Here is a 69,623-nt window from a genome sequence, read left to right on the forward strand (position 1 = left end):
CCTTGTTAAGTTTATATATCTTATTTATTTCTTGTTTCAGGTAAAAAACATAGTTTTTGAGTTTATTTTAATAATTTGGTCCGGAAAATGCACATTGTTGAGAATTTGGAAAGTATTATCCTTTTTTTGTCTTCTTTAGATCTAGTCTTTTCACTTCTCATGTTTATATTTATCATCGGTTTTAATCTACTATAAAATCTTTCAATTTTATTCTTCTCTTGCAAATAAAAGTGTACTGGAAAAAACAGCAAGGTCACGTAGAGGCAGCGTCAATTAACATAGCAACAAGTATAAGTTTCTTTACGAGGTCGCAAAGTTTACCGCACAAATTTTATAGGTAAGATGTTACGCCTCGATTGACAAGGCAAAAAATTGTGTTTTAAAAGCGCAATGTTTGTGATTTCGAGTGTTTGTGATTAATTCACGATATGGCGTTTTTCATAAATGAAAGCACCGTCCAGCAGCATTATAACCTGAAATTCATGCGATACGAGAAAAATGGCATATCAGTCAATGAATGCACACATATCAACCCAGTGGATGATGATTGCCGAAGCGCCCAAACATCGATTCTTCGATTTGAAAATGATCACAAAACGGCGAAACCTACAAACAAATTCAATTGGTTTGGGTATAACAAGTACTAATGTTGGCTACGTTTCCTACACATTGAAACTCCCGATATTGTATCAAACCTTTTCAAACCAATGGCACCCACGAAAATGAATACTGCCAGAATGCAACAATGAGTCAATACACGTTATTTCAAGTAAATAAAATGATGCAACAAATATAGGAGCAGTTGACTTTATGGAATGACCCTCATGAATTTTAATTTCTTTAAATTCAAACTTGGTGCTAGCCGATCTGTCTACTGACATAAATAACACAGACATCCTAGGACCAAAATGTGTTTTCGATGTTTCGTGCTAAGCATCAATCAAATACATCGCAGTAAATGTTGCATTTTTTTCGTATATTATTACGTTTGTTGCTCTGTGAAAGTTTCAATTTCAGTTCAATTTTTTAAGTTTAAAAGTGAAATGAAAGCTTATGTTGGCAAAAAACGACACTTGAATTCATTTTTATGTTACAGTTGTTAACACTGTCAAATTTTTGTGAGAGTTTTGACATTTTTTGAAGAAAAAAAAAGACAGTGAGAATAGCACTGCTCCAGTGCTCCTAGCATGAATGCTGATATGACAAGTGTCATATTTGGGGAATTTAGTGATAAAAGCTACAGATTTACAAAAGAAACGCAGTACATACTGCCCCTCACCCTCCGAATATTTTCTATGTTTATGCTAGAAACAGTGCTTTGTAGAGGTGTGCGCCGGGTCGTTTTTCTTCGATCGGCGTAACCGTCGGCGTTGGGTCTAAAAGACACCCTAGACCAGCGCACTCTTCGGAAGATTTTAACAATAAACTAAAGAATCAATTTTTTTAGTTTAAAAGAATCACGGATGCGCCGACAATTTTCGAGAGTTTCTTCAAAAAGTCAAAAGATTATCGGCGTAAACGCTATAACTTTGTAATTTGCCTCGCGCCGATTTCTACAAACTAAAAAAATTGATTCTTTAGTTTATTACTTAAAAGTTTTCTGAAGAGTGCAATGGTCTAGGGTGTCATTTAGACCCAACGCCGACGGTTACGCCGATAGAAGAAAAACCACCCGGCGCACTGCTTTGTAGTGAGTCATTTTAGATGTTAAAACCTGCATATACTTTTGGAAAAAAAAACTTTGCAAGAGTGGTACAACAAGGTCTCCCGCATGAGAGCGCTAAAAGTTTAGATTCTAATACTTAAATAAATGGAAAATTAAAATAACGTAAAAGTCGAAATACATAATCATATATGTGGTGATAGTGATGGTGTATGTGACCCATTCCAATAATGGCCTGTCGTTCAAATTGATACGATGTGAGACTTTGTTTTTATTACGAATATAATAAGTTTAATTTATTTTAATTTGATTTAATTAAATTCAATTTGTGAGTGCAGTATTTGTGTATAATGGTGTGCGTGACGATGTGTCGTTAGTAATATACGAATTTTTGTGTGTGTAGATATGTTAAATAAATGTAGGTATGTTAAACCAAATAGTAATTTATATGATAAATTGATTAATTTTTATGTGTCTTTCATAGTTTGATCAAAAATTTGTTTGTTTCTCTATTAATTTAATTATATTTAAATCGAAAATGCTATTACATTTTTAGTACCCGAGCACACGGTACATGCATTACTAAATTACGATTCTACAGTTTAGTTGAGCGAGTAATTTACACAAAAAATCAAACCGAATGAATTGGTCAGGTCCATTTTTCTTTCGTCTTTTTTTCTATTGCACTTTCATGGCTCAATAACACAAAAACAATTGATAGTTCCAAATTTATTGTCCGTATTTGAATTAAAAACTAAATTTCACCTTATTAAATCTAATAAATCTTACATTTGCGCCGACACGTTAGTAAACTCATCCCTCGACCTCGACACTCTTTTCTTTTTCATCCGTTATAACTTTATACATAATTATCTTACAAATTTTTTATTCGACCACATTTTCCACTCGTCTCAAAAAAACACCAATTGTATAGCATGTTGTTACCTGTTCAGAAATTGTTCTTAATCGTGGTGCCGTCCTTGCAGTTTTTGTCAACTATTGGCGGACCTTTTGACTGGAAACCTGGTTTTCCCATTAACAAAGCTGGATTCCGGTCGAGCATGTAATTGGGACTCATCGCCACGATACTAGCTCCGATGGGACCTGGATTTAGTTTAATAGAAATGGCAAATAGTTACGTTTAGCTTTGGAGTACGATTACAGTCGGCGACTTTCAAAAAAGTACTGCATTTCGTTTCAGTTGTTTAGCTGATTAATTCATACAAACAAATGTGCTTGATTATTCGGGTGAACAATGTACACGCATGTGGGTGTTAATGAGAAAACCGTTTAGAGACATCATACCATAATTGTTGGTATGAGTGGATTAGTTGAAAAACATCTGAAACGAAATATGTGACTTGTTTCAATGTCGCCGACTGTATGCTATTTAAATTAAAAAAAAAACAGTACGACACAAAGAAACGTTTTAAAACCAACATGAACAATTTGACAATATAGTGAGGCTATCTTTTTCTGTAGAGGAAGTTAATTTGATTTTGAGTTCTACGACATGCATTTAAAGTGTTAACACATCACTGTGAAAAGTTTAAATTACATTTTACAGTGTAAATATTTCAGAATAAATTTCGCCATTCTATCAGATCGAAATGTTCATTCCCTCTCTTTACGGTGAAAAAGTTACGGTTTCTATTTTTCAATCGACGATGCAAAATCTAAGATAAACTTTTGGAAAACATTTAATGAAATTAAATTAACACAGTATTTAACGCTATTGCAGTAAGTAGATTGAATGCAATTTTCATATTAATTTTTAATCACATTACTTACACTTCTTTACCGATAATAGTATATTACTTCCGAGGTTCCAAGTTGTGTATTTGATAAGTGGGGTGTATTCCCCACTTGTCAAATAACAACTTGGAACCTCGTAAATACAATGCTTTACGTGATTAGGCAATGTAAATGAAAATGAAACATGCCGTAACACGTAAAATACATTACTGAATCATGTCATTTTCGTGTGTCTTCGGTTTTTGAAAAAAGGGTTTTTGAGCTTAGACGTACGTGGGTACGTGTGGATTTATCAGTCTTTTACATAATTAGGGATTAAAAAGTAGAGTTTTCGTCTGGGCAGTTGATCCGAGCCGAGGCCGATGAATTTTACATGTGTGGTGGTCGAAAATCGTTCATTTCGTGAACTGCCAGCGACCCCAAAATGTAAAAGTAAGTCACTCACTGTGTTCGTTTAGGTTTGACATTTCAATTTTCCTCTCCAGTTAAATACGGGTATGTTTCTAATCAAAATCGTGACGATATCCACCAGCAAGAGCCTATTCTCGGGAGTCATAAAGTTTGTATATTAAAAAATATATTACGACTCATGTGTATGATCTTTGGGATCTGTGCATAAAAATCATGCCCGCACGTTAGTAAGCGAGCGTGACGCAAGTCCTTTTTAATTTTCGGCCATTTAATAAAAGTTGTAAGAGATTTAAACAGAGAAATGATAAGCGCGGCCCCTCACGGCTGGGATAGAACACGCCTGACTGCTTTTTTCATAGAACGGTTGAACTGTCAAACTTTTTTACATTTTTATGTAAAATTTTGTCAGTTTGGTTTTAATAACGATATATCTCGTTTTCGTTAACGACATTTATAGCTTGACTATATAATTGACGTTCTGGTCGCATCGTCTTCAATTTTTCAGAAAAAATCCGTCAGGCGTGTTTATCATTTCTCTGGATTTAAAAGATCAAATGAGTAATCGTAACTGATTTACGACAAAACTCTCGAATAGAATGTCGGCGAGAGATTTAAATAGAGAAAATAGAGAATAAAACGGGACTACAAATTCCAGTTGTTATGTGAAAGTGATGTGACGGGAATTATTAATACAAATTCTTTAAATGACTAAAATAAGTAACTACTTTCGATGTTGTGCGGAAAAAACAATTCTAATTTTTAACTTTTGTCTTACATCTGAAGAACAAATTTTGAATTCTTTTAATGAAAATGATTTTGTCCACAAAAATCGCAAGATTTTTCATCTACAAAATAATGGAAATGTATACCTAAAGTTCCAAATAAACTCTTAAAGCTATAAACTTTAAATTTATATTCATCTTCAGTGCTAAAGAAACATGCAAAAAGCAAAAAGGTGCTTATTCGTTAATAATATCAAGAAACGGCACAATTGTGACTGTTGGGATCAACAAACCATCTTTTGTCTCTGTCAAAGTGACGTTTAAAGCGTCAAACCATAGTTACGTGAGAAAAGAGTTCAAATTCTTGTTTGTCTTCTTATCTCAACTGAACTAGCTTGGCTGAAAGAAAATTAAGAAAAAATTGTGGATTTTCTAATCATTTCAATGTTTACTTTCGTTTGACGTTCAAAACGTCAGTTTGTGAGATGAAATAGACAGACTTTTGATCTCTACTGTCACAATTTTTTAAAAGAATTTATGAAACAGCGCACAGTTTCTCTATAAATATTTCGTTCCATTCACATTTTCAAATACATGGTAAACAAATCATCTATTTCACATTTGCCCATCCAAAGAAACCTGGTCGTACACAGTTCAAGAGAACTTTGTGTTTTGAATTCTGCAAATGTCACGTCTTTCACCGCTTTAACTTCCCCTCCCCTTTTCCCTGTCAGTTATAACACAACAAACTGGTTGAAAATGGTCAAATGAAAATGGTAATCTGAGAATTTCCATCGCTCGAACGGTTTTTTCTTGGCATTTCACATGAAATGTGTAATAATTAATGGATTTTGTTCAAATCCATTAATTTAAGTCGAGACAATTGAACGACAAAAACAAAGAAATTAAACTTGAGTGTGTAAGCTTTTGTTGAAGTTGATTTTGAAGTGACAACGATTTCGAGAAGATTAATGTTCGGTTCTGCTGTTCGGCTGTGCAGCGCCGTTAGTGTTAATCTTTAATGAAACGAAATTCGGAAATTTAATATTCATTTTTAGCAACATGCCACATCATTTCACTCGTTAAGTGATTGAAAGTTACAGAAATGGTGAACAAATTCATTTTTTGTAAACAGCGCTTGTCTTGAATTGTCGCCACGCCATTAAAAATATTGACTATAGTTTAATAGCATTTCACAGGCAGCAGGCATATCATCAAAATGCTTATCGAATCTGTTACTTCTTTATTCTTTTAATTTGAATATCTTGAAAGAGATTTATGAAAAATCTAGTTCTAACACCAGTTTTAATGCTTCTGTTGGTGTTTATTTTTCTCTGTATAGATCGACTGATGAACCTATTCTGCCTGATTGTCTGTTTATAACTCGAATATCTCATGGCTGAGTAACAGGTTAAGAACTATTTTTGAAAGCGCTTTCGAGATACCTTTTCAGGTCGAAAATTCCAATTGAATTTCTACCTATTTAATGTATCCAAATCCGTAGCTTAGAGTTCAGTACATTGACGTCGATGATCAGAACTAATAAACTTCGAATGGTCTATATGAAACTGACATTGAAACTAGCCTCAGAAATTCGTGGAATAAGTTCTCTCGTACTCAAAAATTACAAATTGATGCTGTAAGTGCACTGAAAATTCAAAATTAAACGTGTCAAACCCAAATCAATCGCAGCCTCGGTCGTACCACTGATTCACCCAAAATTCTGAATGTTAAATGTTAAATGTTATAATTACTGTAAATCTATCGTTTCTTTTAGAGTAAAATCAATTGAAAAATGTGGTTGATTCTGTTGTGATAATTCGTAGTTTTAATTAATGTATATTGTGCATTATTTAGTGGCCAGAACGAACGGTGCTGGATAGTTCAGTATGATTATTTCGTTTAATAATCTGTTACGCAGATAAGGCAATAAAATAGGAAAATGGAGCTGGTAATGGTGTATATAGAAGTAAGAGCGTATGAAGGACGTTAAAATACAAAAATAAAATTTCGAGATTCTAAATATACCAACAAAACATCCCAAAATGCATTTAACGTTACTGAAAAAAAATAATCGTACCAATAAAGTCTTAGTCTCTGTTTACGTCATTTTTCGTTCCATTTGAACGATTGGACAGTCGTCGTAAAATGTTTTCATCATCTGCAAGTGAAGAATATATCCAATAAAAGAAAACAATTTCTTTGACTGTTGTAACGTGTTAGGGCAATTCCTTTTAATCTCAATATTCACTAGACTTGAGCATATCGTTTGGATCGTGCATTTATAACTATAATTTAAAATTAAAATTTTGAATTCAACTTTGGTTATCGTATATTCAGTGGCGCCGTCTTCCATAGGGCAGTAAGTTCGGTATGTCGGCCATGTTGTTACAATAAAAATGTAAACCAAATATGCCTTGTGCCTTGTAAAGTTCGTAAGAAAAGTGGGTGAAATTAATTTCACGAGATGTCAAAAAATTGTAATACGCAAGTAGTGTTGTAAAAAATACAACGGTACTTATGCTACATTTACGAAGTTGAGCCCCATGTACTTTGCGTGAAATTAGTTTTACGCTAGCATTATACGAACTTTACACATGCTTTTGAATTCAACCAATCACAGAAATTTAATTTACGTTGCTTGAAAAACTTATTTTGACTATGACAAAGAATTGACCCTTACTGTCATCTTCGAAAGTTTATTTTCAGCTAAATTAGTCTGATAGCCTTGCGCAGTAGAAGAGTTCTACTCTTGCATTTAGTCCGTCGCCAATTTGTAACGATTCACTGACCTTTGCAAGAGGTTATTATATAAGCATTTGTCCTTAATATGGTGTTTCTGTTCATGGTTTATTTTTCGAAGAACCTAAATGAATTATGTTATCTGTAGAACTTGTACATTGAAAAGTTCTAAGTTTTTAACAGGTTGGATTGACGGCTTAGCCTGACTACCTTTTCTTGACATGTTTAATAAAATAAACAGTAAGAAAAATATTTATTTATATTCAAAACTTGTGTTTTGACGTTGGCTTGGGTCATCGTAGCAAATACACGAAAACATACACATGACATGACATACACAGGCCTTACAAAATGTAAACAAGTGCGCACCATTCGCTCTGGTTTTTACACACGCGCCGTTTACACGTTCTACTTACGAATCAGAATACATATGAACTTTACCAATCATAATGGTCTACCCCCAATAACTTAGAAAAATTTGTACTTAAGAATATACCAGAGGTTATGGAAAGGAATTGCCCTATTACCAATCAAAGCTACTTATTATGAAAATATTAAAAAGAGAAGAAGAAAAACAGTTTCGCAGAAAAAGCGGATGCCCAACCCATATTTACATTTAGACATGTAACACTGTACATGTGTATACACAACAAATACCGACTAAAGAAAATTCTTGTCAAGTCGAAATGTCTGATACGCCTATTGAATTGTCACTTTGAAATGATAAAGGATAATTGACTTTTCGTTTCGTGACAATTTGTGATTTTGTTTTGTATATTCGATATCATTTCGATGCCGCATATATAGCATTTACACCTTAATTTTCCTAGTTTGGTTGCTAGAGAGGGTATTGCTAATACCGATATCCTATAGGTTTGTTCCAAGGCCATATGAATTGTCAAATTTCATCCATAGAACCATAACCTCAATAATATCTCTGTGTAAATCGCGTAGGCGACGTTGCTCGATTTGTATGAAATATCACGTAAGCGACGTTGCTATGGATGAAATTGTCGTTGTTCGGGTTGTCAAAGTTCGTGTTTACAGTTACTTGGAACAAACCTATTAATTTTGAATAATATTACAGTATTATCGTAAATATTACAATAAGGCTTACTATAACACTGTAAAATTGTTCAAAATTAAATGTTTAAAGACAAGTTCTGTGTACAATTCACGTTTTCAATTGAGGTTATGACGAAATTTTTCAGATGTCGAAAATGACAACGTCAAAAATGTCAATGTCAAAACTGTCACTTCATGACAAAAAGTTTCGTTGCGGTTTGGCTCTAAATTACAAAGTTCTAAAAGAACAGGTTAAGACAACCACGAAGGCGGTTGACACAAAATTTTATAAACAGATAGTGGGAGAAATCAACTTGAAGAAAATATTTTTCTCGAAAATTCAGAATTTTGTTTCTGTTAAGTTCCATTTTACATATAAACTTCGCAGCCGTTGACGCTATTGTGTGTCACCGCCTTCGTGATCAGCTCAGGGTTGTCTTAACCTGTTCTTTCAGAACCATGCTAAATTACTCAAACGACAGCTATTTTTTGACATAAAAGTTTGGGAAACACAACGAAACTAATCTGAGGTTACGGTATTTTGAGACGTAGCATCACTTAAGTTTCGTTAAATGTTTCGTTCATTCATTCTTTGGACGTAGATGGAATTTCTTAACATGTATGGCATTTCAAACGTCCTTCAAGATGATCGAAGTACAGTAGTTAACTTGACTCTTTGTACCAAAATTGCTTTTATTTATTTGGCAGGTGTGAGAAGGAAGCCTCGGATCCATGTCTTGTTATATACGTTTGAAAGCTTGTATAAGAAGACTTCCAAATCCGAAATACCTCTTGGGTAGGACTCCTGGCCAGAGTTATAGCTTCTATAGTTTTTTTTGTGTTAATACTGGCCTTTTTGATGATCTCTCTGAAGTATCGACCAACTTAAACCTACTAACTTCTGATTATAGTCCGGTCGTTGTGACGACAATTTTGGCAAAAAGTTAGGATGTTTGACAAAAAAATTGGTAGGTTTAAACCTACCAACTTTTTAGTCGCGCTCGATAAAAAAGTTGGTATCTTTTTTTGGTAGGTTTAAACATACCAACTTTTTACCAAAGCTACTAACTTTATGATCGAGCTCGACTGAGCGCGATAAAAAGTTGGTAGGTTCAATCTCAACTCAATTCCTAACTTTCTTCACGCCGTAAAGGTGTTCTGTTGGTTCCTAGGGAACTCATCCCTTTACGAAATGTAACGTAAAGAAGTTTAGTAATACCAATTTTCATTGCACATAAAAAGCAATTTAACACGCCAAGCGATCTGGCCCATTGCCCCGGGGCGAAGCGGAGGGCCGCAATGCGATCCGGGCGCCGGAACGGTGTTGGTAACTTAGGAGTTAATTTTTTTTCTCTCCCATCGTCTAATAATTAGTCTGTGTAATTTTTGTTATATTTATAAAACTTAAATTTACAGAACCAAATTATAGACGGCAACTGAATTTACCTTTCAATAAATTGTATTAGGAAAGTGTTTGGTTTGCCATAAAAAGATCAAAAATGGGCTCTGGAGTGTAACTTCCGTTTATTGCGATCCGATCAGAAAGTTGGTAGGTTCTTTTGGTAGGTTCAAACACACCATTTTATTTGCCAAAGCTATCAACTTTTTAGTCTCGACGGATCAGAAAGTTGGTAGGTTTTTTTGGTAGGTTTAAACCTACCAACTTTTTTGCCAAAGCTATCATCTTTTTAGTCTCGATCGATCAGAAAGTTGGTAGGTTCTTTTGGTAGGTTCAAACCTACCAACTTCTTGTCAAACCTACCAACTTTTTTCTCAAAACTACTAACCTTTTGCCAAACCTACCAAGTTTTTAGTCTCGCTCGATCAGAAAGTTGGTAGGTTTTTTTTGGTAGGTTCAAACCTACCAACTTTTTGTCAAAACTACCAACTTTCTGTCAAATCTACCAACTTTTCTCATCGAGGGAGACTAAAAAGTTTGTAGGCTTAAACCTACCAACAAAACCTACCAACTGAAAACTTGGTAAGTTGGGCAAAAAAATTGGTAGTTTTGACAAATAGTTGGTAGGTTTGGAAAAAAGTTGGTAGGTTTAAACCTACCAACTTTTTGTCGGAGGTTCAAATCTACCGACTTTGGAAAACTCGCAAAAATCTTCGTCACGACGACCGGACTATAAAAAAGTTGGTAGGTTTAAAGTTGGTCGATACTTCACTGAGATTTTTTGATGCACCAGCGTCATTAGTAGTTCAGGAAATACATTGACTGTTCTAGGCATAAAACAAATTTTTTTCATCTTTTGTTAAGAAAAACAGTGGAATTCTCGTTGATAGTTCAGTTGAACAAGGTGACACTCAACGATTTTTGGGCAATGTTCTTCTTCGTCTTTTCATGTCTACATATTGTGTCCACACTGCAATGTTCTCCGATTGTATAAAATTGCAACGTTTCAAACAACCAAATCTCTCCTATTGCATTCGGTGCCACAATTCACCTCGATTCATCGCAAGCGAATTTTTAGTTGGGGAATCCTTAATGCTGAAAACAAACGAGGCATTCAAAACATGTTTTGGTCCTTGTTTTCATGGTGAAATTGTCGCAACTGTCAAATAAAATTAGAAATTTCTCTATCGAAAATTTCGATTGCTGCATTTGTCAATGAAAACTAGGACCAAAACACGTTTTCAATGTCTCGTTTGTTTTCAGCATAAACAAAATCGATTTGATTAAAGGTCGATTAGACTCCCTATTACTCTGCAATCGAAAAAAAAAATCCTAAACACAATTCGGAATTCCCCTGTCTAGCATTCACCAGTGTAAGGCTGAAAACAAACGAGACATTGAAAACGTGTTTTGGTCCTAGTTTTCATTGACAAATGCAGCAATCGTAATTTTTGATAGAGAATTTCTAACTTTATTTGACAGTTGAGACAATTTCGTCATGAAAACAAGGACCAAAACATATTTTGAATGCCTCGTTTGTTTTCAGCATTAGTCATCAAATCATTCGTCTCAACTTTCAATATTTAAACATTTTGACGATATGCACTGTAACCGCTTACATTTCATTGAACTTAGTCGAGATGTCCGTTTTTTGCGTTGAAGGAAAAATTGAACCTAGTCGAGATGTCCGTTTTTTGCGTTGAAGGAAAAATTGAACTTAGTCGAGATGTCCGTTTTTTGCGTTGAAGGAAAAATTGAACTTAGTCGAGATGTCCGTTTTTTGCGTTGAAGGAAAAATTGAACTTAGTCGAGATGTCCGTTTTTTGCGTTGAAGGAAAAATTGAACTTAGTCGAGATGTCCGTTTTTTTGGGTTGAAGGAAAAATTGAACTTAGTCGAGATGTCCGTTTTTTGCGTTGAAGGAAAAATTGAATTTAGTACCAATGAAATATCAAATGTTAAACGGTAGAACTCAGAATTCGATACATTATCGATACATTTCGCATTGAACAATACTTTTTGTCCATCTCATTCACATACTGTACGTCGAACATACATCAGACTGTAAGTGTTTTATTTTATGTGATGGGATCCAACGGACAATATTTTCGTTTTTAGATGAGTGCTCGAAACACCACTTTGCTACGTAACAAAACATTCGTAAGCAAAATCACTATTACACAGCGCAGTGTGCGTCTAGAGATATGTATAAATACGCTACTTCATTTTGTCAGATTTTCTTTTACTGACTTTTGCTTAAGCAAAATACCTAACATTTCTGCAGGAAAATTAGTCTGCACTTGTCTTTAGCTTGACGCGACGCTCCTCTATCGAAGATAAACAAATTTTTCCGCAGATATGTAATGTACTATTATTGTAAAGAGTTGCTTCTCTTGTGTTCTATATGTTCGACGAATAGAGCGAATGTAACAAACTCACATTTTGGGGTTTAATTTTTTAAATTTCAAAAATGTATTTTCAATCAAGGCACCTGACACATCCAAATTGTGGGGCCCAGTGAATATACAAAGAGAAAGTTTCTTTAAAATGCGTAATGGACAAAGGGCCATTCAAGTACCTAAACCTTAATGATGAAGAAAATGTGAACAAACTATACTTCCTCTGATACAAATAGTAAACTAGCAGACGTTCCTTTAAGTCCGTTCCTTCATCAACAAGTCTAACCTTGTGGATAGAGGTGAGCGGGCCGAGGTTTTTTCAAAGCCCGACCCGAATCAATTTTTACAACCTGAGAACCCCAAACCCGTCAGATACTGAAACCCGGCCCGACCCGAATTAAATTTTTGAGACCCGAAATATACTGAAACGTGCTAAAATCGAAAATTAGTTAGAAAACGGAAAAAAATATTTCAAATATTTCAAATTGAAACAGTTTCTTGAATTTCTTCCAAGAAAAACGAAATTGCCTAAGTTAGATCCACATATAAGTGTCCGACGCTGTGACTTTACATATAAAACTTTAATTCGGGTCGGTTTTGAATTTTCAATTTAAAATCCGGCCCGGCCCGAATTGAATTTTGGAAACCCGAACAACCCGAAGCCCGTTAAAATTGAATTGGGTTCGGGTCGGGCCGGGTTTTTGGCCGACTTCGGGTAGCCTTCTCACCTCTACTTGTGCAAAACTACATAATTAATTACAACGACATTGGGAGGATTTTAATTAACATATTTGAAAAATAGAAGATTTAAACATAACCCATACACCAGAAGCGTAGCAAATCCGGAACCAACCTAACCCAGACATCCTCTTTTTAGAGGACATGTCCTCTTTTTTCGTCGAATTCTCCTTTTTTGAAATATTTCTAGGAACACCACTTTTTTTGTATAAAATGTCCTCTTGTGTCCACTTTTTTCATGTATCTTATTAGTTATTTAGCAAATCTTTATAGATTCGTTAGACTTACAAGCTAAAAATTTCGCTGCGCAGCTATTTCTTGAGACAGTTTAATGAAATATTCGTTTAAGGCATTTGGATGAACCAATCGTAGACATTTCACATGAAATCCTTGACGAAAATTTTAGGGAAATTTTTCAGGTTTATTTTCATTGCTGTTAATTTCATAGTCCATATAATGCTAAAATCCTGCAAATGTCTGAGTTCTTGAGCGATCTGATTCTTGACCGTGTGCGAAGTTTGCAGTCCGTGGCCAGGGCAGCAATCGCACAGGTTGAATTTTTTTACTTTCGTCCCTTGTGATCCAAGTAACCATTACGGGGTAAGGTTCTTTACTTTTGAATATTGGTACTCGATACAGTGCTTTGTCGAACACTACACCGACTTGTACACGAAAAAGTCTAACGAATCATGGTTGAAATGTAATTTCAACTCTTCACCAAACTTCCTAGCTATTCTCCCCAGTCTCAAGTGCATGAAATAAATGAATTATTGGATTAAAATCGATGGATTTTTTTTAGCGCATTCAACTAAAAGCTTTCAAAAATGTGGTATTTTGATGTTCGATTTCACTAAATCGAAAAAAAAAATATTGATTATATCTATCCTCACTCCACACCGAAAAGAACAAAATCTTGTATACATAAATATTGAGATTGAAAAAGCATGTTAGAACAAAACCAGAAAGAAAACGAAATTTATTTCGGTTTTATTGGGGGGTAGATACACTGAAAAAATAAACAATGACACGATAAATGCCTAGGGCATAAACGTACTTTATGATGAGCATTTATGTACACTTTAACACCGATCCAAAGCGGGGGACAAAAATTCATATTATGTGTTTAGTTTCAGCAAAATGTACAACACGCTAAAAATGTTCGAAAAACAAAATACACTGAGCCGGCGAAAAACAACATTTATATAATAGAAAGCATGTACGCATATATTTGATAAACAACAAAACGGAAGACAACACAGTTCTCCCTTTGAAATAACAACTCGCAACAATTAACAAAAAACGGGTTAAAAACACAAAACAACATTACACACAACAAACACGAATTTTTAGAAAAACAAATATTTAGAAAAAATGTCTTTACGCAGTTTTGTGTTAGGATTTTTTTTCGAGTTTTGATTTGACTGCAAAATAGAATTTATTATCTCAGCAAAATGGGTTGAAGCGATTTATATTATGTATTTTTAGTAGGGGTATGCTATTGCGTCGAATATTTATTATTCGATTTATATGCAAATCGGATAATGAAAAGCGTTGGTTGTGTGAAGAAAGCCAGCTATTATAATAGTCGTGCCATTTTTCCGCCGGGTGTTTTCCCAATCATTGGTGAAAATTCATCTGTATTTTAAGAAAATATTTATTTTTGTACTTGTAAGCATACTATTTTCGTTAATTTATATTATTTATGTGGCGAATGAGTTGGCTTAACTAACGGTATACAGTTGAGGGGTAAACAACAATTCTTGCAGCGAAATCAAAAGGCATAAGTATTAGGGTGCGGCGAATTTTGTCGAATTGAAATCTCGAACCCACCTGGTCTGGTGGGCAACTTTCCACGAGGAAAAATTATCGACAACGATATTTGTTTAAAACCTTACAGTCGGCCACTGTCAAATTTTGTTTCAGCTGTTTTTTAGCCCAATGTACACGCATGCGCGTAGTAATGATAAAATCGTTTGAAGACGTGAAACTATATTTGTTTGTTTGAGTAGATCAGCTGAAAAACAGCTGAGACGAAATGAGTCATTTGAAAGTCACCGACTGTATCTAGTATTTAAATTACTGAAAATTTACAACTTTTTGTAGGTAGCGGTGAAAAATCTGACGTTATCTAATATCAGAGATGCTTTTGCAAAGTTTTCATTCTGCACGGAGTCTCATAGGTACCGTACTGCAAATACAAAAATGAAAAAGCATTAAAAAAATGTTGAAATCTGCTTTCGAGATTTCAATTAAAAAAATTCGCCCACCCTAATAAGTGTTATTCATTCTTAAGCTGTTTCCCCCTCACATAAAAAGCAGTAAAGCTCTATGGTTATTGAATAAGATTAAACCAACAGTAACAATGACATTATTGCCTATATTTCTCGTTTGGCCTACACTCGATAAACATAAGGAATAACACAATTTTGTTGTTAACAGATTCTACTTATTTCATGACCCAGCGACACCGATTCTGACATTGTGGACACTTCATCTGTCTGAAAATTTGTAGTCGGTAGTTTTTGTAGTTGGATTGACATTCGAGAACTGTGCACCGACTGACGAAATTCTTTTGTCTGCCTGCCTAAAGCTTGAATTTTTGGTAGGAGACAAACCAAACTAGTATAGTTGAATACCAAATTGGTAGTTGACTACAAAACTGATAGAAAGTTGGTGGAGATCTTTACTGTTCAACAGCTGGATATCGACTGAAGAAACTATTCTTCCTGCTTGCCTATTTATACTAGGCTTATAGCCGGTCTATTCTTGTTGAATTTGTGTTCGTCGTCCTATGAAACGAATAAAAAGCGACTGTGTCACTCTCTGGACTGAATGGATCATGGTCGGCCACCTAGAATCAGAAGTACTTGACCGAAAGCTCTGTAATGACACATTTATCAAACTTGGTTTCGAAATGGCCAAGGGAAAAGGCATCTAAAGTTGATGAATTTTACATGAACATTTTCGCTGGAATCCTGACCACGACCCCAGTTCTAACAACCATACACAAATTTCTTCCATTGAGCTTTGAGCGGAAGTACAAAAGCTTCTGCACAATCTAGAGTGGTCTAAAGTGTCTAAAGTCTTTCGCCTGGTCAACGCAGGTATTCAAACAAACGTACAAATGTACTGTAAACGAAGCGTACTTCGTGCGGGTATAATAAATCCATCTTACGTTCATTCTCGTTCCAGAGATGAACCAAACAGTGAATGTTATTTCTGGTAATGTAATACAGGTTCGAAGGAATGAGAAAGACACATTATAAACAGCGGGCGATGTTGTCTAAATTTGCTGAGAATTATTAAATTTTTTTCATGATGAAATTAAAAAAGGAATTTCTCTACAACAACTGAAATATGTCATAAAATGTCTCATCGAATGTTTAAGTCGTACAGCCGTAATTTATCATACCTAATATTCGACCAAAAAGAGTATGGAAAACGCTTTTTCTCATTAAAAATTTAGGACTAACGCTTGTCATACGAAATTATATGTAAACATACTTTGGTTTTTACAACCGTATACAATTATACGCTTCTCCCGTTTAGATAAATTTTATATTTAATTTTTCTTCGTTTTTATACGTTTGTGCTATATATTAATTATGTACATAAGGCAAACACAATTCTTACCCTCCTTCGAAGCGTCTCAAATTATAATTTTCATTGTTACTTTTGATTCTCACAGACAGCATTTTTATTATTTTTATTATTTCTGTTATTTAACAATTTACATAAGCGTGGAGTGTATGTACGTTTTTCTCTAATAATTTTAAAACATTATGTTTGGGCAGGCATTTCGTCCCGGTTATTCGGTTGTTGTGAGTTCATTATCATATAAATATTTGCACAAATTTATCTTTTAAATACCAAGGGAGACCCTTACAGTAAATTGTATCTAGTCAACGCTCTGCTTCACCTAAGCTACACCAAGAACCTAAATTTATGAGGGATTCTTTTGAAAAACAGAATCTTGAAGTCGGATGCATTTTCCATTGGACTTTTTTATATGTGCCCGAATTGATATTGGTCCCTAGAACCTAAAGCCACTTTCAAAAAAATTCTTCGAATCTTGTGTGGCTGGTGGGAGGTGATCGAAAACTGAAAACATGCACTTTTCTTACAAAAATTTCTCCAGTTACACGAGCCGTACAGGTAATTGCATGTACTTATGGGAAAAATAGGTTCTTGTTAGGTTTAAAATTCATCCACACTGAGATATGTGCAGTTGAAGTTTTCAACCGAATAAAGACTGACAACTTACTTATAATCGAATTTAAACTGAAATAAATGAAATGAAATGAAAGACTGACAACTTACACAAGAAATCATTTCGAAAACATTACAGTATAAAAGCTTAGACACGTGCATTTGAACGGATTACCCGCAGGTATACCGCGAGTAAACAGCTCTAATGAGCATGTGTAAGCTTTTATACTGTAATGTTTTCGAAATGATTTCTTGAAAAACTACAATTTTTTAAATATGAATCGATCAAATTATAATGCTTCGACTTTAAATTTAAAAATTTTAAAAATACTAAATTTAGGAAAAAAATTGAGGCGAGCAGAGCTTACCAAAAGCGAACAAATTTGTTCTACCATACCAACGCACTGCTCCTAGCATGAACATAAGAAATATTTGGAGGCTGATGAAGTCACAGTAGGCACTGCGTTTCTTTCGTGAAGATAGGTGACTTGTTTTAGTTGTGTGAGTTCAAACACACAATACAATCAATCTTAAGCGGTAGCTCTCATCACAAAAGCCTCCAAATTCGACGTTTGTCAAAGTAGTGTTCATGCTAGGAGCAGTGCGTTGACCATACCCATCCACACACACACACACACTTAAAGGTGTTCTTATATGGGGCCTATATGGGAACTTCGAGGAGCCTTAGCTCCGAAACGAGGCCGGTTCCCCCCAATTTTTTTTCTGGAATGTCTTAGAATGACGACTAGAATCTACTCCCAAAATTTCAACAAAATCTAAAGAAGACTTTAGAAGATAGGAAACACGGACGGACGGACGGACTAACAAAGTAACGTAGGATTTTTTCATTTCGTTTAAAGTACTGAAATTGACCAAAATGTATGGAAATGGGACTTCTTGGAAGATTTTTTGCGTGGCCGAATTTTAAGCTGCAAGAACGTTGAACTCGTACGGACGCCTAGTTTTTTTTAATGGTAATTTGGAGTCATTTGTATTTGAATTGTAAAACGTCAATATTTGCTGTATATATGGTTCTGCAGTCTACGACAAAAAAATTTTTTGAAATTTTTTCTAATAATAGGATTTGCGTCACGGGCTATGCTAACGCGCGCCCAGGATTTTATGATTATTTTTCTGACAGTTGGCATTTAAACGCGAGTATAAAGTTGAGACTTGGACTTCCTTTATCGAAAATTACAGCGTGCTCAATCGCTTAAAGACGAAAGACAGTTACCCTAATAACTGTGATATTTAGGATAATTATACGTAAAACTGCAGCCCGCAGCTATAATTAAACAGCACAAATAAAACGTTGAGAAAAGAACATTTTCGTTCGTCCCATTAAAAATGATACAATAAGCTGTTGATGAGTTTTCTTTTTATAATTTTGCTAATCGATACCGGATATTCAGATTATAACTGATGCTGATAATATTGTGCAGAAGCTTAATGTATTAATTCAACGAACGAATATAAATGTATATTTCAAGGTTCTGAAAGAACAGGTTAAGACACCCACGAAGGCGGTACAATCTTCGTTGCTTTTATTGCTTAATTGAATTACTCGATTCTTCTCTCATTTATACATTAACAAAGAAAACACAGAACTACGAACTGATGTTAGTTCAAATAAATGTGTTATTACAAGTACGTAGTATTTCTAAAACGTCAAACCATATTATATAGCATAATGTAGTCGAAATTCCGGTAAAACCTTTAAAACCCAGTGAAACATGACAAAACAATTGCTAATAGCGTCCAGTCAACGTTGAAGGACGTAAATAAAACGGATAGTTGCAAACGTTATTCGATGCTCCGTTCATTTCGTAAATTGACACAAGCTACGTACCAGAAGGTGCAAGGAATAGAAATGTGTTTCGTAACATTATTGGAAGCGTGTTAGCTTTGAATATATTTGATGGATTGGACGAAGACCATTTCGTAAAATAACACAAAAACATTTGAAGTGTTTCGTATGGTTTTTGTGTCCGCGTGGTAGCTAAATGTCCTTAAGTAGTAATTATATTGATGAGCGATGCGCATATTTTCATATATCGCTCGACACTAGCAAGCGAAAAAAATTCGCGTGCTAGTTTCAAGCGATGTATTTGTAGCGCGCGAATAGTAGCATCGCTCGTCAATATAATTACTGCTTTACTATCTACAAAATAACTCGTAGCATTAACGTGAGGTTTGTTGTAAAGAACTAGAGTCTCAACAACTGCAGCGACGAAAAGTGAAACTTGCTTTACGAAAATCGTTGAAAGTTGTGCAACAAACATGTCCGCAATAACCGCGGGCTAATGATTTCCTTATAAACTAAGTAAGCAATCGCAGCATTCTATTAAATTAAAATGAATCAAGATACCCTTAATCTAGAGTATACGATGAAATTATGAGGAAAGAATTCAGAATAAAGAACATAGCTAACGCCGACCCGTACGAAACACCTATTCGTATCAAAAGCCTTTAATGTGAAACTCTTCATTTCTCTTACTTCATTTTCTTCTCTGCTGAAAAACTATTCTCCCTTTAAAATCACTTACATTATCCACTCTTTGCCTTGTTATCATATACAACTAAATTGCCGGAGGCAATATAGACAGCCCCGTACGAAGACAAATTTCATAAATTCCTATTTAAACAGCTATATACCGCTATATTTAACTATATTTCACTATAAATAAACATTTCACAGATAAATATATGCTATTATATAGCTCTATATGCCTGTATATAGCTCAATATAGCTGTATATAGGTATATATAGATGTCCGTATATGGAATCCCTGAAACCCCACACACATAACAAATTATTTCCATGTTAACAGAAACTCTCTAAGTATCATTTTTCCCAAGATATTTCTATTTTACTAAAATCCAATATGGCCGCCGGCAGCCATTTTGTTAGGAGACCGGAAATAGTACCGACGCTTTACATTCGTTAATACCTTTCAAACAAAAAAAAATTCATGAAATTCGGTCAAAATTTACTCGAGATATTGTCAAAATACACCACGTTCACTGTACTTCCGAGTAGCCAGATAAGAGCTCACTCCAAGAGACCTAGCTCACGCTCCGGAGAACATAATTTCATAAAAATTTTTTTCCCTGATTGGTACGGTCAATACCTATCTAATAAAGCTAAAACAGACGAAATATGTTCAAATGTGGCCGACCTACAAGCAAAAACTGCTTGCCGCCCTGTGCCTGTTCCACACCAAGGGGTCTAACTCACGAGTCGGTCATCCGATTTCCATAAACTTTTTTTTTGTCGATCGGTATTGTAAATACCTTTTATTTGACGTATCACTTACAAGTTTAACGTTTAAATGTCCGGAGATATCTTCGAAAAACCGTAAAGCACTTATTGGGCCACAGCTCGGGAGGGGTCGATCCAAAATCACTCATCTTCGAACTTAGCCTGTCTTTTGACATTACCAAACGGGAAAAAAAAGAATTTTCAAAATCGGATGCGTTTTACTCAAGTTATCGTGCAGACAGACAGACGGACAGACGGACATTTTTTTTTCGCGGATTTGGCATCTCTAGACAACCACAATAGGTTTCCCCTTACTCAGGGAGTCCAATTCGACGTGTTACAAACGTATGCGTAAACCTATAAGACCCCAGTACTTCGTACGGGTCTAATGAAAATTGAACAGAAACATGCGCAATGTGAAGTGTTTCGTTCTTATTAGTAGAAGTACACGGAGCAGATCTGTGAACAGTTACTCCATTAAATATAACGGTAAACCTAAATAAAACAACGGTCGAATATTACCATCCACACCGAACAAACTTGCTTCATTTATCGAAATAACACCTTTCCCTCAGGTCCTATACTTTCTTAGAAGGAGCTAAAATAAAGATGAAAACTATTTTAACAATGAAAAGGGTCAGAATTCCTAGTATAAATCGAAGTAATTTCTACCTATTAAAACTTTCACAATTGCATTCTATTTACAGAGGAAATAAAATAGGAAATTCAAGCAAGACCGAATTTCGCTTGGTTGGAATTTCCTATATCTAATAAAGGTGAACACAACGTTTTTACCGTGAGCACGTGAATAACCGTTAAACAATCATATTTTGCAGTCCAAATGAAATGAGTGGAGAAAATAAGGTTATTCATGATGTACGGATGAAAATTAAATAGAGGGATTCGTCTGAAAAACAGAAGACCGAAATCGGGCGCATTTTCTATTGGAATTTTTTATATGTGCCCAGTAAGGTATTCGACTCCAGAAGCCAAAATCACTTTCAAAAAAAATCTTCGAAGCTTGTGTGGCTAGTGTGAGGTGATCGAAAACCGAAAACAAGCACTTTTCTTACAAAAATTTCTCCAGTTACACGAGCCGTACAGGGTCGTGTGGGGTGTCATTAGAAAGGTAATTGCATGTACTTCCGGGGCAAATAGGGTCTTATTGAGTTTAAAATTTATCGAGGTGCACGAAACGTACAGGGTCGTGTGGGGTGTCATTAGAAAGGTAATTGCATATACTTTCAGGGAAAGTAGAGCTTACGGAAGTTTGGCAGCATCTTCGATTCAATATAAGCACTTAAACATTTCAACTTCTCATAATTCGTCGTAGATGCTTCCAAACCCCAATAAGTCCCTATTTGCCCTGAAACTGCATGTAATAAACTTTCTAAATGTCTGTAAGAAAAGTGTAAGTTTTCAGTCTTTTTTTGGTTGAAAACTTCAACTGGCCATATCTCAGTATGTATGAACTTTAAACCCAATAAGACCCTATTTGCCCCGGAAGTACATGCAATTATCTTTCTAATGACACCCCACACAACCCTGTACGACTCGTGTAACTGGAGAAATTCTTGGAAGAAAAGTGCATGTTTTCGGCTTCCGATCACACTAGCCACACAAGCTTCGAAGAATTTTTTTGAAAGTGGTTTTGGCTTCACATATAAAACATAGCTAACGCCGACCCGTACGAAACACCTATTCGTATAAAAAGCCTTTAATGTGAAACTCTTTATTTCTCTTACTTCATACTCTTCTCTACTGAAAAGCTATTCGTCCTTTAAAATCACTTGCATTATCCACTCTTTGCCTTGCTATCATCAACAAATAAATTGCCGGAGGCAATATAGACAGCCCCGTACGAAGTCAACTTTCATAAATTCCTATTTAAACAGCTATATACCGCTATATTTACCTATATTTTCCTATAAATAAACATTTCACAGATGAATATGCTATTATATAGGTATATATAGATGTCCATACATGGAATCCCTGAAACGCCACACACATAACAAACTATCTAAGTACCATTTTTCCCAAGATATGTAACTTTTAATAAAATCCAATATGGCCGCCGGCAGCCATTTTGTAAGGAGACCGGAAATAGTACCGACGCTTTACATTCGTTAATACCTTTCAAACAAAAAAAAAATCATGGAATTCGGTCAAAATTTACTCGAGATATTGACAAAATACTCCACGTTCACTGTACGGCCGAGTAGCCAGATAAGAGCACACTCCAAGAGACTAATAAAGCTAAAACAGACGAAATATGTTCAAATTTCACCGACCTACAAGCAAAAACTGCTTGCCGCCCTGTGCCTGTTTCACTCCAAGGGGTCTAACTCACGAGTCGGTCATCCGATTTCCATAAACTTTTTTTTTTGTCGATCGGTATTGTAAATACCTTTTATTTGACGTATCACTTACAAGTGTAACGTTTAAATGTAGATATGGAGATATCTTCGAAAAACCGTAAAGCACTTATTGGGCCCCAGCTCGGGAGGGGTCGATTCAAAATCACTCATCTTCGAACTTAGCCTGTCTTTTTACATTACCAAACGGGGAAAAAAAAGAATTTTTAAAATCGGATGCGCTTTACTCAAGTTATCGTGCAGACAGACGGACAGACAGACATTTTTTTCCGCTGATTTGGCATCTCTTGACAACCACAATAGGTTTCCCCTTACTTAATGAGTCCAATTCGACGTGTTACAAACGTATGTGTTTTCAGAAGAATCCCTCAGCTGATTTTTACATTTGATGGATAATAATAATTTAATTTTCCATCAAACAAAAGAGAAAAATAATAAAACTGAAAGTTGTTACATTAATTCATAAATTTTTTATTTGTCTAAATTATAAAAAAAGTAATAAATAAACTAATTAAATAAAATACGAATATCACTTAACTGTATCGGCGCTGCATGATAAATAATTACAAATAAATAAATTAACTAGATAAAAATAAAACTTAAAGAATTAACATAAATTAACAACTTAAAACATGAAATTACTGTTTTGCACGCATTAAATTAAGCATTTTCGATTCTACTTCTTGATTGCTCTCCTTTTGTCATTGCAAATAACATTAAGGGTATTCCCGACCCGAGTTTAATTTTTTATCCCCTAGTATAAAGGAATTCAATTCATTCAATTCAATTCAATTCAATTTTATTAGTCAAGGAACAAGTAGGAAATGAATCCTTATACAAATGTCCTGAATTGACAAATAAGTTAAATAAAAAAGGAAATTCCAACAAGAGCGAAGCGATTCCGCAAATCGCTTAAGTTGGAACTTCCTATTTCGAATTGAACACATAATTTTTCATAACTGTTTGAATCTATGAAACAAACACATCAGTTTGTTTCACTATTTTTCAGAACCAAAACAAAGTGACAGTTTCAAGGAGAAAATCTCTTGTTCGTCCCATGGAAACAACAAGAATTGACAAGAATTGAGAGCTAAACTGGCAGAGAAGAGATTAATCAGAAACGAAGACGAAACTAAAATGCTTAATTTTGTGTGTGCGGAATAGTAACGTAAAAGAATAAATAATGAAAAATTCGTTGAATAATACAATCGCTGACTTCATAAATTATACATTTTTCATATTAAAACATTTTTTATTCACCGCCAGCTTAACATTTTATTTGTTTAATTTCAAATAAAAAATTAACCTAAAATTCAGTTTTTTTATTGACAACATACATGCACACATAACGAACGTTCGCTCATTCATTCCGTTTTTATTTGAATAATTTCGTTTCATTTGATTTTTTGCAAATGCCAATAAATAATAATTGTTTCTTTATTTTACGATGAAAATGAGTAGAAAAACATTGTGAGGCTGGAATTGTTTTTCTTGTTTATTAAATTATTAAATTTAATTTTTTTTATTAACAGCCACTGAACCAATCAATATAATATTTTAAAAATTAAAACAAAAATAAAGAGGAAAAGCCTTAGCTTAGCGAAAAAGATTAGTGAATTTAGATGAATTTCATACCTGATTTTGGACCGACTAGGTCTTTCGAGCCGCTTTTATTGGCATTCATTCGACGTGGTCCACCTGATCCTGGTGTTCCGGCCGGTTGACCTGATATTGGTGTGCCTACTTGACCTGGCTGACCTGTAAATCATATTATTGGGATGATGAACATTTTAGTGCGCAAGCAATGATGTTAATAGCAATAACAAATTTGTTAATTAAATTAAGCCATGTTTTTGAAAAAAAAATAATAGAATGCATTTTGTGGTAGTTAGTGTATGTGATTGTTATAATGGTAATTTGAGTGTATTGCAGAGTTTTCTTTATTTAATTTAAGAGAAAGATAAAGATGATACCCAACAAGAAAATAGTTTTACGCACGAATCAGAGAAAATAATTAATTTCCACAATTTTGCTTTTAAGAGAATATTTTCAAACTCATAAGATTTTGTCCACTGTCATATTGTCTGATTTTGCTGATATTGCCCAAATGAAGCATTACTTTAAGCGACACGAGTATTACTTGACCTTGACATTATTATTATTATTTAATGTTGGTTGTGTAAGGCTGGATTACCATTCTAGAAAAATTCATCCGTTTACGCAAACCACACTATCTATTCTATTGTTAGAGCACGGAGTAAACGGAAAGCTAAACGGATGAATTTTTTAGTCTGAATTTAGGCTGCCAGCGGACTTACACCGTTTAGCTCTCCGTTTACGTTCTAACAAAGGAAAGTGTGAGGAGCTTCAAATGTTCACTCGTAAACGGAGTGCTAAACGACGTAAATCCGCTGAAAGCTTTATAATAGGTCCGTGTGCAGCTGTTCATTTTAGCTGTCATAACGTTATGCATAGAGACCCGGGTAAAAAAAAAAGGTGTCGGTGAGACCTTTTTGAGGCTGAAATTTTTATATGGAGATGAGACTCGATGAGGCTACGTATTTCGAACCTTTGAGACCTAAAATTCATCCAAAAATTCATCGGAATTCATCCGAGAGTGATGAGTAGTCTCATTTCCAAAATTTATGGAGGATGTTCGAGACTGGATGAGTGGTCTCATTTTGGATTTGTTAGACGTTGTGAGACTGGATGAGTGGTCTCATTTTGGATTTGTAAGACGTTGTGAGACTGGATGAGTGGTCTCATTTTGGATTTGCTAGACGTTGTGAGACTGGATGAGTGGTCTCATTTTGGATTTGTTAGACGTTGTGAGACTGGATGAGTGGTCTCATTTTGGATTTGTTAGACGTTGTGAGACTGGATGAGTGGTCTCATTTTGGATTTGTAAGACGTTGTGAGACTGGATGAGTGGTCTCATTTTGGATTTGCTAGACGTTGTGAGACTGGATGAGTGGTCTCATTTTGGATTTGCTAGACGTTGTGAGACTGGATGAGTGGTCTCATTTTGGATTTGTTAGACGTTGTGAGACTGGATGAGTGGTCTCATTTTGGATTTGTTAGACGTTGTGAGACTGGATGAGTGGTCTCATTTTGGATTTGTAAGACGTTGTGAGACTGGATGAGTGGTCTCATTTTGGATTTGCTAGACGTTGTGAGACTGGATGAGTGGTCTCATTTTGGATTTGTTAGACGTTGTGAGACTGGATGAGTGGTCTCATTTTGGATTTGTTAGACGTTGTGAGACTGGATGAGTGGTCTCATTTTGGATTTGTTAGACGTTGTGAGACTGGATGAGTGGTCTCATTTTGGATTTGTAAGACGTTGTGAGACTGGATGAGTGGTCTCATTTTGGATTTGCTAGACGTTGTGAGACTGGATGAGTGGTCTCATTTTGGATTTGTTAGACGTTGTGAGACTGGATGAGTGGTCTCATTTTGGATTTGTTAGACGTTGTGAGACTGGATGAGTGGTCTCATTTTGGATTTGTTAGACGTTGTGAGACTGGATGAGTGGTCTCATTTTGGATTTGTAAGACGTTGTGAGACTGGATGAGTGGTCTCATTTTGGGTTTGTGAGACGTTGTGAGACTGGATGAGTGGTCTCATTTTAGATTTGTTAGACGTTGTGAGACTGGATGAGTGGTCTCATTTTGGGTTTGTGAGACGTTGTGAGACGTTGTGAGACTGGATGAGTGGTCTCATTTTGGATTTGTTAGACGTTGTGAGACTGGTTGAGTGGTCTCATTATGATGAGAAGAAACATACGCTCTTATTTAAACCATTTTTGAGGATAAAAAAGACCGTTTGAGACTTCTCTTTTTTGAGTTTTTTCTAGACTTTTTGAGACTTCTCTTTTTTGAGTTTTTTCTGGACTGTTTGAGACTTCTCATTTTTGAGTTTTTTCTAGACCGTTTGAGACTACTTTTTTTGAGTTTTTTCTAGACTTTTTGAGACTTCTCTTTTTTGAGTTTTTTCTGGACTGTTTGAGACTTCTCATTTTTGAGTTTTTTCTAGACCGTTTGAGACTTCTCTTTTTTGAGTTTTTTCTAGACTGTTTGAGACTTCTCTTTTTTGAGTTTTTCCTAGACCATTTGAGACTTCTCATATTGCTTTTTGACCATTGAGACATTTCTTCGTTCGATATTATTTATTGGAAGATTTTTTTTTGTGAATATTTGTAATTCTCTGTTGAGTTCATAGATGGCCACTGCCCTTTACTTTTCTTATAATTCGCTAGACCAAATTGACTGAAATTATGTAGAATCATTAGTAATATTTTTTTTTTACCTTTTTGTAATGTTTTTTCCGGTCACCCATCCAAGTACTAACCGCGACGAATGATGCTTAACTTTCAACTCGGACGGCCATCGATGTTACACGTGCTGCTAAATCAGATATATCTATTTGGAGTTCTAATTTTGAACCGTTGTTACAATTTCCGAGGCTAGATGAGTAGCCTCATTGCTGTCCTGTTCGTAGACCCGACCGCTTGAGCATGAACAAGTAGTCTCTTTGCTAAAACTTTTGAGGTTGGTTGAGTGGTCTCATTTAAAGAAAATATTTTCTTCGACTTTTGAGACCGGTTGAGTGGTCTCGTTTGAAGAAAATATTTTCTTTGACTTTTGAGACCGGTTGAGTGGTCTCGTTTGAAGAAAATATTTTGCTTCGACTTTTGAGACCGGTTGAGTGGTCTCGTTTGAAGAAAATAATTTCTTTGACTTTTGAGACCGGTTGAGTGGTCTCGTTTGAAGAAAATATTTTGCTTCGACTTTTGAGACCGGTTGAGTGGTCTCGTTTGAAGAAAATAATTTGCTTCGACTTTTGAGACCGGTTGAGTGGTCTCGTTTGAAGAAAATATTTTGCTTCGACTTTTGAGACCGGTTGAGTGGTCTCGTTTGAAGAAAATATTTTGCTTCGACTTTTGAGACCGGTTGAGTGGTCTCGTTTGAAGAAAATATTTTGCTTCGACTTTTGAGACCGGTTGAGTGGTCTCGTTTGAAGAAAATATTTTGCTTCGACTTTTGAGACCGGTTGAGTGGTCTCGTTTGAAGAAAATATTTTGCTTCGACTTTTGAGACCGGTTGAGTGGTCTCATTTGAAGAAAATAATTTCTTTGACTTTTGAGACCGGTTGAGTGGTCTCGTTTGAAGAAAATATTTTGCTTCGACTTTTGAGACCGGTTGAGTGGTCTCGTTTGAAGAAAATATTTTGTTCGACTTTTGAGACCGATTGAGTGGTCTCATTCAAAGGAAATATTGTGTGTCCAAGACGAAGAAATGTACACCGATGACGTTGACGTCAACCACTTTTTACTTATGAAAATGCAATCGGCCGACGACAACACCGAAGACAATGCCGAATCCGGATAGGTATTTACGTGAACGACTTTTCCTTCGTTAATTTAAATATGTGAAGAGTTTCAGCTCAAGTAGAGCGTTTATTTATAATTAATAATATTTCTTTGTAGCGCGTTTAGCGTTTTTAGTTTATATGAGAACTTCAGCTTAAATAGCGCCTTCCTTTAAAATATTTAATTTTAATTACTTAGTTTCTTTGTAGCTCACATGGGGCATTTACTTTATGTATTTAATTGTATGGGATAATAATACAAATCGTTCGTCTCAAAAGTCGATTTTTTTTTTGAATGAGACCACTCAACCGGTCTCAAAAGTCGAAGAAAATATTTTCTTCAAACGAGACCACTCAACCGGTCTCAAAAGTCGAAGAAAATATTTTCTTCAAAAGAGACCACTCAACCAACCTCAAAAGTCAAAGAAAATATTTTCTTCAATTGAGACCACTCAACCAACCTCAAAAGTCGAAGAAAATATTTTCTTCAAATGAGACCACTCAACCGGTCTCAAAAGTCGAAGAAAATATTTTCTTCAAATGAGACCACTCAACCGGTCTCAAAAGTCGAAGAAAATATTTTCTTCAAATGAGACCACTCAACCGGTCTCAAAAGTCGAAGAAAATATTTTCTTCAAATGAGACCACTCAACCGGTCTCAAAAGTCGAAGAAAATATTTTCTTCAAACGAGACCACTCAACCGGTCTCAAAAGTCGAAGAAAATATTTTCTTCAAACGAGACCACTCAACCGGTCTCAAAAGTCGAAGAAAATATTTTCTTCAAACGAGACCACTCAACCGGTCTCAAAAGTCAAAGAAAATATTTTCTTCAATTGAGACCACTCAACCAACCTCAAAAGTCAAAGAAAATATTTTCTTCAATTGAGACCACTCAACCAACCTCAAAAGTCGAAGAAAATATTTTCTTCAATTGAGACCACTCAACCGGTCTCAAAAGTTGAAGAAAATATTTTCTTCAAATGAGACCACTCAACCAACCTCAAAAGTCGAAGAAAATATTTTCTTCAAATGAGACCACTCAACCGGTCTCAAAAGTCGAAGAAAATATTTTCTTTAAACGAGACCACTCAACCGGTCTCAAAAGTTGAAGAAAATATTTTCTTCAAATGAGACCACTCAACCGGTCTCAAAAGTCGAAGAAAATATTTTCTTCAAACGAGACCACTCAACCGGTCTCAAAAGTCGAAGAAAATATTTTCTTCAAACGAGACCACTCAACCGGTCTCAAAAGTCGAAGAAAATATTTTCTTCAAAAGAGACCACTCAACCAACCTCAAAAGTCAAAGAAAATATTTTCTTCAATTGAGACCACTCAACCAACCTCAAAAGTCGAAGAAAATATTTTCTTCAATTGAGACCACTCAACCGGTCTCAAAAGTCAAAGAAAATATTTTCTTCAATTGAGACCACTCAACCGGTCTCAAAAGTCAAAGAAAATATTTTCTTCAATTGAGACCACTCAACCAACCTCAAAAGTCGAAGAAAATATTTTCTTTAAACGAGACCACTCAACCGGTCTCAAAAGTCGAAGAAAATATTTTCTTCAAAAGAGACCACTCAACCGGTCTCATAAGTCGAAGAAAATATTTTCTTTAAACGAGACCACTCAACCGGTCTCAAAAGTCGAAGAAAATATTTTCTTCAAAAGAGACCACTCAACCGGTCTCATAAGTCGAAGAAAATATTTTCGTCAAATGAGACCACTCAACCAACCTCAAAAGTCGAAGAAAATATTTTCTGCAAATGAGACCACTCAACCGGTCTCAAAAGTCGAAGAAAGTATTTTCTTCAAATGAGACCACTCAACCGGTCTCATAAGTCGAAGAAAATTTTTTCTCTAAATGAGACCACTCAACCGGTCTCAAAAGTCGAAGAAAATATTTTCTTCAAATGAGACCACTCAACCGGTCTCAAAAGTCGAAGAAAATATTTTCTTCAAACGAGACCACTCAACCGGTCTCAAAAGTCGAAGAAAATATTTTCTTCAAACGAGACCACTCAACCGGTCTCAAAAGTCAAAGAAAATATTTTCTTCAATTGAGACCACTCAACCAACCTCAAAAGTCAAAGAAAATATTTTCTTCAATTGAGACCACTCAACCGGTCTCAAAAGTCAAAGAAAATATTTTCTTCAATTGAGACCACTCAACCAACCTCAAAAGTCGAAGAAAATATTTTCTTCAAATGAGACCACTCAACCGGTCTCAAAAGTCGAAGAAAATATTTTCTTTAAACGAGACCACTCAACCGGTCTCAAAAGTCGAAGAAAATATTTTCTTCAAAAGAGACCACTCAACCGGTCTCATAAGTCGAAGAAAATATTTTCTTTAAACGAGACCACTCAACCGGTCTCAAAAGTCGAAGAAAATATTTTCTTCAAAAGAGACCACTCAACCGGTCTCATAAGTCGAAGAAAATATTTTCGTCAAATGAGACCACTCAACCAACCTCAAAAGTCGAAGAAAATATTTTCTGCAAATGAGACCACTCAACCGGTCTCAAAAGTCGAAGAAAGTATTTTCTTCAAATGAGACCACTCAACCGGTCTCATAAGTCGAAGAAAATTTTTTCTCTAAATGAGACCACTCAACCAACCTCAAACGTCGAAGAAAATCTTTTCTTCAAATGAGACCACTCAACCAACCTCGAACGTCGAAGACAATATTTTCGTCAAATGAGACCACTCAACCAACCTCAAAAGGCAAAGTAAATATTTTCTTCAAATGAGACCACTCAACCGGTCTCAAAAGTCGAAGAAAATATTTTCTTTAAATGAGACCACTCAACCAACCTCAAAAATCGAAGAAAAAAATTTCTTTAAAAGAGACCACTCACTCCATCTCATATGGTCTGAAAACTTATCCACAATGAGACTGCTCACTTAGTCTCGACAATTCCACCAAAGAATACTCGAAAAGAGACTACTCGTTCGGACTCACGCGGTCTAAAAACTTATCCACAGTGAGACTGCTCACTTAGTCTCGACAATTCCTCCAAAGAATACTCGAAAAGAGACTACTCGTTCAGACTCAGTAGATCTCAAAAATGACAATTTGTTCATCCAAAAGTTTCATCACAAAAAATAAATAAATTTGAGACTGGATTGAGACTACCAACCATTTTTAGACCGAAATGAGACCGTTGAGAACACTTTTTTCGTGGTCTCATGAGACCGAAATTTTTACCCGGGGACATAACCAAAAAGTGATTGTTGACGAAATGTTCACGAAAACGTTGAGGCTATGACTGAATAATCTCAACATAGAGATTAAACGATGGAAGAGATATGTCAGTCGTGCTGCTAGTTTAGTATTCCGCTTCTGTTGTGTAGTACACAATGTGTACATACTTAAGCGAAAAATAGTAACAAGCTTATTAGCCCTGAATTCCTCAGCGATACAAGACTTCACATAGTAACAACGTTTTCTGCAACGTCACTGCGAAAAGTGAACAGACTGAGGTTAATCGTTGATGCGTTGGCTGAAAAACAGTATGAAGTGATAAGTTCAGTTTTCGCGGTTGGTTGCTGAAAATATATTTTGTGCGTCATACGACAAATGACAAATAAAGACAGTGATCAGTTTTGGCGTTTTTGCTTTTTATAACGCTTTGATTACTTTGTGAGTTGTATTTCCAAAACAATTTATTGCGAAAATATTAAAATTTTTGCGAATAGTATTTTTGAAGTCGAATTTAAAAGTCAATTTGAGAACTTTCGGATATGACGTATAATCTATAAGAAATGATAAATTGTAAGTACAAGTACGTTATACGTAAATTTTCAAAATCTTTCAAAACTTCAATTTGACAGTGAGAGGCTGTGAAAGTTTGGCATGAAGTTTGTCAGCTGATCCACTCAATGTGTAACACACATACAATCAAAACTGTTTACGGTTGAAGCTACTATACTTCACACACACACGCGGTAGACTATCACTGGTATAAAGACGTATAAATAGTTTTGATTGTTTGTGTGGATCAGCTGAAGCAAATGCATGCTAGAAACACTTGTTCGGACAGAAGTTGCCACATGAATTATACGTACATTGCACAAATATGATTCCAATTGTCGAATGTTTCACCTGGTACAAATATCACATGACAGTATAATTCAAAGTATCCGAATTGTAGAATGCAATTCATAAAATGTGTAATAGGGTTTGAAGTTCCCACAAACGTGACGTTTGCACAGGTGCGCGCATTCAAGGCATAGGTGTAGCAATGTATCACATTGATGTCGGTATACATGAAAAGAAATGTGTTTTTCCGTTTCTTTTTTGAATGATTTGAAATAGCGAATTAATTGCATTGTGTCGTATAAATGCAAATGCGGGTAAATATTGATTTATGTTAACATATACACAAAGAACATCCATTGATCGAAAAGAGCAGTTTTGGTGTCAAGTTTTAAGCAAAAAGCATATGTTCTAATGGTGTGTCAAAGTGACGTGAGGTGGAATTAAATAAATGAGATAACAAAAAACGATTCGAAATCAAACATGTGAAATTATTGGCGATTTTTATCGGAGAGAATTGTCAAAGCAATACATGAGCAGAGTATATGTTTATTAACTCTAAATATATTCATAATAATACACCGACAACATCGGTGTCTGATATTAAGTTGATACGTGTATTTCTCACGCATCAGTCAAACTAGTCGCGACGGAAGAAACGCTTCACTAGATAATTTACACGTGGCGTGCGAATACGTATCGTTTAATAATACAAATTGTTGAAAAATAAAAATAGAAGAAACTACAACTGCTCTACGTTTGTCTGTATATATCTTAAACGAGAAATTCGTGAATTAGATTTCAACGAATGTCGTTAGACGTTCAGAATGTCGTTAGACGTTCAGAATGTCGTTAGACGTTCAGGTGAAAATTAACGCTTTTGAGAAGCTTTACATAAGCTCAGAAACGGTGATTGATATTAGACATTCGATCAAGCATTCGATCTTCGAGAGAATTAAATACGTCATTCGACGTTTTGCATTAATATGGAGTTCAAATATAGCATTTCTCATCAGGCTTATGGTACTCGATACTGTGTTCTATTTGCACACGAAAAATTATAGCGAATTATAGTTGAAATGTAATTTCCACTCATCTCCAAACTTTCTGACGCTTGGCCAGTCTGTAATAAAGGCACCACTAACTGAACTTCAGCAAGGAAGGGAATTTCTGTCAAAATTTGGTAAAAGAAGAAATTGTTGATGGAAGAAAGTACCAAATAGGGCGTTCCATTTCGGATATGGTTCACTTTTATGCCGTGGGACATCTTCACTTTCGGTATTTTTATATGAAGATGCCGTGGGACAAACTTGAACCATCTCCGAAATGGAACACTCTATGTCACGAATATCAGAACTGTAGAGGTGTGTAGGTATTGGTAAATGTTACCTAATTTATATGAGGCAATAGCAACGCAAAATCAAAAGCAAACAAACAAAAAGTCGCAACGCTCAAAACAATGTGTTTTCGTACATTTTCCATCGGTCGAAAGTCTCAAAATGTCGAAACGAAACCCTCCACCAACGTAAAAGCTATACATAAACTCATTCTTCCGAACATTGACCATTTCATCCAATTTACTGTTGTTTCTGTGGTTCAGAACTTTCCATTATTCTTGGATTGTTTTCTTTCGTGATTTGTCAAAACTTACCTGGTATCCTTGGCGGTCGTGGTTGTTCCACCGCTATAACACGACGCCGCTTTTTCGGAAGTTTAGCTCTTGCTTGCGTATGCGAATAGTACATCGCAAAATTACTAACGATAACAGGTACGGGCAGTGCTATCGTTAATACTCCTGCCAATGCACACAAAGCACCGACAAACATTCCAATATACGTTTTCGGTGCCATGTCACCGTAGCCGACTGTAGTCATTGTCACCAATGCCCACCATAATCCTAATGGTATACTATTGAAGTCATTGTGCGGATTAGCCTGTATACGTTCAGCATAGTACACCAAGCTAGCGAATATTACAATGCCTAACACTAAGAAAAACACTAATAATGTCAGTTCTTTGGCGGATGCTCGAAATGTTTGAATTAGAATTTTCAAGCCGGACGAATGTCGTGTTAGTTTGAACAATCTCATGATACGAATTATTGAGAAAAATTCCAGAATGTCAGCATTTTCTAAATGAGAGGCAAACTTTTGAAGCACCAAATCTATGTAGAAGCTCAATGTGGCTATATAATCGATTATGTTAACGGATGACTTTATGAACTGGCAGCGACTTGGTGATGAAATGAATCGTACCTGCAATGAGAACAAAGATCTTCGCTTGTTTTGAATTCTTCAAGAAAGTCTACCCGCCATCCAAACCACTTAGTATTGCCATCAATGCGCACTCCTAGTAAATTAACTAGTGTTTTAGATAGATATCAAATGGAGAGAAATCTAGGACGATTTTGTTTTTCAGGAGTAATGTTATGTTTCCCTAGTTAATTTCTGGGAGTGCGTTGCCTTAGTTACACATATTTACCAATATTTCTATTGTAAACCACGCATTGCATACACACTCAATGTAAAAAAATGCTACGTGGGCATTTGTTTGAGCTTTGTCCAGCACCCATGACGTGCTTCCATTAGCCGTACGGACTGTCATGTTTCTAATTACTGGAACACGCATATCCGGGTGTGTTTTAAGGCAAAATGATAAAATTGAAACACAAATGAAAAAGACTGACACGACACCAATTATCTGAAAATAGAAAGCATTTTTTTCGGTTTGGTTTTTGGAGCGTAAATAATGTGCAAAATGTGTATAGTATAACATTAGAACGGTTGGGGCATGAGGGTAAAAACTCAGTGAAGAAAGCATAATGGTCAACTGGACTGCTGTACACAACATAAGCGTATATAAGTAACATAGACATTAATTGTGTACAACGCGAAAATGTATCGCAATAAACAAGTAATTAAAAGTGTGTGAGCAACGAATTTCATGAAAAGGGTATCGAATTACGACTGCGTTAAGTACTGCGTATATAGCGCACATTTATATATATTTTCATTGGTCAGAGATTCTTCTGTTCAAAATAAAGAAGGTTCCGACCACAATGCTTTCTGTGTAACTGTTATTCTGTGGTCCGATTTCAGGAAAATCTGTAGTACATAACCGAAACTCGATGCACCACGGAACATATCTAAATAGATTAAGGAATTTATTCATATGTTTGTCCGTTTGACAGGTGGATCGCAATCGGTTTTGAGGGGGTTTTGATTTTTGGTTTTTCACACGTTGCCACACGTGCCGTTTTTGTATGATTTTAGAAAGTTATCGAATTCCACTAGCAAGAATTTTAAAGTTTGTAGAGTAAGCCGGCATGCCAGGCTTCGAATGCTTGCGAAATATTATTGAACACACCTCTCCTACTTTTAGAGCTTTTCTATGAGGTCCATCAGACCTCAATTATGGGTTTCAATCTGCAACATGAAAAACTAAATTTCAAAACTCACTGAAACCCCGTGCTTCCACCCTATCACAGAACCACTCAGCTAGTAAAATAAATAGTTAAAATAGAAAAATTTGCGTGCAACATTAATGGGACGTGATTGTAAAGCTCATAAATTGCACTGCATCACATATACTACATGATGTGCGTCGTCAAATGAACCTCGGCGGAAAATTCATGGATGGTTGTCGTGAAATTAGTTTCACCATAGAACCATGCATCATCCCACCCAAATTATTTCAATTATTCTTTTCTACAATTTGCACACATTCCAGCAGACAGAAGTATGCATTATATCCGAATAATTACCTTTATAAAAGCAATAACAATAAAAGAGTACTAAAATTCTCCTGTTGTTGGCAGCATTGTAGTTATTTGTTGGGTACACACAGTGTACCGTACACTCATTCTTAACCACGAAAATTTTCCTCGCAAACGTGTAACAATCTACCGTTATGGCATTATAATAAAATTCTGTATAGAAGCACATAAAGGAATAGTTTCACGTGACTAAAATATCTTATTACTCGTACGTGTCTGTGACCTCTTCCTTCCTTTTATAATACAATTTTCTGAATGTAACTTTGTTTAAAACATAACTTTTCTATCAAACTAAGAGCTTTTCCATGGGCTCTATATTTGGATATTCTTTTGTTTTGTTTTTCCTCATCTCATCTGCAGAAATTCGATATAAGGATAGGTTGTCTGTTCAAAAAAGAATAAAATGAAAATGGTTTGTTTGTTTCAAGAACAGTTGTTGTTGATACAACTTAATTATGAAATTAGACAAATAATTAAGTTCTTCGCTCAAAATATTAAATTGAAAAGGGTTCGCGTGAATTATTTAGGTTTTCTCGGGCTGAAGGGGTATTTCATCTAAACAAAGTAAAATTGAACGACTTTTAGTTGTCAATTCTATGTATTATAACAGTTATCGTAGGCCTGTGAAATGATACATTTCAGATGTTTATCTTCGAGGGGGATCAGAATTTGTAGTTCGAATGGTGGCATTTTTAGTTGAAAATTCTAAGATTCCATTTGATGATTCCCTTGGCTGTTAAGTCGACCCAATGATCTGCGAGCTCATATTCAAAAGAATTTTTTTATAGGTTTTTTAATAGCACGATAACTTGAGCAATCCTGAACCGATTTTGGAAATTTTTGGTTTTACAAGACGAGAACTAAAAACTTTAAGGTCAAGTTCTTAGATGGACAATATCGGACTAATAATATCGGAGAAATTCCGAAAATAATTGTGCTTGAATCTTTCATGACCCATTTATAGTAATTCTGAACCGACTCAAAGCTAACAAGAATCGTAAAGATTGGCAAAATTGGGCTTTTTTCGTACATTTATTACAAGTACAAGAAAAGTAATTATAAATTTGGGCTTAAATTTAAGTCATCAACTTCACAACTTCGATTTTATTTTTTGCAGTCGTTTAAAACATATTTCTGCAACTGCGCTGCGAAAACTGAACTTTTTCATGCGTGATTTGGGTGGCGATCGAAGGCTCTTTTTTTCTCTGGTTTTCTATGTTTTACTTTTCACACCACTAGTTGTGAAATGGATTTTCATATATGCTTTTCGTCACTAGTGGTGAAATGGATTTATTTTTCACCACTCCTTCTGAACATCTGAACCATTCAATGTAAATAAAAATTCTGCCCTGACCAAAATTTGAACCACCGACACCAAAACCCAATGCTTATCGAGCAACATCTCTAACCATTCGGCTATTGAGATATATCGCAGTGAACCAATTTTTGAAGAGTACATAAATGCAGTCTACTTGATTGTTCATACAATATTTCGTTGATACAGTAGTTAAAGGTAGAGTTATGTTTTGCATTTCAAAAGTTCATGTTTCGCAGCTTGTTGCAGAAAACGTTGTATGCACGTTGCGAAAGTGGTAGTTTTTGTCACACGATATGGTTATCACATCTTAGTGACAAAAACTACCACTTTTAGCAACTAGTTGCATAAATTACTATTGATACCATAAAAGTAGTAGGCAAGGCATAGCACATTCATTTTCTGTTTTACAAAAGAGTTAAATATGCCAATTATTTTCGGATGTTTGCAAGCCCAAGCATCCTTTCCCAACTATGCCTTAAACTATTTCTTTTTACTGTAGTTTTTAACTACACTTTAACTGGGCTTATGCACTTAATTCAGAGAATGAAGTTTTGAAATTGAAGCAAAAGAATGTTTGAACGGTTTTTGACAGCCTCATCACTCAATAGACCTGACCCACCCATAAGGTGAGACATAGTTCTATTACATTTTGTCATGAAATTACTAATGTCAAACAACTTCACAGCATGGATATTTTACTAGAATGAAGTTATTTTTTAATTGAACACCGCCAAAGACTGTCCCAAGCCAATTTGAAAAAGAGTGGAGGGAATGAAGTTTAACGAGGACGTAGCAGTAGATAAGATAGGATTAGATAGATCAATCTTAAGGCTGAATGAATCGTGAGCTGGAAGCCGAAAGAATTGGGGTTAAGGGACCAACGTTGAGGCGAAACAACTAGATCAGGAAGCCCAAGGATAGAACGATCCCAGAATTCTTATTAGCTACTAGGTTAAGCTTTAGAAGGACGTTCTTTAAAAGACGCCAATAACCTTTTGCTCAGATAGGTTCAAAAGAATGGGCAAAGCTTTATGGAAAAGAATGTTCAAAAAGAGTAACACTACCCCGTCGGGCACTGTGCACTTTGATAGGCACTGTGGTCCCTGAACGTGCAGAAATGTGCGGGTCAGAGCTCGGGGATTACCGGGGGCGAGAAGAGTAAAGCTTTCATACTCACCAACCCGCAGTAGCAAGCTTGGTGTTTTAATGCTAAAAACCTTCAAACGAAGCCACAACGAACTATACATTGCCACATATAATGCCAGAACAATGTCGTCAAGACAAAAAATGCAAGAAATGGAAGAAGAGCTAGAAAAGATAAAATGGGATGTGGTGGGAGTGAGCCAAGTGAGAAAACCTGGAGAGGAATGCCTGAAATTACAATCAGGGCATACATTCTTCTATCGAGGAAGTGACAGTCAGATGCTGATGCACGGTGTCGGATTGTTCATACATAAACAATGGTCGGATCGCATAACTCACACGAAAAGCATATCCGATCGAGTGATATACGTAAGCCTGAAGATAAATAACAGATACAGTGTCAAATTAATTCAGGTTTACGCACCCACGTCCACCCATGATGACGAAGAAGTAGAAAGATTCTATGAAGATGTCGAGAAAGCTCTGGACGAAAACCCATCACATTACCAATATCTAATCGGTGATTTCAATGCGAAGCTGGGAAAACGAGAAGAAGACTCCGAAGTTTCTATTGGTAGTTTTAGCAACGACCAAAGAAATGAGCGTGGAAATACTCTACTCAACTTCCTACAGCAACACAATTTGTACGCAATGAATTCATTTTTTGCCGGAAAGCCTCAACGGAAATGGACTTGGGCTGGTGCAGATGGTGTAACGAAAAATGAGATCGATTACATCATAACTGGCTGTAAGTCAACCGTTAAGAACGTTACGGTCCTAAACAATTTTTCAACCGGTAGTGATCACCGAATGGTTCGTGCAAGAGTCACGTTAAATACCAGATTTCAAAGATCACAACTAGTTCAAAAAAGTGCTACGAAAATGACTGCCGAATTAGATAACGTCAACAATCAATGTGAAACATTGGACGAATTGAATGCCAAAATCGTCGATACAATAATGGGTTTCATGAAATCCAAATGCAAATCCGTCCAAGGGAAAGAATCAAAACTCAGCAGAGAAACATTAGACCTGATCACAAGCAGAGCAGAGTTGGTAAAAAACGGAGGACAAGATTCGGTGGAATACCGGAACTTGTCTAAAAGTATCAACAAAGCAAGGAGATCAGATGAAAGAAAATATAATGTCCAATTGGCTCAAAACATAATTGAAGCTAACTGCAATATGAAAGTCTGTTTAAATTAATCCTTCAATACTTACTAGGCTCCATCTTTTGGATGGGTCAGATCCCTTGACTGACTGACTAATTTTCTCAAGAAGATTTTTGTAATCCGAGCAAAAAAAATCACTATAAAAGTTGTATAAAAGTACAAGGGTATGCGTCCAGTAGCAAAGTTTAGCTTAGAGATTCTTATTCCCTTTACTTAAATACCACAGATTCTCAATCCACATAAAAAACTTCGTTCATATCACGTACTTCAAAATGGCTCATACGTATTTTCAGTACTTAAGAGGCATCGATTCTTTGCTGAAAAGTATACATTTGGGTGTTTTTAAAATACTGGCTTTTGATGATATCTTTCCACCAGAATCATTTTTCAAGCATGTACGACTGCAATACCGACCACGAATTGTTAGCTTTCAACATAAAACAGATTAGGTTGTAGCAATACTCTCTCTAGCAACCAAACTCTCAATTCTCTGTGTCAAATTCACACCTTATTTCTTTGTATTTTGCAAACACTATTCTACACATTGACCAACTACGCTGTAATTTACATGTAAAGGCTACTTGATTCTTTTACCACCTTAATAAAAGTAATTTGTTTGCTGGAGAGGGTATTGGTTGCCCAACCATGAGAAAACTAAGCAGTTTACGAAAATTTCGTTACACTACTCACTTTTTTTAGAGCTGGTAAAGTTTTTTTTATAAAAACATGGAAGAATGAGACCATGTTTTGACACCATTTATTGGTATGCTATAGTACAATGGTAACTTATATATTAATTTATTACTATTGATGACAATTTTTCCAACTGTCTCTCTGTGAGAGACACCCAGCCGAACGTGTGCGAGTTTTTCCATTATATTGATTAATACTACAATTTTAGCTAACCACCGATGCCTCTTAAGTTTTATTGTCTGCTAACAGACCCTGGAAAGGGGCGAATTTCTCGCTTACCTCTTAAATAAAAATGGAACTCGTGTGATTACGGCCCTCGCTTCGCTCTGGCCGCAAAGTTCACAATCGTCCAAACTTTAATTTTTTTCTTATCATCGATACCAAGATATTACACAACAAATTTTTTGGAATAAATCCTACACTAACAAAAGGGAAAAACCGGCCTGACAGTAAAAGTGTAGTTTCACTAAAGAATAGTGAGATAGATTACTATTACAATAGGCTAAAAATAGTAGACAATTGTCAGAACGGTATGACAACTCTATAATCAACCGATTACTTAGTGTTTCGTTATTTTGTTTCAATAGAATTAAAAGATCCTTCTGGGGATCTGCATTAAAGTTTCTTCTTCTCCAAGATTAACTCATTTTCCCGTAAATCAGAGTTAATTATATTCTTAGTTTTGTATACATAATTGGACCAACCAGAAATGTTTGGCAGCATAAAAATGCACATGAAATAGCCCTTTAACTATAATAGAACCGAACTAAGGCTGATGTATAACGACGAGAATTCTTCTCATATTGCCTTGCGATGCAATATTGAATTATTGGCTTTATTATGTTTATCTGCCTAGAACGATAATCTCGATGTCATCAGAATTGAACTCACTATCATGTGTAGGTCATAATAGCCTGAAAAAGACTCAGATCTGGAAATTCGGAATTGGTTACAAAGCAAAAATTTAGAATTTATCTTTGAACAGCAGACACTTCCGTAAATCAATTCAACTGCCCAGAATTGAACTCACAATGATGTGTAGGTCATAATAGCCTGAAAGAGACTCAGATCTGGAAATTCGGAATTGGGTACAAAGCAAAAATTTAGAATTTATCTTTGAACAGCAGACACTTCCGTAAATCAATTTAACTGCCCAGAATTGAGCTCACGATGATGTGTAGGTCATAATAGCCTGAAAAAGATTCAGATCTGGAAATTCGGAATTGGGTACAAAGCTAAAATTTAGAATTTATCTTTGAACAGCAGACACTTCCGTAAATCAATTTAACTGCCCAGAATTGAACTCACAATGATGTGTAGGTCATAATAGCCTGAAAAAGACTCAGATCTGGAAATTCGGAATTGGGTACAAAGCTAAAATTTAGAATTTATCTTTGAACAGCAGACACTTCCGTAAATCAATTTAACTGCCCAGAATTGAACTCACAATGATTTGTAGGTCATAATAGCCTGAAAAAGACTCAGATCTGGAAATTCGGAATTGGGTACAAAGCTAAAATTTAGAATTTATCTTTGAACAGCAGACACTTCCGTAAATCAATTTAACTGCCCAGAATTGAACTCACAATGATTTGTAGGTCATAATAGCCTGAAAAAGACTCAGATCTGGAAATTCGGAATTGGGTACAAAGCTAAAATTTAGAATTTATCTTTTAACAGCAGACACTTCCGTAAATCAATTTAACTGCCCAGAATTGAGCTCACGATGATGTGTAGGTCATAATAGCCTGAAAAAGACTCAGATCTGGAAATTCGGAATTGGGTACAAAGCTAAAATTTAGAATTTATCTTTGAACAGCAGACACTTCCGTAAATCAATTCAACTGCCCAGAATTGAACTCACAATGATGTGTAGGTCATAATAGCCTGAAAAAGACTCAGATCTGGAAATTCGGAATTGGGTACAAAGCTAAAATTTAGAATTTATCTTTGAACAGCAGACACTTCCGTAAATCAATTTAACTGCCCAGAATTGAACTCACAATGATTTGTAGGTCATAATAGCCTGAAAAAGACTCAGATCTGGAAATTCGGAATTGGGTACAAAGCTAAAATTTAGAATTTATCTTTTAACAGCAGACACTTCCGTAAATCAATTTAACTGCCCAGAATTGAACTCACAATGATTTGTAGGTCATAATAGCCTGAAAAAGACTCAGATCTGGAAATTCGGAATTGGGTACAAAGCTAAAATTTAGAATTTATCTTTTAACAGCAGACACTTCCGTAAATCAATTTAACTGCCCAGAATTGAGCTCACGATGATGTGTAGGTCATAATAGCCTGAAAAAGACTCAGATCTGGAAATTCGGAATTGGGTACAAAGCTAAAATTTAGAATTTATCTTTGAACAGCAGACACTTCCGTAAATCAATTCAACTGCCCAGAATTGAACTCACAATGATTTGTAGGTCATAATAGCCTGAAAAAGACTCAGATCTGGAAATTCGGAATTGGGTACAAAGCTAAAATTTAGAATTTATCTTTGAACAGCAGACACTTCCGTAAATCAATTCAACTGCCCAGAATTGAACTCACAATGATTTGTAGGTCATAATAGCCTGAAAAAGACTCAGATCTGGAAATTCGGAATTGGGTACAAAGCTAAAATTTAGAATTTATCTTTGAACAGCAGACACTTCCGTAAATCAATTTAACTGCCCAGAATTGAACTCACAATGATTTGTAGGTCATAATAGCCTGAAAAAGACTCAGATCTGGAAATTCGGAATTGGGTACAAAGCTAAAATTTAGAATTTATCTTTGAACAGCAGACACTTCCGTAAATCAATTCAACTGCCCAGAATTGAACTCACAATGATTTGTAGGTCATAATAGCCTGAAAAAGACTCAGATCTGGAAATTCGGAATTGGGTACAAAGCTAAAATTTAGAATTTATCTTTTAACAGCAGACACTTCCGTAAATCAATTCAACTGCCCAGAATTGAACTCACAATGATTTGTAGGTCATAATAGCCTGAAAAAGACTCAGATCTGGAAATTCGGAATTGGGTACAAAGCTAAAATTTAGAATTTATCTTTGAACAGCAGACACTTCCGTAAATCAATTCAACTGCCCAGAATTGAACTCACAATGATTTGTAGGTCATAATAGCCTGAAAAAGACTCAGATCTGGAAATTCGGAATTGGGTACAAAGCTAAAATTTAGAATTTATCTTTGAACAGCAGACACTTCCGTAAATCAATTTAACTGCCCAGAATTGAACTCACAATGATTTGTAGGTCATAATAGCCTGAAAAAGACTCAGATCTGGAAATTCGGAATTGGGTACAAAGCTAAAATTTAGAATTTATCTTTGAACAGCAGACACTTCCGTAAATCAATTCAACTGCCCAGAATTGAACTCACAATGATTTGTAGGTCATAATAGCCTGAAAAAGACTCAGATCTGGAAATTCGGAATTGGGTACAAAGCTAAAATTTAGAATTTATCTTTGAACAGCAGACACTTCCGTAAATCAATTCAACTGCCCAGAATTGAACTCACAATGATGTGTAGGTCATAATAGCCTGAAAAAGACTCAGATCTGGAAATTCGGAATTGGGTACAAAGCTAAAATTTAGAATTTATCTTTTAACAGCAGACACTTCCGTAAATCAATTTAACTGCCCAGAATTGAGCTCACGATGATGTGTAGGTCATAATAGCCTGAAAAAGACTCAGATCTGGAAATTCGGAATTGGGTACAAAGCTAAAATTTAGAATTTATCTTTGAACAGCAGACACTTCCGTAAATCAATTTAACTGCCCAGAATTGAACTCACAATGATTTGTAGGTCATAATAGCCTGAAAAAGACTCAGATCTGGAAATTCGGAATTGGGTACAAAGCTAAAATTTAGAATTTATCTTTGAACAGCAGACACTTCCGTAAATCAATTTAACTGCCCAGAATTGAACTCACAATGATTTGTAGGTCATAATAGCCTGAAAAAGACTCAGATCTGGAAATTCGGAATTGGGTACAAAGCTAAAATTTAGAATTTATCTTTGAACAGCAGACACTTCCGTAAATCAATTTAACTGCCCAGAATTGAGCTCACGATGATGTGTAGGTCATAATAGCCTGAAAAAGACTCAGATCTGGAAATTCGGAATTGGGTACAAAGCTAAAATTTAGAATTTATCTTTTAACAGCAGACACTTCCGTAAATCAATTTAACTGCCCAGAATTGAGCTCACGATGATGTGTAGGTCATAATAGCCTGAAAAAGACTCAGATCTGGAAATTCGGAATTGGGTACAAAGCTAAAATTTAGAATTTATCTTTGAACAGCAGACACTTCCGTAAATCAATTCAACTGCCCAGAATTGAACTCACAATGATGTGTAGGTCATAATAGCCTGAAAAAGACTCAGATCTGGAAATTCGGAATTGGGTACAAAGCTAAAATTTAGAATTTATCTTTTAACAGCAGACACTTCCGTAAATCAATTTAACTGCCCAGAATTGAGCTCACGATGATGTGTAGGTCATAATAGCCTGAAAAAGACTCAGATCTGGAAATTCGGAATTGGGTACAAAGCTAAAATTTAGAATTTATCTTTGAACAGCAGACACTTCCGTAAATCAATTCAACTGCCCAGAATTGAACTCACAATGATTTGTAGGTCATAATAGCCTGAAAAAGACTCAGATCTGGAAATTCGGAATTGGGTACAAAGCTAAAATTTAGAATTTATCTTTGAACAGCAGACACTTCCGTAAATCAATTCAACTGCCCAGAATTGAACTCACAATGATTTGTAGGTCATAATAGCCTGAAAAAGACTCAGATCTGGAAATTCGGAATTGGTTACAGAGCAAAAATTTAGAATTTATCTTTGAACAACAGACACTTCCGTAAATCAATTTAACTGCCCAGAATTGAGCTCACGATGATGTGTAGGTCATAATAGCCTGAAAAAGACTCAGTTCTGGAAATTCGGAATTGGGTACAAAGCAAAAATTTAGAATTTATCTTTGAACAGCAGACACTTCCGTAAATCAATTTAACTGCCCAGAATTGAGCTCACGATGATGTGTAGGTCATAATAGCCTGAAAAAGACTCAGATCTGGAAATTCGGAATTGGGTACAAAGCTAAAATTTAGAATTTATCTTTGAACAGCAGACACTTCCGTAAATCAATTCAACTGCCCAGAATTGAACTCACAATGATTTGTAGGTCATAATAGCCTGAAAAAGACTCAGATCTGGAAATTCGGAATTGGGTACAAAGCTAAAATTTAGAATTTATCTTTTAACAGCAGACACTTCCGTAAATCAATTTAACTGCCCAGAATTGAGCTCACGATGATGTGTAGGTCATAATAGCCTGAAAAAGACTCAGATCTGGAAATTCGGAATTGGGTACAAAGCTAAAATTTAGAATTTAGCTTTTAACAGCAGACACTTCCGTAAATCAATTTAACTGCCCAGAATTGAGCTCACGATGATGTGTAGGTCATAATAGCCTGAAAAAGACTCAGATCTGGAAATTCGGAATTGGGTACAAAGCTAAAATTTAGAATTTATCTTTGAACAGCAGACACTTCCGTAAATCAATTTAACTGCCCAGAATTGAACTCACAATGATTTGTAGGTCATAATAGCCTGAAAAAGACTCAGATCTGGAAATTCGGAATTGGGTACAAAGCTAAAATTTAGAATTTATCTTTTAACAGCAGACACTTCCGTAAATCAATTTAACTGCCCAGAATTGAACTCACAATGATTTGTAGGTCATAATAGCCTGAAAAAGACTCAGATCTGGAAATTCGGAATTGGGTACAAAGCTAAAATTTAGAATTTATCTTTTAACAGCAGACACTTCCGTAAATCAATTTAACTGCCCAGAATTGAGCTCACGATGATGTGTAGGTCATAATAGCCTGAAAAAGACTCAGATCTGGAAATTCGGAATTGGGTACAAAGCTAAAATTTAGAATTTATCTTTGAACAGCAGACACTTCCGTAAATCAATTCAACTGCCCAGAATTGAACTCACAATGATTTGTAGGTCATAATAGCCTGAAAAAGACTCAGATCTGGAAATTCGGAATTGGGTACAAAGCTAAAATTTAGAATTTATCTTTGAACAGCAGACACTTCCGTAAATCAATTCAACTGCCCAGAATTGAACTCACAATGATTTGTAGGTCATAATAGCCTGAAAAAGACTCAGATCTGGAAATTCGGAATTGGGTACAAAGCTAAAATTTAGAATTTATCTTTGAACAGCAGACACTTCCGTAAATCAATTTAACTGCCCAGAATTGAACTCACAATGATGTGTAGGTCATAATAGCCTGAAAAAGACTCAGATCTGGAAATTCGGAATTGGGTACAAAGCTAAAATTTAGAATTTATCTTTTAACAGCAGACACTTCCGTAAATCAATTTAACTGCCCAGAATTGAGCTCACGATGATGTGTAGGTCATAATAGCCTGAAAAAGACTCAGATCTGGAAATTCGGAATTGGGTACAAAGCTAAAATTTAGAATTTATCTTTGAACAGCAGACACTTCCGTAAATCAATTTAACTGCCCAGAATTGAACTCACAATGATTTGTAGGTCATAATAGCCTGAAAAAGACTCAGATCTGGAAATTCGGAATTGGGTACAAAGCTAAAATTTAGAATTTATCTTTGAACAGCAGACACTTCCGTAAATCAATTTAACTGCCCAGAATTGAACTCACAATGATTTGTAGGTCATAATAGCCTGAAAAAGACTCAGATCTGGAAATTCGGAATTGGGTACAAAGCTAAAATTTAGAATTTATCTTTGAACAGCAGACACTTCCGTAAATCAATTTAACTGCCCAGAATTGAGCTCACGATGATGTGTAGGTCATAATAGCCTGAAAAAGACTCAGATCTGGAAATTCGGAATTGGGTACAAAGCTAAAATTTAGAATTTATCTTTTAACAGCAGACACTTCCGTAAATCAATTTAACTGCCCAGAATTGAGCTCACGATGATGTGTAGGTCATAATAGCCTGAAAAAGACTCAGATCTGGAAATTCGGAATTGGGTACAAAGCTAAAATTTAGAATTTATCTTTGAACAGCAGACACTTCCGTAAATCAATTCAACTGCCCAGAATTGAACTCACAATGATGTGTAGGTCATAATAGCCTGAAAAAGACTCAGATCTGGAAATTCGGAATTGGGTACAAAGCTAAAATTTAGAATTTATCTTTTAACAGCAGACACTTCCGTAAATCAATTTAACTGCCCAGAATTGAGCTCACGATGATGTGTAGGTCATAATAGCCTGAAAAAGACTCAGATCTGGAAATTCGGAATTGGGTACAAAGCTAAAATTTAGAATTTATCTTTGAACAGCAGACACTTCCGTAAATCAATTCAACTGCCCAGAATTGAACTCACAATGATTTGTAGGTCATAATAGCCTGAAAAAGACTCAGATCTGGAAATTCGGAATTGGGTACAAAGCTAAAATTTAGAATTTATCTTTGAACAGCAGACACTTCCGTAAATCAATTCAACTGCCCAGAATTGAACTCACAATGATTTGTAGGTCATAATAGCCTGAAAAAGACTCAGATCTGGAAATTCGGAATTGGTTACAGAGCAAAAATTTAGAATTTATCTTTGAACAACAGACACTTCCGTAAATCAATTTAACTGCCCAGAATTGAGCTCACGATGATGTGTAGGTCATAATAGCCTGAAAAAGACTCAGTTCTGGAAATTCGGAATTGGGTACAAAGCAAAAATTTAGAATTTATCTTTGAACAGCAGACACTTCCGTAAATCAATTTAACTGCCCAGAATTGAGCTCACGATGATGTGTAGGTCATAATAGCCTGAAAAAGACTCAGATCTGGAAATTCGGAATTGGGTACAAAGCTAAAATTTAGAATTTATCTTTGAACAGCAGACACTTCCGTAAATCAATTCAACTGCCCAGAATTGAACTCACAATGATTTGTAGGTCATAATAGCCTGAAAAAGACTCAGATCTGGAAATTCGGAATTGGGTACAAAGCTAAAATTTAGAATTTATCTTTTAACAGCAGACACTTCCGTAAATCAATTTAACTGCCCAGAATTGAGCTCACGATGATGTGTAGGTCATAATAGCCTGAAAAAGACTCAGATCTGGAAATTCGGAATTGGGTACAAAGCTAAAATTTAGAATTTAGCTTTTAACAGCAGACACTTCCGTAAATCAATTTAACTGCCCAGAATTGAGCTCACGATGATGTGTAGGTCATAATAGCCTGAAAAAGACTCAGATCTGGAAATTCGGAATTGGGTACAAAGCTAAAATTTAGAATTTATCTTTGAACAGCAGACACTTCCGTAAATCAATTTAACTGCCCAGAATTGAACTCACAATGATTTGTAGGTCATAATAGCCTGAAAAAGACTCAGATCTGGAAATTCGGAATTGGGTACAAAGCTAAAATTTAGAATTTATCTTTTAACAGCAGACACTTCCGTAAATCAATTTAACTGCCCAGAATTGAACTCACAATGATTTGTAGGTCATAATAGCCTGAAAAAGACTCAGATCTGGAAATTCGGAATTGGGTACAAAGCTAAAATTTAGAATTTATCTTTTAACAGCAGACACTTCCGTAAATCAATTTAACTGCCCAGAATTGAGCTCACGATGATGTGTAGGTCATAATAGCCTGAAAAAGACTCAGATCTGGAAATTCGGAATTGGGTACAAAGCTAAAATTTAGAATTTATCTTTGAACAGCAGACACTTCCGTAAATCAATTCAACTGCCCAGAATTGAACTCACAATGATTTGTAGGTCATAATAGCCTGAAAAAGACTCAGATCTGGAAATTCGGAATTGGGTACAAAGCTAAAATTTAGAATTTATCTTTGAACAGCAGACACTTCCGTAAATCAATTCAACTGCCCAGAATTGAACTCACAATGATTTGTAGGTCATAATAGCCTGAAAAAGACTCAGATCTGGAAATTCGGAATTGGGTACAAAGCTAAAATTTAGAATTTATCTTTGAACAGCAGACACTTCCGTAAATCAATTTAACTGCCCAGAATTGAACTCACAATGATTTGTAGGTCATAATAGCCTGAAAAAGACTCAGATCTGGAAATTCGGAATTGGGTACAAAGCTAAAATTTAGAATTTATCTTTTAACAGCAGACACTTCCGTAAATCAATTTAACTGCCCAGAATTGAGCTCACGATGATGTGTAGGTCATAATAGCCTGAAAAAGACTCAGATCTGGAAATTCGGAATTGGGTACAAAGCTAAAATTTAGAATTTATCTTTGAACAGCAGACACTTCCGTAAATCAATTTAACTGCCCAGAATTGAACTCACAATGATTTGTAGGTCATAATAGCCTGAAAAAGACTCAGATCTGGAAATTCGGAATTGGGTACAAAGCTAAAATTTAGAATTTATCTTTTAACAGCAGACACTTCCGTAAATCAATTTAACTGCCCAGAATTGAACTCACAATGATTTGTAGGTCATAATAGCCTGAAAAAGACTCAGATCTGGAAATTCGGAATTGGGTACAAAGCTAAAATTTAGAATTTATCTTTTAACAGCAGACACTTCCGTAAATCAATTTAACTGCCCAGAATTGAGCTCACGATGATGTGTAGGTCATAATAGCCTGAAAAAGACTCAGATCTGGAAATTCGGAATTGGGTACAAAGCTAAAATTTAGAATTTATCTTTGAACAGCAGACACTTCCGTAAATCAATTTAACTGCCCAGAATTGAACTCACAATGATTTGTAGGTCATAATAGCCTGAAAAAGACTCAGATCTGGAAATTCGGAATTGGGTACAAAGCTAAAATTTAGAATTTATCTTTGAACAGCAGACACTTCCGTAAATCAATTTAACTGCCCAGAATTGAACTCACAATGATTTGTAGGTCATAATAGCCTGAAAAAGACTCAGATCTGGAAATTCGGAATTGGGTACAAAGCTAAAATTTAGAATTTATCTTTTAACAGCAGACACTTCCGTAAATCAATTTAACTGCCCAGAATTGAGCTCACGATGATGTGTAGGTCATAATAGCCTGAAAAAGACTCAGATCTGGAAATTCGGAATTGGGTACAAAGCTAAAATTTAGAATTTATCTTTGAACAGCAGACACTTCCGTAAATCAATTCAACTGCCCAGAATTGAACTCACAATGATTTGTAGGTCATAATAGCCTGAAAAAGACTCAGATCTGGAAATTCGGAATTGGGTACAAAGCTAAAATTTAGAATTTATCTTTGAACAGCAGACACTTCCGTAAATCAATTCAACTGCCCAGAATTGAACTCACAATGATTTGTAGGTCATAATAGCCTGAAAAAGACTCAGATCTGGAAATTCGGAATTGGTTACAGAGCAAAAATTTAGAATTTATCTTTGAACAACAGACACTTCCGTAAATCAATTTAACTGCCCAGAATTGAGCTCACGATGATGTGTAGGTCATAATAGCCTGAAAAAGACTCAGATCTGGAAATTCGGAATTGGGTACAAAGCAAAAATTTAGAATTTATCTTTGAACAGCAGACACTTCCGTAAATCAATTTAACTGCCCAGAATTGAGCTCACGATGATGTGTAGGTCATAATAGCCTGAAAAAGACTCAGATCTGGAAATTCGGAATTGGTTACAGAGCAAAAATTTAGAATTTATCTTTGAACAACAGACACTTCCGTAAATCAATTTAACTGCCCAGAATTGAGCTCACGATGATGTGTAGGTCATAATAGCCTGAAAAAGACTCAGATCTGGAAATTCGGAATTGGTTACAGAGCAAAAATTTAGAATTTATCTTTGAACAACAGACACTTCCGTAAATCAATTCAACTGCCCAGAATTGAACTCACAATGATGTGTAGGTCATAATAGCCTGAAAAAGACTCAGATCTGGAAATTCGGAATTGGTTACAGAGCAAAAATTTAGAATTTATCTTTGAACAACAGACACTTCCGTAAATCAATTTAACTGCCCAGAATTGAGCTCACGATGATGTGTAGGTCATAATAGCCTGAAAAAGACTCAGATCTGGAAATTCGGAATTGGGTACAAAGCAAAAATTTAGAATTTATCTTTGAACAGCAGACACTTCCGTAAATCAATTTAACTGCCCAGAATTGAGCTCACGATGATGTGTAGGTCATAATAGCCTGAAAAAGACTCAGATCTGGAAATTCGGAATTGGGTACAAAGCAAAAATTTAGAATTTATCTTTGAACAGCAGACACTTCCGTAAATCAATTCAACTGCCCAGAATTGAACTCACAATGATTTGTAGGTCATAATAGCCTGAAAAAGACTCAGATCTGGAAATTCGGAATTGGTTACAGAGCAAAAATTTAGAATTTATCTTTGAACAACAGACACTTCCGTAAATCAATTTAACTGCCCAGAATTGAGCTCACGATGATGTGTAGGTCATAATAGCCTGAAAAAGACTCAGATCTGGAAATTCGGAATTGGTTACAGAGCAAAAATTTAGAATTTATCTTTGAACAACAGACACTTCCGTAAATCAATTCAACTGCCCAGAATTGAGCTCACGATGATGTGTAGGTCATAATAGCCTGAAAAAGACTCAGATCTGGAAATTCGGAATTGGTTACAGAGCAAAAATTTAGAATTTATCTTTGAACAACAGACACTTCCGTAAATCAATTTAACTGCCCAGAATTGAGCTCACGATGATGTGTAGGTCATAATAGCCTGAAAAAGACTCAGATCTGGAAATTCGGAATTGGGTACAAAGCAAAAATTTAGAATTTATCTTTGAACAGCAGACACTTCCGTAAATCAATTCAACTGCCCAGAATTGAACTCACAATGATTTGTAGGTCATAATAGCCTGAAAAAGACTCAGATCTGGAAATTCGGAATTGGTTACAGAGCAAAAATTTAGAATTTATCTTTGAACAACAGACACTTCCGTAAATCAATTTAACTGCCCAGAATTGAGCTCACGATGATGTGTAGGTCATAATAGCCTGAAAAAGACTCAGATCTGGAAATTCGGAATTGGTTACAGAGCAAAAATTTAGAATTTATCTTTGAACAACAGACACTTCCGTAAATCAATTCAACTGCCCAGAATTGAACTCACAATGATGTGTAGGTCATAATAGCCTGAAAAAGACTCAGATCTGGAAATTCGGAATTGGTTACAGAGCAAAAATTTAGAATTTATCTTTGAACAACAGACACTTCCGTAAATCAATTTAACTGCCCAGAATTGAGCTCACGATGATGTGTAGGTCATAATAGCCTGAAAAAGACTCAGATCTGGAAATTCGGAATTGGGTACAAAGCAAAAATTTAGAATTTATCTTTGAACAGCAGACACTTCCGTAAATCAATTTAACTGCCCAGAATTGAGCTCACGATGATGTGTAGGTCATAATAGCCTGAAAAAGACTCAGATCTGGAAATTCGGAATTGGGTACAAAGCTAAAATTTAGAATTTATCTTTGAACAGCAGACACTTCCGTAAATCAATTCAACTGCCCAGAATTGAACTCACAATGATTTGTAGGTCATAATAGCCTGAAAAAGACTCAGATCTGGAAATTCGGAATTGGGTACAAAGCTAAAATTTAGAATTTATCTTTGAACAGCAGACACTTCCGTAAATCAATTTAACTGCCCAGAATTGAGCTCACGATGATGTGTAGGTCATAATAGCCTGAAAAAGACTCAGATCTGGAAATTCGGAATTGGGTACAAAGCAAAAATTTAGAATTTATCTTTGAACAGCAGACACTTCCGTAAATCAATTTAACTGCCCAGAATTGAGCTCACGATGATGTGTAGGTCATAATAGCCTGAAAAAGACTCAGATCTGGAAATTCGGAATTGGGTACAAAGCTAAAATTTAGAATTTATCTTTGAACAGCAGACACTTCCGTAAATCAATTCAACTGCCCAGAATTGAACTCACAATGATTTGTAGGTCATAATAGCCTGAAAAAGACTCAGATCTGGAAATTCGGAATTGGGTACAAAGCTAAAATTTAGAATTTATCTTTGAACAGCAGACACTTCCGTAAATCAATTCAACTGCCCAGAATTGAACTCACAATGATTTGTAGGTCATAATAGCCTGAAAAAGACTCAGATCTGGAAATTCGGAATTGGTTACAGAGCAAAAATTTAGAATTTATCTTTGAACAACAGACACTTCCGTAAATCAATTTAACTGCCCAGAATTGAGCTCACGATGATGTGTAGGTCATAATAGCCTGAAAAAGACTCAGATCTGGAAATTCGGAATTGGGTACAAAGCTAAAATTTAGAATTTATCTTTGAACAGCAGACACTTCCGTAAATCAATTCAACTGCCCAGAATTGAACTCACAATGATTTGTAGGTCATAATAGCCTGAAAAAGACTCAGATCTGGAAATTCGGAATTGGGTACAAAGCTAAAATTTAGAATTTATCTTTGAACAGCAGACACTTCCGTAAATCAATTTAACTGCCCAGAATTGAGCTCACGATGATGTGTAGGTCATAATAGCCTGAAAAAGACTCAGATCTGGAAATTCGGAATTGGGTACAAAGCTAAAATTTAGAATTTATCTTTGAACAGCAGACACTTCCGTAAATCAATTCAACTGCCCAGAATTGAACTCACAATGATTTGTAGGTCATAATAGCCTGAAAAAGACTCAGATCTGGAAATTCGGAATTGGGTACAAAGCTAAAATTTAGAATTTATCTTTGAACAGCAGACACTTCCGTAAATCAATTTAACTGCCCAGAATTGAGCTCACGATGATGTGTAGGTCATAATAGCCTGAAAAAGACTCAGATCTGGAAATTCGGAATTGGGTACAAAGCAAAAATTTAGAATTTATCTTTGAACAGCAGACACTTCCGTAAATCAATTTAACTGCCCAGAATTGAACTCACGATGATGTGTAGGTCATAATAGCCTGAAAAAGACTCAGATCTGGAAATTCGCAATTGGCTACAAAGCAAAAATTTAGAATTTATCTTTGAACAGCAGACACATCAGTTGATTTGTCATATATGATTTGTCATAGATGATTTGTCATAGATGATTTGTCATAGATGATTTGTCATATATGATTTGTCATAGATGATTTGTTATAGATGATTTGTCATAGATGATTTGTCATAGATGATTTGTCATAGATGATTTGTCATATATGATTTGTCATAGATGATTTGTCATAGATGATTTGTCATAGATGATTTGTCATATATGATTTGTCATATATGATTTGTCATAGATGATTTGTCATAGATGATTTGTCATAGATGATTTGTCATATATGATTTGTCATAGATGATTTGTCATAGATGATTTGTCATAGATGATTTGTCATAGATGATTTGTCATAGATGATTTGTCATAGATGATTTGTCATAGATGATTTGTCATAGATGATTTGTCATATATGATTTGTCATATATGATTTGTCATATATGATTTGTCATAGATAAATTGTCATAGATGATTTGTCATATATGAATTGTCATAGATGATTTGTCGTATATGATTTGTCATATATGATTTGTCATAGATGATTTGTCATAGATGATTTGTCATATATGATTTGTCATAGATGATTTGTCATATATGATTTGTCATATATGATTTGTCATATATGATTTGTCATAGATGATTTGTCATATATGATTTGTCATATATGATTTGTCATAGATGATTTGTCATATATGATTTGTCATATATGATTTGTCATAGATGATTTGTCATAGATGATTTGTCATAGATGATTTGTCATATATGATTTGTCATATATGATTTGTCATAGATGATTTGTCATATATGATTTGTCATAGATGATTTGTCATAGATGATTTGTCATATATGATTTGTCATATATGATTTGTCATATATGATTTGTCATAGATGATTTGTCATATATGATTTGTCATATATGATTTGTCATAGATGATTTGTCATATATGATTTGTCATATATGATTTGTCATAGATGATTTGTCATATATGATTTGTCATAGATGAGTTTTCATATATGAATTGTCATATATGATTTGTTATAGATGATTTGTCATAGATGATTTGTCATAGATGATTTGTCATAGATGATTTGTCATATATGAATTTTCATATATGAATTGTCATATTCCAAACAATCAGATTTTAAATTATATCGTAGCAAGGAAGAAGTGGTTGGTCACACGCTGGCAATAAGAATGATATACTAAAATAAAAAAATCTATACAGTCAAAGGCATTCAATTTTCAGCATGAATTTGCTTCAGCTGTTTTTCAGCTGATCCACACATACAATCGAAACTGGTTTTCCTGTATAAAGCTGCTACACGCACGCGCGTGGTAGTGGTAAAACCGTATAAAGACATAAACGGTTGTGATTGCTTGTGTGGATCAGCTGAAAAACAGCTGAAGCAAATTCAAGCTGAAAATTGACTGCCGTTGACTGTATTTCCATTTGTTTAACAAATTTTTTGTGGAATTATTTACAAGCCTCAACAACTCCCAAAACAGAAAAACTGTTGAATTTCATTTTTCTATATCTGTATGGCAGTAAGATATAAATAACTTTGAACGAATTGTTCTAAAAAAACAAGGCATCAGAATAGTCGGAGCGTTTGCTGCGACTGAGCCCCGTACGACCCGTAAACCTATTTGCCCGAAACCATTATACGTCCGTAGCCCTAATAAGCCCGTAACCTTTATTCGTCCGATATCAAAATGCTTCCGTAACCTTATCGCGTACTTGACATCATTGTCTATTTTTGCAAATTAACTGTAAGCGTTCACTTTTAAAATTGCGCTTAGCGCAATTACAAAAGCCCGTAGGAAGTACTTCTCAAGTATAAAACAAAAGTTTACGATGTATTAGGGCCACAAAGCGGCCTTAGTCCAAGGGCCCAAAATTGAAACTTTTTTGCCATCATTCTTTGCGGCATTCAATTATCTCTCAAATGAAACAAAAACTAGCAAAATCGGATGAGATTTACTCGATTTATGTGCAAAAACTACTTAGGGCCGAGTAGCGGCCTTAGTCCAAAGGCCCAAATTTGAAACTTTTTTCGCCACGTCCTTTTAAGTATTCGATTACCTTCCATAAAAAACTAAATCTAGCAAAATCGGATGAGATTTACTCGATTTATGTGTAAAAAACACTTAGGGCCGCGTAGCGCCCTTAGTCTAAGGGCCCAAAATTGAAGCTTTTTTGCCATCATTCAATTCGGCATTTAATTATCTCTGAAATGAAACAAAAACTAGCAAAATCGGATGAGATTTACTCGATCTATGTGCAAAAAATACTTAGGGCCGAGTAGCGGCCTTAGTCCAAGGGCCCAAATTTGAAACTTTTTTCGCCACGTTCTTTTTGGTATTCAATTACCTTCCATAAAAAACTAAATCTAGCAAAATCGGATGAGATTTACTCTATTTATGTGCAAAAAAAAACACTTAGGGCCGAGTAGCGGCCTTAGTCCAAGGACCCAAATTTGAAACTTTTTTTTGCCACCATTCAATTCGGCATTCAATTATCTCTCAAATGAAAGAAAAACTAGCAAAATCGGATGAGATTTACTCGATCTATGTGCAAAAAATACTTAGGGCCGAGTAGCGGCCTTAGTCCAAGGGCCCAAATTTGAAACTTTTTTCGCCACGTTCTTTTTGGTATTCAATTACCTTCCATAAAAAACTAAATCTAGCAAAATCGGATGAGATTTACTCTATTTATGTGCAAAAAAAACACTTAGGGCCGAGTAACGACCTTTGAGCCATCCCAACAAGCCCACGTTGCATCTTACCCAATAACAATGTTCAGCAACTTTGTTCTACTCGTCAATACCTTTCATTTGATATCGTCGAAAGACTGAAAAACACCTATAGGGCCCTAGCTCTGGAAGGGCCGGCCCTACCATGCCCATTTTCGAACTTGACCTTACTTTTGTCCATACCAATCGGGAAAAAAAAGAATTTTGAAAAAAGGTTGTGATTTACTCTAGCTAGAGGGGTCACGGACGGACGGACGGACGGACGGACATTTTTTTTATTTTGGATTTGTCATCTATGAACATAACCAAATGCTTTGCCCTTACTGTCTGCTTCCAATTACAAACGGAATATTAATCTTATAAGCCCCCAGTACTTCGTACGGGGCTAAAAAACACTTTCAGATTATTTTACGGTTGATGAATTAAACAAAAGGATCAAATCGTTTAATTATGGATTCGTCGATTCAGGAAACAAACCTCCACGTATCTCTGAAAAAAATTTAAAAAATCAAAAGAAAAAAAAAATTAAAATGAACGCCGCTGAAATGTTTAATTTCTGCCAAAACATAACATTTTTAATTGGAGAATTAATCCCAGAGGAAGAACAGGATCATTGGGAATTCGTAAAAAACTTCGTGAAATTGCTGGATACAGGCTACCTACCATGGTTTGAGCCGGTAGACCTCGCACACTTGCGATCTGTAGTCAAGTTGGTTAATGGGCAATACCAGGAGCTGTTCGAAGAACTGAAACCAGTTTTTCATTATTTAACTCATTACCCAACGAATATTGAAAGGTTCGGGCCCATGAGATATGTGCAAACGATAAGGTAAGAGTAGAGGTGTGTGCCGCCGAGTTTTCAGCCGGCGGCAAGGCTGAGCCGAGTAAATGAAGGATCTATGACAAATCATATACGTGTTGAAACGTATTGGTACGTATCGGTACGTGTCGAAACGTATTGGTACGTATCGGTACGTGTTGAAACGTATTGGTACATATCGGTACGTGTTTAAACGTATTGGTACGTATTAGTACGTCTCGGTACGTGTGGAAACGTATTGATACGTATCGCTACGTGTTGAAACGGATTGGTACGTATTAGTACGTATCGGTACGTGTTTGTTACAAAGTTCTGTAACAAAGATTCCATAAGAAAGTATCGTCACAAAGTTATGTAACAAAGTTTCGTCACAACGATTCCGTAACAAAGTTTCGTCACAAAGATTCCGTAACAAAGTTTCCGTAACAAAGTATCGTCACAAAGTTATGTACCAAAGTTTTGTCGCAACGTTTCCGTAACAAAGTTTCCTCATAAAGTTATGTACCAAAGTTTCCGTTACAAAGTTTTGTCACAAAGTATCGTCACAAAGTTCTGTAACATAGTTTCGTCACAAAGTTATTGAACAAAGTATCGTCACAAAGTTATGTACCAAAGTTTTGTCGCAAAGTTTCCGTAACAAAGTTTCGTCACAAAGCTCTGTACACACACAGAATTTTGAAAACCGACACATTTTCTGTTTCTGTGTTTTAATTGAGTTTCTGATTTCTCCATATAAAAATACATGCAAAATTCACAAAAAACCAGTAAACCACGAAACAGAAAATGTGTCGGTTTTCAAAATTCCGCGAGTGTAACAAAGTTTTCTCACAAAGTTTCCGTAACAAAGTTTTGTTAACAAAGTTTCGTCGCAATGTTTCAGTAACAAAGTTTCGTCACAAAGTAAATCATCTATGACAAATCAAATATGACAATTCATATATGAGAAATCTATGAAAATTCATATATGACAATTCATCTATGACAAATAATATACGTGTCGAAATGTTTTGGTACGTATCGGTCCGTGTGGAAACGTATTGGTACGTATCGGTAAGTGTTGAAACGTATAGGCATGTGTTGAAACGGATTGGTACGTATTAGTAAGTATCGGTACGTGTTTGTTACAAAGTTCTGTAACAAATATTCATTAAGAAAGTATCATTACAAAGTTCTGTAACATAGTTTCGTCACAAAGTTATGTAACAAAGTTTCTGTAAGAAAGTATCGTCACAAAGTTTTGTAACAAAGTTTCGGTCACAAAGTTTCGTCAGAAAGTTATGTAACAAATTTTCGTCACAAAGATTACGTAGCAAAGTTTCGTCACAAAGTTATGTAAAAAAGTTTTCGTAACAAAGTATCGTCAGAAAGTTATGTACCAAAGTTCCGTAACAAAGTTTCCCTTACAAAGTATCGTTACAAAGTTCTGTAACATAGTTTCGTCACAAAGTTATGTAACAAAGTATCGTCACAAAGTTATGTACCAAAGTTTTGTCGCAAAGTTTACGTAACAAAGTTTCGTCACAAAGTTCTGTAACAATGTTTCGTCACAAAGTTAATTATCTATGACAATTCATATATGACAGATCTATGAAAATTCATATATGACAATTCATCTACGACAAACGTGTTGAAACGCATTGTTACGTATCGGTACGGGTTGAAACGTATTGGTACGTATCGGTACGTGTCGAAACGTATTGGTACGTATCGGTCCGTGTGGAAACATACTGGTGCGTATCGGTACGTGTTGAAACGTATTGGTACGTATAGACACGTGTTGAAACGGATTGGTACGTATCGCTATGTGTTGAAACGGATTGGTACGTGTTAGTTACAAAGTTCTGTAACAAAGATTCAGTTACAAAGTTTCCGGAACAAAGTTTCGTCACAAAGTTCTGTAACAAAATTTCGTCAGAAAGTTCTGTAAGAAAGTTTCGTCACAAAGTTCTGTTCACAAAGTTTCGTCGCAAAGTTTCAGTAACAAAGTTTCGTCACAAAGTTAACCATCTATGACAAATCAAATATGACAATTAATCTATGACAAATCATATACGTGTTGTATCGGTACGTGTTGAAACGTATTGATACATATCGGTACGTGTTTAAACGTATTGGTACGTCTCGGTATGTGTGGAAACGTATTGATACGTATCGCTACGTGTTGAAACGGATTGGTACGTATTAGTACGTATCTGTAACAAAGATTCCATAAGAAAGTATCGTCACAAAGTTTCGTCACAAAGATTCCGTAACAAAGTTTCGTCACAAAGTTTCCGTAACAAAGTATCGTCACAAAGTTATGTACCGAAGTTTTGTCGCAACGTTTCTGTAACAAAGTTTCGTCACAAAGTTATGTACCAAAGTTTTGTCACAAAGTTTCGTCAAAAAGTTCTGTAACAAAGTTACCGTTACAAAGTTTTGTCACAAAGTATCGTCACAAAGTTCTGTAACAAAGTTACCGTTACAAAGTTTTGTCACAAAGTATCGTCACAAAGTTCTGTAACATAGTTTCGTCACAAAGTTATGTAACAAAGTATCGTCACAAAGTTCTGTAACAAAGTTTCTGTAAGACAGTATCGTCACAAAGTTTTGTAACAAAGTTTCAGTCACAAAGTTCTGTAACAAAATTTCGTCTTAAGTTCTGTAACAAAGTTTGCGTAACAAAGTTTCGTCACAAAGTTATGTACCAAAGTTTCCGTAACAAAGTATCGTCAGAAAGTTATGTACCAAAGTTCTGTAACAAAGTTTCGTCACAAAGTTTCAGTAACAAAGTTCTGTAACAAAGTTTCCGTAACAAAGTTTCGTCACAAAAATTTCTGTAACAAAGTTTCGTTACAAAGTTTCCGTAACAAAGTATCATCACGAAGTTTCAGTCACAAAGGTTCCGTAACAAAGTATCGTCACAAAGTTCTGTAACATAGTTTCGTCACAAAGTTATGTAGCAAAGTATCGTCACAAAGTTATGTACCAAAGTTTTGTCGCAAAGTTTCCGTAACAAAGTTTCGTCACAAAGTTCTGTAACAAAGTTTTCTCACAAAGTTTCAGTAACAAAGTATAGTTACAAAGTTTTGTTAACAAAGTTACGTCGCAATGTTTCAGTAACAAAGTTTCGTCACAAAGTAAATCAAATATGACAATTCATATATGAGAAATCTATGAAAATTCATATATGACAATTCATCTATGACAAATCATATACGTGTCGAAATGTTTTGGTACGTATCGGTACGTGTTGAAACGTATTGGTACGTATCGCTACGTGCCGAAACGTATTGGTACGTATCGGTCCGTGTGGAAACGTATTGGTACGTATCGGTACGTGTTGAAACGTATTGGTACGTATAGGCATCTGTTGAAACGGATTGGTACGTATTAGTACGTATCGGTACGTGTTTGTTACAAAGTTCTGTAACAAATATTCCGTAAGAAAGTATCGTCACAAAGTTCTGTAACATAGTTTCGTCACAAAGTTTCCGTAACAAAGTATCGTCACAAAGTTCTGTAACAAAGTTTCTGTAAGACAGTATCGTCACAAAGTTTTGTAACAAAGTTTCAGTCACAAAGTTCTGTAACAAAATTTCGTCTTAAGTTCTGTAACAAAGTTTGCGTAACAAAGTTTCGTCACAAAGCTATGTACCAAAGTTTCCGTAACAAAGTATCGTCAGAAAGTTATGTACCAAAGTTCTGTAACAAAGTTTCGTCACAAAGTTTCAGTAACAAAGTTCTGTAACAAAGTTTCCGTAACAAAGTTTCGTCACAAAAATTTCTGTAACAAAGTTTCGTTACAAAGTTTCCGTAACAAAGTATCATCACGAAGTTTCAGTCACAAAGGTTCCGTAACAAAGTATCGTCACAAAGTTCTGTAACATAGTTTCGTCACAAAGTTATGTAACAAAGTATCGTCACAAAGTTATGTACCAAAGTTTTGTCGCAAAGTTTCCGTAACAAAGTTTCGTCGCAAAGTTCTGTAACAAAGTTTTCTCACAAAGTTTCAGTAACAAAGTATAGTTACAAAGTTTTGTTAACAAAGTTACGTCGCAATGTTTCAGTAACAAAGTTTCGTCACAAAGTAAATCAAATATGACAATTCATATATGAGAAATCTATGAAAATTCATATATGACAATTCATCTATGACAAATCATATACGTGTCGAAATGTTTTGGTACGTATCGGTACGTGTTGAAACGTATTGGTACGTATCGCTACGTGCCGAAACGTATTGGTACGTATCGGTCCGTGTGGAAACGTATTGGTACGTATCGGTACGTGTTGAAACGTATTGGTACGTATAGGCATCTGTTGAAACGGATTGGTACGTATTAGTACGTATCGGTACGTATCGATATGTGTTTGTTACAAAGTTCTGTAACAAATATTCCGTAAGAAAGTATCGTCACAAAGTTCTGTAACAAAGTTTCTGTAAGACAGTATCGTCACAAAGTTTTGTAACAAATTTTAAGTCACAAAGTTCTGTAACAAAATTTCGTCGCAAGTTCTGTAACAAAGTTTGCGTAACAAAGTTTCGTCACAAAGTTCTGTAACAAAGTTTCTGTAAGAAAGTATCGTCACAAAGTTTTGTAACAAAGTTATGTAACAAATTTTCGTCACAAAGATTCCGTAACAAAGTTTCGTCACAAAGTTATGTAAAAAAGTTTCCGTAACAAAGTATCGTCAGAAAGTTATGTACCAAAGTTCTGTAACAAAGTTTCGTCACTAAGTTTCAGTAACAAAGTTCTGTAACAAAGATTCCGTAAGAAAGTATCGTCACAAAGTTATGTACCAAAGTTTTGTCGCAAAGTTTCCGTAACAAAATTTCGTCACAAAGTTCTTTAACAAAGTTTTCTCACAAAGTTTCAGTAACAAAGTATAGTTACAAAGTTTTGTTAACATAGTTTCGTCGCAATGTTTCAGTAACAAAGTTTCGTCACAAAGTAAATCAAATATGACAATTCATCTATGACAAATCATATACGTGTTGAAACGTATTGGTACGTATCGGTACGTGTCGAAACGTATTGGTACGTATCGGTCCGTGTGGAAACATACTGGTGCGTATCGGTACGTGTTGAAACGTATTGGTACGTATAGATACGTGTTGAAACGGATTGGTACGTATCGCTATGTGTTGAAACGGACTGGTACGTGTTAGTTACAAAGTTCTGTAACAAAGATTCAGTTACAAAGTTTCCGGAACAAAGTTTCGTCACAAAGTTCTGTAACAAAATTTCGTCAGAAAGTTCTGTAAGAAAGTTTCGTCACAAAGTTCTGTTCACAAAGTTTCGTCGCAAAGTTTCAGTAACAAAGTTTCGTCACAAAGTTAACCATCTATGACAAATCAAATATGACAATTAATCTATGACAAATCATATACGTGTTGTATCGGTACGTGTTGAAACGTATTGATACATATCGGTACGTGTTTAAACGTATTGGTACGTCTCGGTATGTGTGGAAACGTATTGATACGTATCGCTACGTGTTGAAACGGATTGGTACGTATTAGTACGTATCTGTACGTGTTTGCTACAAAGTTTCGTCACAAAGATTCCGTAACAAAGTTTCGTCACAAAGTTTCCGTAACAAAGTATCGTCACAAAGTTATGTACCGAAGGTTTGTCGCAACGTTTCCGTAACAAAGTTTCGTCACAAAGTTATGTACCAAAGTTTTGTCGCAAAGTTTCGTCAAAAAGTTCTGTAACAAAGTTACCGTTATAAAGTTTTGTCACAAAGTATCGTCACAAAGTTCTGTAACAAAGTTACCGTTACAAAGTTTTGTCACAAAGTATCGTCACAAAGTTCTGTAACATAGTTTCGTCACAAAGTTATGTAACAAATTTTCGTCACAAAGTTCTGTAACAAAGATTCCCTAAGAAAGTATCGTCACAAACTTCTGTAACAAAGTTTCGTCACAAAGTTTCCGTAACAAAGTTTTGTAACAAAGTTTCCGTAACAAAGTTTCGTCGCAATGTTTCAGTAACAACGTTTCGTCACAAAGTAAATCATCTATGACAAATCAAATATGACAATTCATATATGAGAAATCTATGAAAATTCATATATGACAATTCATCTATGACAAATCATATACGTGTCGAAATGTTTTGGTACGTATCGGTACGTGTTGAAACGTATTGGTACGTATCGCTACGTGCCGAAACGTATTGGTACGTATCTGTCCGTGTGGAAACGTATTGGTACGTATCGGTCCGTGTGGAAACGTTTTGGTACGTATCGGTCCGTGTGGAAACGTTTTGGTACGTATCGGTACGTGTTGAAACGTATTGGTACGTATAGGCATCTGTTGAAACGGATTGGTACGTATTAGTATGTATCGGTACGTGTTTGTTACAAAGTTCTGTAACAAATATTCCGTAAGAAAGTATCGTCACAAAGTTCTGTAACAAAGTTTCTGTAAGACAGTATCGTCACAAAGTTTTGTAACAAAGTTTCAGTCACAAAGTTCTGTAACAAAATTTCGTCTTAAGTTCTGTAACAAAGTTTGCGTAACAAAGTTTCGTCACAAAGTTATGTAAAAAAGTTTCCGTAACAAAGTATCGTCAGAAAGTTATGTACCAAAGTTCTGTAACAAAGTTCTGTAACAAAGTTTCGTCACAAAGTTTCAGTAACAAAGTTCTGTAACAAAGTTTCCGTAACAAAGTTTCGTCACAAAAATTTCTGTAACAAAGTTTCGTTACAAAGTTTCCGTAACAAAGTTTCATCACAAAGTTTCAGTCACAAAGTTTCCGTAACAAAGTATCGTCACAAAGTTCTGTAACATAGTTTCGTCACAAAGTTATGTAACAAAGTATCGTCACAAAGTTATGTACCAAAGTTTTGTCGCAAAGTTTCCGTAACAAAGTTTCGTCACAAAGTTCTGTAACAAAGTTTTCTCACAAAGTTTCAGTAACAAAGTATAGTTACAAAGTTTTGTTAACAAAGTTACGTCGCAATGTTTCAGTAACAAAGTTTCGTCACAAAGTAAATCAAATATGACAATTCATATATGAGAAATCTATGAAAATTCATAAATGACAATTCATTTATGACAAATCATATACGTGTCGAAATGTTTTGGTACGTATCGGTTACGTGTTGAAACGTATTGGTACGTATCGCTACGCGCCGAAACGTATTGGTACGTATCGCTACGCGCCGAAACGTATTGGTACGTATCGGTCCGTGTGGAAACGTATTGGTACGTATCGGTACGTGTTGAAACGTATTGGTACGTATAGGCATCTGTTGAAACGGATTGGTACGTATTAGTACGTATCGGTACGTATCGATATGTGTTTGTTACAAAGTTCTGTAACAAATATTCCGTAAGAAAGTATCGTCACAAAGTTCTGTAACAAAGTTTCTGTAAGACAGTATCGTCACAAAGTTTTGTAACAAATTTTAAGTCACAAAGTTCTGTAACAAAATTTCGTCGCAAGTTCTGTAACAAAGTTTGCGTAACAAAGTTTCGTCACAAAGTTCTGTAACAAAGTTTCTGTAAGAAAGTATCGTCACAAAGTTTTGTAACAAAGTTTCGGTCACAAAGTTTCGTCAGAAAGTTATGTAACAAATTTCGTCACAAAGATTACGTAACAAAGTTTCGTCACAAACTTATGTAAAAAAGTTTTCGTAACAAAGTATCGTCAGAAAGTTATGTACCAAAGTTCCGTAACAAAGTTTCCCTTACAAGTATCGTTACAAAGTTCTGTAACATAGTTTCGTCACAAAGTTATGTAACAAAGTATCGTCACAAAGTTATGTACCAAAGTTTTGTCGCAAAGTTTACGTAACAAAGTTTCGTCACAAAGTTCTGTAACAATGTTTCGTCACAAAGTTAATTATCTATGACAATTCATATATGACAGATCTATGAAAATTCATATATGACAATTCATCTACGACAAACGTGTTGAAACGCATTGTTACGTATCGGTACGTGTTGAAACGTATTGGTACGTATCGGTACGTGTCGAAACGTATTGGTACGTATCGGTCCGTGTGGAAACATACTGGTGCGTATCGGTACGTGTTGAAACGTATTGGTACGTATAGACACGTGTTGAAACGGATTGGTACGTATCGCTATGTGTTGAAACGGATTGGTACGTGTTAGTTACAAAGTTCTGTAACAAAGATTCAGTTACAAAGTTTCCGGAACAAAGTTTCGTCACAAAGTTCTGTAACAAAATTTCGTCAGAAAGTTCTGTAAGAAAGTTTCGTCACAAAGTTCTGTTCACAAAGTTTCGTCGCAAAGTTTCAGTAACAAAGTTTCGTCACAAAGTTAACCATCTATGACAAATCAAATATGACAATTAATCTATGACAAATCATATACGTGTTGTATCGGTACGTGTTGAAACGTATTGATACATATCGGTACGTGTTTAAACGTATTGGTACGTCTCGGTATGTGTGGAAACGTATTGATACGTATCGCTACGTGTTGAACCGGATTGGTACGTATTAGTACGTATCTGTAACAAAGATTCCATAAGAAAGTATCGTCACAAAGTTTCGTCACAAAGATTCCGTAACAAAGTTTCGTCACAAAGTTTCCGTAACAAAGTATCGTCACAAAGTTATGTACCGAAGTTTTGTCGCAACGTTTCTGTAACAAAGTTTCGTCACAAAGTTATGTACCAAAGTTTTGTCGCAAAGTTTCGTCAAAAAGTTCTGTAACAAAGTTACCGTTACAAAGTTTTGTCACAAAGTATCGTCACAAAGTTCTGTAACAAAGTTACCGTTACAAAGTTTTGTCACAAAGTATCGTCACAAAGTTCTGTAACATAGTTTCGTCACAAAGTTATGTAACAAATTTTCTTCACAAAGTTCTGTAACAAAGATTCCCTAAGAAAGTATCGTCACAAACTTCTGTAACAAAGTTTCGTCACAAAGTTTCCGTAACAAAGTTTTGTAACAAAGTTTCCGTAACAAAGTTTCGTCGCAATGTTTCAGTAACAACGTTTCGTCACAAAGTAAATCATCTATGACAAATCAAATATGACAATTCATATATGAGAAATCTATGAAAATTCATATATGACAATTCATCTATGACAAATCATATACGTGTCGAAATGTTTTGGTACGTATCGGTACGTGTTGAAACGTATTGGTACGTATCGCTACGTGCCGAAACGTATTGGTACGTATCGGTCCGTGTGGAAACGTATTGGTACGTATCGGTACGTGTTGAAACGTATTGGTACGTATAGGCATCTGTTGAAACGGATTGGTACGTATTAGTACGTATCGGTACGTGTTTGTTACAAAGTTCTGTAACAAATATTCCGTAAGAAAGTATCGTCACAAAGTTCTGTAACATAGTTTCCTCACAAAGTTATGTAACAAAGTATCGTCACAAAGTTCTGTAACAAAGTTTCTGTAAGACAGTATCGTCACAAAGTTTTGTAACAAAGTTTCAGTCACAAAGTTCTGTAACAAAATTTCGTCTTAAGTTCTGTAACAAAGTTTGCGTAACAAAGTTTCGTCACAAAGTTATGTACCAAAGTTTCCGTAACAAAGTATCGTCAGAAAGTTATGTACCAAAGTTCTGTAACAAAGTTTCGTCACAAAGTTTCAGTAACAAAGTTCTGTAACAAACTTTCCGTAACAAAGTTTCGTCACAAAAATTTCTGTAACAAAGTTTCGTTACAAAGTTTCCGTAACAAAGTATCATCACGAAGTTTCAGTCACAAAGGTTCCGTAACAAAGTATCGTCACAAAGTTCTGTAACATAGTTTCGTCACAAAGTTATGTAACAAAGTATCGTCACAAAGTTATGTACCAAAGTTTTGTCGCAAAGTTTTCCGTAACAAAGTTTCGTCACAAAGTTCTGTAACAAAGTTTTCTCACAAAGTTTCAGTAACAAAGTATAGTTACAAAGTTTTGTTAACAAAGTTACGTCGCAATGTTTCAGTAACAAAGTTTCGTCACAAAGTAAATCAAATATGACAATTCATATATGAGAAATCTCTGAAAATTCATATATGACAATTCATCTATGACAAATCATATACGTGTCGAAATGTTTTGGTACGTATCGGTCCGTGTGGAAACGTATTGGTACGTATCGGTACGTGTTGAAACGTATTGGTACGTATCCGGTACGTGTTGAAACGTATTGGTACGTATAGGCATCTCTTGAAACGGATTGGTACGTATTAGTACGTATCGGTACGTGTTTGTTACAAAGTTCTGTAACAAATATTCCGTAAGAAAGTATCGTCACAAAGTTCTGTAACATAGTTTCGTCACAAAGTTATGTAACAAAGTATCGTCACAAAGTTCTGTAACAAAGTTTCTGTAAGACAGTATCGTCACAAAGTTTTGTAACAAAGTTTCAGTCACAAAGTTCTGTAACAAAGTTTGCGTAACAAAGTTTCGTCACAAAGTTATGTACCAAAGTTTCCGAAACAAAGTATCGTCAGAAAGTTATGTACCAAAGTTCTGTAACAAAGTTTCGTCACAAAGTTTTCAGTAACAAAGCTCTGTAACAAAGTTTCCGTAACAAAGTTTCGTCACAAAAATTTATGTAACAAAGTTTCGTTACAAAGTTTCCGTAACAAAGTATCATCACGAAGTTTCAGTCACAAAGGTTCCGTAACAAAGTATCGTCACAAAAGTTCTGGTAACATAGTTTCGTCACAAAGTTATGTAACAAAGTATCGTCACACAAAAAAAAAAAGTTATGTACCAAAGTTTTGTCGCAAAAGTTTCCGTAACAAAGTTTCGTCACAAAGTTCTGTAACAAAGTTTTCTCACAAAGTTTCAGTAACAAAGTATAGTTACAAAGTTTTGTTAACAAAGTTACGTCGCAATGTTTCAGTAACAAAGTTTCGTCACAAAGTAAATCAAATATGACAATTCATATATGAGAAATCTATGAAAATTCATATATGACAATTCATCTATGACAAATCATATACGTGTCGAAATGTTTTGGTACGTATCGGTACGTGTTGAAACGTATTGGTACGTATCGCTACGTGCCGAAACGTATTGGTACGTATCGGTCCGTGTGGAAACGTATTGGTACGTATCGGTACGTGTTGAAACGTATTGGTACGTATAGCATCTGTTGAAACGGATTGGTACGTATTAGTACGTATCGGTACGTGTTTGTTACAAAGTTCTGTAACAAATATTCCGTAAGAAAGTATCGTCCACAAAGTTCTGTAACATAGTTTCGTCACAAAGTTATGTAACAAAGTATCGTCACAAAGTTCTGTAACAAAGTTTCTGTAAGACAGTATCGTCACAAAGTTTTGTAACAAAGTTTCAGTCACAAAGTTCTGTAACAAAATTTCGTCTTAAGTTCTGTAACAAAGTTTGCGTAACAAAGTTTCGTCACAAAGTTATGTACCAAAGTTTCCGTAACAAAGTATCGTCAGAAAGTTATGTACCAAAGTTCTGTAACAAAGTTTCGTCACAAAGTTTCAGTAACAAAGTTCTGTAACAAAGTTTCCGTAACAAAGTTTCGTCACAAAAATTTCTGTAACAAAGTTTCGTTACAAAGTTTCCGTAACAAAGTATCATCACGAAGTTTCAGTCACAAAGGTTCCGTAACAAAGTATCGTCACAAAGTTCTGTAACATAGTTTCGTCACAAAGTTATGTAACAAATTTTCGTCACAAAGATTCCGTAACAAAGTTTCGTCACAAAGTTATGTAAAAAAGTTTCCGTAACAAAGTATCGTCAGAAAGTTATGTACCAAAGTTCTGTAACAAAGTTCGTCACTAA

At 35.4% G+C, this 69,623-nt stretch overlaps 1 protein-coding gene across 1 annotated transcript; it reads right to left on the reverse strand.

Annotated features, from left to right (window-relative positions):
- Positions 1-2,656: 2,656 nt before the first annotated feature.
- Positions 2,657-34,776, reverse strand: LOC119075299 (potassium voltage-gated channel protein Shaw-like). Its single transcript, XM_037181710.1, has 5 exons — positions 34,631-34,776; positions 33,801-34,404; positions 24,378-24,500; positions 6,632-6,712; positions 2,657-2,767 (listed from the first exon to the last, which is right to left on the reverse strand). Exons 1-4 carry the CDS (start codon positions 34,751-34,753, stop codon positions 6,642-6,644), a joined length of 921 nt encoding a protein of 306 aa, XP_037037605.1. The 5' UTR covers positions 34,754-34,776; the 3' UTR covers positions 2,657-2,767; positions 6,632-6,641.
- Positions 34,777-69,623: the final 34,847 nt, after the last annotated feature.

Source organism: Bradysia coprophila, unplaced genomic scaffold (assembly GCF_014529535.1).
Source record: "Bradysia coprophila strain Holo2 unplaced genomic scaffold, BU_Bcop_v1 contig_197, whole genome shotgun sequence".
NCBI classification, from domain to species: Eukaryota; Metazoa; Arthropoda; class Insecta; order Diptera; family Sciaridae; genus Bradysia; species Bradysia coprophila.

What these genes read in the sequence shown, in the direction of transcription:
- LOC119075299 (XM_037181710.1), bottom strand. Translation starts at nt 34,753, where the DNA reads ATGACAGTCCGTACGGCTAATGGAAGCACGTCATGGGTGCTGGACAAA. An exon ending in ACGACCGCCAAGGATACCAG is followed by an intron (nt 24,501 to 33,800) that starts GTAAGTTTTGAC and finishes TATGATTTACAG; the next exon opens with GTCAGCCAGGTCAAGTAGGC. An exon ending in CCTAGTCGGTCCAAAATCAG is followed by an intron (nt 6,713 to 24,377) that starts GTATGAAATTCA and finishes CTTCACTTGCAG; the next exon opens with ATGATGAAAACATTTTACGA.